This window comes from Lynx rufus, unplaced genomic scaffold, assembly GCF_022079265.1.
Source record: "Lynx rufus isolate CCGP_SWC_20201006 ecotype Redwood Valley unplaced genomic scaffold, mLynRuf1.p SCAF_2, whole genome shotgun sequence".
Lineage (NCBI taxonomy): Eukaryota > Metazoa > Chordata > Mammalia > Carnivora > Felidae > Lynx > Lynx rufus.
In genome coordinates, this window is record NW_025814834.1 from 39,842,168 (window position 1) to 39,914,256 (window position 72,089).

Consider the following 72,089-nt stretch of genomic DNA (forward strand, 5'->3'; position numbering starts at 1 on the left):
ATTCTCAGGTATTTTGTTAGTTGGTTGTTAACACAGCCACTGTGAAATATTAAATTATGTCAATTTACATTGAAATATACTATATTAAAAACAAAGTAATAAATGACTCCAAACTGATTTCTTCCTATTTACATCACTATATTTTACTATTACCTGTACTCCCGATATATCTATTATATGTGTATGGTATGATAGAACTACTATAAAATGGTGTTTAACTTCGCATTTCTTTTCAAGATGGTTTTCAGTGACATTGCATACATAGCTTGGAATTGGCCATAATGCATATTGACACTATGGGAATCAGCAAATAAAAAATTGGGAATTTTATTTAATTGTTTCCTTTCCTTCTCTCTTCCTTCCTTTCCTTCCTTCTTTCTTTCCCTGCCTACCCTCCTCTTTCTTTGTGTAAACATTTAGTAGCATACCAATGAGTAAAGGAAAAATAAGAATGACAAAGAAAAGGTAATTGCAAACTGAAATTGAGAGCGTCAGAAACAGAAAGGGGATAGGTTCAAGGAAATGGTTGAGGAGCGTGGTTTAGCACCAAGGTTGTGCATATCTCTACTAGATGGTACAACGTGGTTTTTGCTAATCCAGGTAGGACAGCTAAGCAGGACCAATTGACATTCACCTGCCTTCAAAGAATTTCAGAGTCCACAATTGCTGTGGATGAAGTTAGAAACAAAATTGCTAAGCAGATCACGAATGATTAATACATGGTGAAGGAGCCAAAGTGTGTGTGTGGGCTGAGAGTACCTATGGTCTCATGCTCTAAGGCTTATCATTCCATCATTCCTTGGATCTTGCTGCCTCCTCAGCAACCTTTCTAGTCTCACCTTCCTGCTCTGTGTCTATTTTATTGCTGGTGCTTTACTCTAGTTGTTGCATGTTCTTAGAACTTTCCTTTCCTATTCTTATGTTCTCTTTTTTTGCGATACTATTTTACTCTTCTGTAAGTTTCCTTCTTACCCTTTTTTTCCCTATGTTTTTCTATGACCCTTTCCATGCACAAACTTCTTGGATCTCCTCTATATTGTCACTCCATCTGTTTTCACCATCTGCTGTCTTTAAGTACTTTGAATCCCTGCTCAAAGTAGCAGTTACTCTGTTGCCATGTACTCTTCATCAAGTTAACTTCTTGGAGCCTCAGTTTTCTCTTTTGTAAAATGGGAGGGTTTCACCTCCCTTGCAGAGCTTTTTGTGACATTGAAATTATGTAATGTATCTAAAGCACCTAAAAATCCTCCACCCCTAAAGTGATCAATAAATGATTGCTCCTGTTTTACCAACATTAATCCAAACTCAACCTGTTACTTGTTAGCACCCAAGGAAGCCTTTACCAGTGGTTACAAATTCAAAGGCCTATGTGGTCTAGGCAGGACATAAATGAATCAAGTGGGTTGGTTGGGAAGTGCCAGAGATGGTGGTAAATTGAAACCTGTGCAAAAGAATCAGCCCCTGCTCACCCCCGGCCAATTAATATCACGTGGAAATGGAAGCTCAGCGCTGCCTGTTCTTTTTAGTTTTCAGGAAACGGTGAAAATGGACATTTTTATAAATAATTTCTTGATGTAAAAATCCTGTTGCTCAGTATTGGAAAATAGCACTTCAAAGAAAACAGGTCTTTTAGCTGTATTTGGCCCGCTGTCCACCAGTTTGAAACCTCTGCGGGACGTATTTATTGAGCTGCGTTTGAGCCGTTGGTTCCTTATTTATCAGCAGGAAATCCTGTGTTTCACACATGACGTAGCTGACTTTCTAGTAAGAGTGTATTTGGCAGAAAATCCTTTTTTGGACTCAAAATCCATGGCGTTTCTTTCACTCAAAGTGTAATCTAATCACAGCCAGGCATTTGACATGCTGGCAGCTTTTTTAACCTCTTAGAAGAATCTTTTATTCCTTGTCAATTGTTCCATCTGGATTATATTAGACTGTAGATTGTTTTGAAAACGAGCTTTCTTTAGTTAAAAAAAAAAGTTGAGAAAGTTTAGGGTAGATAGTAGGATGGGAAGTTTTGCAGACCAAGAATTTGACTGGACTCCATACACCAATGAGCTAATACTTCTATCTTTGGCCATAAGATATTGGGCAAGTCATTTAACTTACATGGGTATTAGTTTCCTTATTTGCAAAATAAAGGAGCTAAGTAAGATTATCTTTACATTTCCTTCCAGAGGCATTGTTCTGCAAACCTATCTACTTAATTTTGGAGAAACTGGTAACTGGTTTGTTTAAACCACCCCTAACTTTTGAAATGTGATATTTATTAGAGCATAGCTAATGTCTTCATGTAAATTCAATTCAATTTAAGTAGCTCTCTTAATTTTTTATTTCATTGAAGATCTAATATAAGGAAGGTGGTGGGTTGATTACTTGAGGGATCATAAAATAAGGAGCAGGTTTCCTTCAGAGAGCTTGAAGTTTAGTGAAGAAAGAAATTATGGGTGGTGGTGGAGACTAAGACAAATAACTCTAAGACAGAACACAGAATTAGAGGGATGATGACATAGACGAAGTCCTCTTTTACCTCAAAGTAGGGAAAGGCTAAGGCTGACTCACAATAAAAGACAAGATTGGTAAATTTGACTACATAAAGCACTTCCTGGTGTGGCCAAAAAAGTACCATAAACAAAAGCCAAAGATAATTGACAAACTGGAGAAAATATTCAGATGTACCATAAATAAAGGGCTAATATTCCTAATGTAGAGAGAATTGAGGGACAAAGGACCAAAAGCCTGCTAGAAAAAGGAAAACATACATGAGCACACAATTCATACACATACAAAAATACCAAGATACAAAAATGGTCCTCCTTGAGGGCATTATGCCAAGTGGGGTAGTTTAGGCAGAGAAAGACAAATACTGTATGATTTCACTTATATGGGGGATCTGAAAAAAAAAACAAACATGAAAACAGAGGGTAGAATGTTGGTTACCAGAGGCTGGGGGTGGGGGGGGGGTGGAGGAATTGACAATACCTTGTTTGAGGATACAGTCTTGGATCTAGTAGATAAATAAGTCCTAGAGATGCAATGCAGAGCATAGTAATTATAGACAACAGTACTATATTATAAACCTCAAAATTGCTAAAAGACCAGATCTTAATTGTTCCCACCACAAACAAGAAATGACAATTATGTGATGTAGATAGAGGGGTTAGCTGACAGTACAATGGTAATCATATTGCAATATATAAATGTATCAAATCAACACATGGTACACTTATACAACATTATATATTCATTATGTCTCAATAAAAATAAGTTAAAAATTAAAATAACAAAACGTGGTCCTAACTGGTATGAAAAAAGTTTGAACTCATTTATAACTAGAGAAATGGCCATCAAAACAACATGGAGATACCATGTCTAATCTAAAAAATTGGCAAACAAGAATTCTCATACATTGTTGCTGGGAATGCAAACTGGTGCAATCCTTATGAAGGGAAATTTGCAATTCATATGCATTTACCTTTTGACCAGCAGTTGTACTTTTAGGAATCTATCTAAAGATATACTTCCAACAATAAGAAAATACATATATGCTATTCATTGTAGCATTGTTTATAATTGTAGAATGCTGTGAACAATCCAAATGCTTACATATAGGGGAGTTGTTGAATAAACTATGGTATATCCATATTATGGAGTACTGTGAAACTATAATGAAGAAAGAGAAAAATCTCTATAAATGGATATGGAGTGATTTCTGGTGTATACTATCAAGTGTGGAAAGCAAAGTGCTGAAGAGTACCTACCATATTCTACCCTTCGTGTAAGTACAAGGGGAGGATATAAGAAGATACACATGTTTCTACTCATTTGTGCAAATGAAATAGAGAAAGGATAAAACAAACCCAGTAAGATTGGCTTTCAGTGGAGAGAGAGTGGGAAAGGAATCCAAAGAAGGGAAGAATGGGGAGTGAGTAGTGAGGATTGAGGGGGAAAGTGACACTTTTTGGTACAGTCCTAACTCTTACTTACAGAAGAAATACAATGAAAAAATGTCTAAGAAATTAGAGAAGTAGAATAATCACCATTGGATAAACACTGCATTAATAATTTGTTACAGGCAAGATCTATCAATGGATGTTAAAATTCATGGGCAGAAGTATGATGAGAAACAGAACGTTTGTTTAATCTTAGACTCTCTCAAGGCATTTATTAATTATATGGGAGAAATAGTAACTGTACAGTGAAGAAATCTGGCAGGCAACACTTTAACCAAATATCCATGTTAACATTACCCAAAATAAGACATATTGGCACCAAGTGCCCTCTGCGATGATGCACTGAGAAGGTCAAACCCCACTTCTGTGATATTCTTGTTAGGAATGCATAACCTCAGTTGAATCATAAGAAAATATCAGACAAATCCAAACTGAGAGACAGTCTACAAAAGAACTTTCTAGTACTTTTCAAAACTATAAAGGTCATGAAAAACAAAGAAAGATTGAGGAGATGTCATAGATCGAAAGGGTTTAGGAAAGTGTGACAACAGAACCCCATGTGGAACTCTGTATTGCATTGGACTCCCCCCCACACCTTTGAGAACAATTGGTGAAATTTGAATGAGGTCTGTTGTTTAATTAATAGTATTGTACCAATGTTACTTTCCTGCTTATATAAGGTGTTAACAGCAGGGAAGGCTGAGTGAAGGATATGTGAGAACTCTCTGTACTATTTCTGCAAATTTTCTGTAAGTCTAAAATTATTCCAAGATAGAAAGTTAAAAAAAAGAGCCATAAAGGCAGTGCAGAAGAAAGTGCTTCAAAGGGTTCCACAGAGGGGAGAGCCCATTCAGAAAGACTTCATGGCGGAGGTGGCATATTACTGGTGGCATATTAGTGTGCTAGAACTTCCATAACGGAATGCCACAGGCCAGGTGGCTTCCACAACAGAAGTTTATTGCTCCTGGTTCTGGGGGCTGGAAGTCCAAGATCAAAGTGCTGGCAGGGTTGGTTTCTCCCCAGGCCTCTTTCTTTGCCAGCCTTCTCACTGCACTGTCACGTGGCCCTTTCTTTGTGCTTTCTTTCTGATGTCTCTTTCTCCTACATTAGGACTACACTTTATGACCTCATTTAACCATAATTACTTCTTTAAAGGCTGTATCTGCAAATATAGCCACACTGGAAGTTATGGTTTCAAAATATGAATTGTGGGGGAACATAATTTAGTCCAATCATGAAGGCTCTTGAATATAGCAGATCTTAGCAGGACTGGGGGAAACGTGTGGCAGTGATTTACAGAACAGTAAGTAAACTGGTGAATTAGTTAGGGTTTCCCCAGAGAAACAGAACCAACAAGATATGTATAGATAGATAGAAAGAGATTCATTATGAGAGGTTAGCTCACATGATTATGGAAGCTGAACAATATGTAAGCTAGAGGGCCAGGACAGCTGGTGGTGTGGTTCCAGTCCAAACTGGAAGGCCTGAGGACCACAGGAGAAAATAATGTACGTTGTAGTCTGAGTCTGAAGGGCTGAGAACCTGGGAATTGATGGTATAAGTCCACATCCAAGGCCAAAGGCCTGAGAGCCAGGAGTACCAATGACTGAGGGCAGGAGAAGACAGAGTCTCAGTTTAAGGAGAAGGAGCATATTGGCCCTTTTACTGCCTTTTTGCTTTATTTGGCCCCTAAGCAGATTGGTTGATGCTCACTCTCACTGGTGAAGGCAATCATTACGCAGTGTTCTAGTTCAAATGCTTATCTCTTCTGAAAACATCCTTATAGACACAACCTGAAATAATGTTTTACCAGCTATGTGGACGTCCCTTGGTCCAGTGAAGCCGACGCATAATATAACCCTCATAAATCCTACCCTTGTCAACCTGGAACCCATACACATATCCTTGCTTAATCTCTAACAATAACAAGATCATAATTCTGCCTTACATGATACAACTATCCTGCATACAACTGAAAATACACTACTGCTTCCCCAGAAGAGGAGATAAAGTCCTTGACTGATGTTTACTCTTCTCCTGATATCCCATAACTTAAGTACTATGATGTGAAATAATAATACTGAAGTATTATTAGCCAGTACATCGTATATTACATGATAAGGGAATAAAAGAGGAAAGAAAACAAAGGTATTAGCTTAATGTAAATATACACATCAATATATTTATAACAAAATAAGGAGGAACTACTCATGACAATTATAGTCCTTGTATCTGTAACTGGTTATGTGGTTGTAGCTGGTATTTATAACTACTTCTTTTACTACCCATTTTACACTCCTTTTGCCTTCAGCAAGACTCTGAGCTGGTTGTGTGTGTGTGTGTTTTTTTTTTTTTTTTAGCAGGTGGCAGGGTAACCCAAACTTTCATTCTTAAAGGGTCTGAGCCATTAATAGTCCTACCTGGACTGGGTTGTTATATTTTCCATTGGCCTTAACCACAGGGCATGGTGATACTAAGAGACACCCTAGCGAAGTCCACACGTACTCTTCCTTAACTCCATTGCGGAATAGTAGTCCAATTTCCCCTTGGTAGTCAGAATCAATCACCCCAGCCAACATCCTAACTCCCTTCTTTGTCTACAGATTGAGAGGCATGAGGATCCCAAAGTGGCTAGGTGGCAATATTGTCTTCTAGTTCAATGGAATCATTGTTGTTTTTCCTAAGGGAAGCATTCCTCCCTTTGGGAAATAAGACCTCTAGGCTAGCAAAGCATAACATCACAGGAACAGAAAGCAAAAAATATTTGCGAATGTGTTGGTGGAGGTGATAGTGGTGCCACTCCTCTTTTTACCCCTTAATTCCTGGACTCATGAATCCTGGCTATCAGAGAAACAGCACCTTATATTGGATACTGATTCAGACCATATACAGCTTCTGGAGAACCTTGCACCAGCCCTGCAAGGTATTGCCACATAGCTGGTACTGTAACTGTGTCTTCAAAAGGCCCTTGCAGTATCTTAGCAAGCTGGTTGCTACAAGGTGGTGGGGAACATGGCAAGACCAGTGAATTCCATAAGCATGGGCTCATTGCCACATTTCTTTTGCTAAATGATTTCCTTACTCAGAAGTTATGCTCTGTGAAATGCTTGATGGTGGATAAGACATTCTATAAGTCCACAGATGATAGTTTTGGCAGAAGCTTTGTGTGTAGGAAAAGCAAACCTATATCCAGAGTAAATATCTATTCCAGAAAGAACAAAACTCTGGCCCTTCCATGATGAAAGCAGTCTGGTGTAGTCATCTGCCACCAGGTAGCTGGAAGATCACCCTGAGGAGTAGTGCCATATTGGGGAATCAGTGTCAGTTTGCTGCTGCCAGATTGCACTCAGAGGTGGCCGTGGTCAGGTTGGCCATGGTGAGTAGAAGTTCATGTTGCTGGGCCTATGCATAACCTCTATCCCTGCGACCATGGCCACTTTGTTCATGAACCCCTTGGGTGATGACAGGGGTGGCTGGGGAAGGAAGTTGATTGGCATCCACAGAACGGGACATCCTATTTACTTGATTATTAGAATCCTCCCCTGCTGACGTTGCCCTTGGTGAGCATCCACATGGGACACTAATATCTTCACATATTTTGCCCGTTCAGAGAGGTCTATCCATATACCTCTACCCCGAATTTCTTTGTTATCCATTTTCCAAGCGTATCCCTTTTATGTTCCTGACCATTCAGCCAAACTTTTGGCTACAGCCCATAAATTGGTATATGTTTGCACATCTGACCATTTTTCCTCCAAACAGAGTAAACAAGCAGGTGCGCTTCCCAAAGTTCTACCCAATGGCAGGATTTTTCCCTCCCATTGTTTTTCAAGGCTATCCCAGACAAGGGCTATAGTGCTGCAGTTGTCCACTTTTGGGTGGTATCTGCATATCATATAGAACCATCTATAAATCAAGCTTGTCTTCTCTAACTCTGTCAATGGATTGTAGGGAGAGAGAAGCCAGTATAGCAGGAATGGGGACCAGGAGTATTTGGGGCACTTCTCCATGTAAGTTACTTGTGCTTTCAGGGCCTGTTGAGCCTGATCACGTATATACCACTTATATTTGATGATGACATCTTGCTGTGCACATCCAACTTTATGGCTTGGTGGGAAAGACAGCACCTAGTTCATGACAGGCAGCTTAGATGGCATAGTAACTTGGTGGTCCATGCTCAATCTTTCAGTCTCTACTAAGGCCCGATAGCAGGTCATGAGCTGTTTCTCAGAAGGAGGGTAGTTATCTGCAGTTAAAGGCAGGGCTCTCACATCCTAAAGACTTTCACTGCAATTCACCTACACAAGCCTGCTAAAGTCCCTAAATGGTATCTCTGTCTGCCACTGACATTTCAAGCATTATTGAATCTGCTACATCATATGGGCCAAGTGGGAGACCAGCTTGCACAGCAGCTAGACCTATTTCAGGGTCTTCTCTTCTTCTTGGCTGTAGTCAAAAGTTTTCAGCTTTTCAGGTCACTCAATAAACGTGCTGGAGTAACATACCCAAGTAAGGAATATGCTGCCTTTAAAATCCAAAGAGTCCCATGAGGCACTGTGCTTCTTTCTTAGTTATAGGAAGGTCCAGGGGATCCAACAAATTATGTTTCACCTAAAGAGGTATATCTGAGCATGCCAATACCAGTAGACCCCTTGAAATTTCACTGGGTAGAAGTCCTCTGAATTTTAGTCAGATTTATTTCCCACCCTCTAACACGCAAATATCTCACCAGTAAGTCTAGAGTGGTTGTCACTTGTCACTCATTAGGCCCCATCAGCATATCATCAGTGTAATGGACCAGCGTATCTTGTGGAAGGGAGAGGTGATCAAGATCCGTGTGAACTAAATAATGAGATGGTGCTGAGGAGCTGATATACTCCAGAGGTAGGACACTGAAGGTGTATGGCTGGCCTCGTGGATCACTCTCAACTCAGCCTTCTGCCCGCCCAGCAGGTAGGCATGGTTCTTTTTAAATGTTAACACTGTTCATAACACAATTCTTCCTTTGACAATGTTCAACTATTTCATTTAAACACCGGCACTGGGATATGATAGTGGCTCATAGCGTCCCCTGAATTCATCCGATTTTGTAGCTCATATGATAATTGCTGAGAGAAATAGCACTTTGAGTCACTCAGTTGTATAAGAGCAATGTGTTTTAGAACTTTTTAATCTCCTAAAACAAAGCAAAATTTTTCCTTACAGTTGGAAAAAAGCTTTAGGCTGGAGTAAACCTGACCTAAGGCTCCAAGTTTATAGGCCCAATTTATTCCCCTTGTAAGTTTATGGGACAACTCCATGTGAGTTTCCCCATGGGGTGCAAAATCTTAATCTAGCCAGGTGTTCATGTCTTTTCATGTAATTAAGCAATTATTTTCAGTGGATTAAAATTTTAGAAGGCTTTGAAAAATGTTAGTAAAAATAGCACTCTGCTGTATTTACATTGAGTCTTAATCCTAGTTGTTCAAAGAGTGTTTATCAGTTGAAGATATGGCAAATATTAGCATTTCTGCTTTGTAGGCAGAGAAATTATGTGATGCACTTGAAATGATACTGAAAGTCAAAAGTAGGAGATTTTTTTTTAACCAGAGCTTTTATTAATTCTGTTTCTTCATTTTCCATTAACATCTTTTCTCTTTTTTACCTCTCCCATACAAATAAATCCATGTAAGTACTTTGGAGGAAAAATATTAAAAAGCTGGTGGTTAAAATTTTTAATTATCTCTGAAAGTGCTGTTTGAGAGTGGTGATTGTTGCTATGGGTTACCAGTTTATTCTGTTATTAGTCAATTACTGTCTCTTTATAATTCACACTGTATCTTGCAGCCATATTATTTCTTAAAATTCTATTGACTAAAACATATAATCTAAGTAAAAACAGTATTTTTATAACAGAGATACAGCTCAAAGTCTAGTCTCCCCTTTTTAAGGCGCCTCATGTGTGTGTATGTGTGTGTATTACCTATCGATTGATTGACCTATCTATCTATCAGTGATCTGTCTGTTGAAATTCTACGGTCTCCACTAAGAGGATATATTGCTGATGTAATGGTCAATTGACTAGGTGAAAACAGAAAGGGGAACCCACCTCTTCCAGGTGTCAACTCTGACTTACTCAGTCTCAGATTCCATGTAATCAGAATTTCCAAGATCTTGTGCAGTGAGAAGTTATCTTAATGTAGAAATTATCTTAATGTACCCTCTCTTGTTGGTCCATCGATTTAAACAGAGATGAAGTGCTGACTGGTTGTGTGAAATGTTGATTCTGCCCCATTATCAGTAGCAAACAGTGTGCACACATTTGACAAGTATTTAACTGTTATTAAAGAGTCTATGGACACAAACCAGAGTGAGTGCTCCCAGCTGAGGAACAATTTCATGATCTTGGGTGCACATGAAGGAACCTAAATCTCATAAGCTAACATTCACCACTTCACTCACTGGTAGAGGGAGAGGGAAAGTTTCCAGTGAGATAGCAGAACTGCTTTGAGAAGAGCTAGAATATAGATGATAGTGGGGCAGGATAGATTTCAGGCACCCTTTCTCCCAACTCCAGCTACAATGCTTAGAGATGACAGGAATATGTAGAAAGAGAAAACAAAATGGTCAAGATGAGGCATACATGTCCATGGACCAGAAACAGAATTGCAAACTTTTGAGAAGTATAAAAGCTGTGAGGCTGCCAGGAGTTCATATTTTTTGAGTACAGGAAGAATGAAACTGCACATAAGGTAGAGTCAAGGGGATCACTTGAAACTAGGGGCATTATGAAGAACGCTATAAAGAGTTACTAATGACAGTTGCCTAGGGCTAGGCTAAACTGGATGCTTGGGAAGGTAGGAGGATCCAGATTAGCTTAAAGGAAGGATGTGAGCAAAGTTATGCATTTATTATTGTTAGAGGACAGGAACTCTAAGCCTCTAATAAAAGTTTCTGAACTGGTTTCCCTAGAAGGCTGTGTTGATGGACCCAGAAAACTGCTATATAGGAAGAAGTAAGTGAATTAGAGGGAGGAAGAATACGTACCTCTAAAAATGAGTCTGCAAACCAAAATTACCAAACACATCAAGACTCCAAACAGATACAATAAGAATTCTCCACACAGAACACAAAAAGAATTAATAAATTGGAATAATGTATTGATGACTCTACCTAGAACACAGTAGAGAAAAAAAAAGACATGAACTATATAGCTAGGAGCAAGACCAGATAAGTGCTAATTGATGTCTAATGTTTACCTAGAAGAACTAAAAAAAAGTCTGAAAAGGTAATGTCAAACATTTTCTAGAATTATAGAAAACTAAATGGGCTTAAATTATTCTAAAAGTGGATCTGAGGGTCATGAATTTAGCTAGACAAGAAACAGCTGAGTTCTTATGAAACCATGTCCTATCGGGTTAATGAGGTTAAAACTGGCAGAAAGTTTAAAGCTTGTTTTTCAGAGAACTGTTTCCCTCTAATCAGCTATTGTATCTTTTCAGACCCCACTAAGAAACTCACTAGTTGTCACTGCAGAAGTCTTGACTCAAGGTCAACTGATATGGTCCCAACCTATGAACAAGGAAGGCCCTGCATTCCTTACCCAAGATAAGGAGCCCAAGACTCCATTTAGTTTATATAAGCTCTTGAAGCATGCCCATTGCCCCTTCTCCTTGTCCTAAGATAACCCCCCTGACATCAGGGACTGAATTTTGTCTCATTCTGATGTTAAGTTTCCACCTTAAAGTGAGCATGGGATATATGGTACATATATGTTTGCTCACTGTGCATACTCCCTCTTTCCTCAAGAATAATGATATGATTCTCTGCCCTTTTTCATCAGTATGTATGTAATTAAAACCTCCATGATTATAAAAAACTTGCTCTCTTCCCCTTTGGGGAGGCAGATTTGAGGCTTGTCCTCCCATCTCCCCCATTGGCTGCCTCTCAAACTCTTTCCTTGGTACATACCCTATTGACTTTGCTGTGCATCAAACAGATGGACTTGGGTTCTTTTACACTTAGATGAAAAGTATACTTGTGCAATGAATAGGATAAATAAAAATTATTTATACCTACAAATAGTATGGTAAAAGGGAAAATGACATTTATACATAGATAATGTTGAAGCCTAAGTGAAGAGAAAAGACAGATTATTGCCAAAGTCATAATGATTAAATTGACATTAGATTTCCATCCATAATATGCCAGAAGAAAATGGAGAATAATATTTTTAAAGTCCTGACACTGAAGCATCATTCCAAATTGAAAGCAAAATAGGTCATGTTTTAGAAAAAGATTATATCGGTTTGCTACCCATTGATTTTTTCTGAAAGAACTACTAAAGGATGTGCTTCAGTAAGGACAGAAGTAAACCTAGAAAGATGCAGAGGGAAAAGATAATGTGAACTAGCTGTTATAGTTGCAAGAAACTTATCTGGAAGAAAAAAACAGAATTATACTACACAAATGAATTGCTTTTGGGACTGGTTACTATCCAGCTCATTCAATTATACACTAGCTATCAGAGAAAACTCCTCATTATCTGGTAATTTGGAATGACTTTCAGAAAACTCTCAGAGCCTCTGGTCATTCCTCTTCGAACTCCATTGACTTTCTAGTCCTGAAATTAATTGGGAAGACCCATTTAAAAATGGCTTGTTCATCACTTCTTGCTGAACTTATCTGTTAAGATTGTATATAGTGGATATAAAAAGATTAGCACAGAAATAACTGAAAAAATTGGGCATAATTCAATCATGCAGACTACTAGCTTATAGCCCTCAAAATTAAAAATAAGTGAAATCAGTGTGAAAGTAGAAACACACACATAAACACACACAGATACACACAAAGCAGGCAGAGCATAAAACAGTGGAGAAGGGGCCAAGCAGTTGATCCAGAATGTAGTTAGGTTTAGTTATAGATCACAGAATTAGTTTCTGGAGAATGGGAGAAAAAGGTATTTGCTCCAAGCAAAGTGGTGTTTAGAGATCAAGAAGTCTTGTCACAACACAGTATCAGAATTAAACAAACATTGTTTTGAGCACATCCTATGGTCTGCCTCCTGTGTTAGGTGCTGAGGAGGAATTCAGAGGCATAGAAGATAAAACCTATGGTCTCTAGAGGCCATCAGTACAGTGGGGAGACAGATATACATAAACAATTTTTCAAGAGTGGTTGGAAAGGGTGCTAAGAGAATATGAGGGAGGAGAACTAAATTCCAATTAGGGGTGATTAAGAAAGCATTTTAGAGGAAATTGGTTTAAATTGGATCTTGGATAATGGGTAAGAATTTTATATCAGGCAATGAGGATAGGCATTCTAAACGAAGATACATAGGTAAGGAGCATGAGGAAAGTAAAGCTCAAAATCCAGCTGACCCTTCCTCCTTAACCTCCTTCCTAGGACAAGGACTCATCTCAGTTGGGGACTTCAGCAAGTGACCAGAAAAGAGTAAAGAGATATATCTGAGCAGAGGAAGAAAGTGGTGACTGGAACATAGACAACTCTTGAAAGAATGGAGGCAGGCAGAAAAATACATATGTATATCTGAAACTCCTTCGTGTGTTTTAAAAATGTTTATAAGTGGTGTCATATTGTACATAACCATTCTGCAACTTTTTTCCCCATTCAACTTTCTTTTTGTGACCTCTACATCTCTCTGGTACATTCATTTTACCTTTCTGCTTACCCATGTTTCTAATGATGCGCCTTTAGTTTCTATCAGTTTTTCAATATTGCAAACAATGTTACTTGCATTGTAGAAATGTATTCTACCTATCTTTTTATACACCCATGCAAGTTTTTCTAGAGAATATACCTAGAAAGGGAATGGCTGAGTCAGGATGCATTATTTCCAACTTACTAGGTATGGTGTTTTACTCATCTTTATCTCATTATATCCCCCTTCCGCCACTTTTCCCTTTTCTTGCTACTCACATGGTAGGTGTTTAAGAGATATTCGTAAATTTTCAAGGTGGAAAGAAGAGAGAAATTTGCTGGGACCTGAGGACAATGAGGGCTAAAAGAAGATAAGCAAAAGAAGAGAAGAAGAAGTATGTCTGGCTTTGTTAATTGACAGTCATTTGGCATCTGGAACACTGGGCTTCAGTCTGTCAAGGATCCGGTAGAGGAGTGTCAGGGTTAGACTCTCATTGAGAGCTTAGTGAGCGTCCTTGGATTGGGGCCATGATCAATGGAGCATGCATGTTCACACTCCAGGGCCTGAGTCAGACCTGGCCTCTCCTTTGGCTCTCTGAGTCTTAATCTTCGGGTTAAAAAACGACGTGAGGTGGCAATAAAAGTAATAATAATTACCTCTGGATATTGTGAAGATTTAACAAGAAAAGCTATGTGAAAGTGCTTCGTATATGCACTTGATTTCTAACTGCTTAAATATGTTCTTATCCTGATCCCATGCCTTTCCTTTTCTAGCTTTTTCAGTGTCGGTCCCATAATCTGTTTCTCAGATGTTATGCTGATAGTCTCCTTAACATCCTCTGGGTGCACTTTTAAGTGTGGGACACAGAATTGATCAACATACTCCAGGATTTGATCAACCATGTAGAGCGGGCCAAAATATCAATTTCCCAGTTTCGGATACTACGTAGTAGTAATGCATTTTAGTACCAGAGCTATTTTGGCAGCCACTCCCAGTGTTGAGTCAAATTGGGTTTTAGAAGAAAGCAGCTAAAACTCCCAAGTGTCTTTGACACATCCTGCTGTTAAAACTGGCTTTTGCTATACTACAGTTAGGTACTTCTTTTCTTTTTTTTAATTCTTTAATGTTTATTTAATTTTGAGAGAGAAAGAGAGAGAGAATGCGTGCATGTGTGCTAGTGGGGGAGGGGCAGAGAGAGAGGGAGACAGGGAATCCGAAGCAGGCTCTGCGTTATCAGTGCAAAAGCCTGAAGTGGGGCTTGAACTCACAAACCATGAGATCAAGACCTGAGCCAAAGTCGGACGCTCAACCACTGAGCCATCAGGCACCCTGGTACTTCTTTAAAAAAAATTTTTTTTAAATTTTTTATTTGAGAGAGAGAGAGAGAGAGAGAGAGAGGGAGCACACCAGGGAGGGGCAGAGAGAGAGGGAGACAGAGGATCTAAAGTGGGCTCTGTGATGACAGTGGAGAGCACAACGCAGAGCCTCAACACACGAACTGTGAGATCATGACCTGAGCCAAAGTCAACCGCTTGACCAACTGAGCCATGCAGGCGGCCTCCAGTACTTCTTTTTTTAAACTCAATTGCCATACTTTATCATTTGTCCCCATTAAGCTTCATTTTATTCAGTTTGGCTTTTCTTGAGTTGTGATTCTGACTCTGGTTTTCAATATGTATATTATTATTATTATTTTTCTAAACCAAATTCCTTCAGGGGTGACTGGGTGGCTCAGGTGGTTAAGTGTCTAACTCTTGATTTTGGTTCAGGTCATGATCTCATGGGTTGTGAGTTCCAGCCCCACACAGGGCTCTGTGCTGACAGTGTGGAGCCTGCCTGGAGTTCTCCTCTCTCCCTCTCTCTCTCTCTGCCTCTCCCCCATTCATGCTATCTCTCTCTCTCTCTCTCAAAATAAATAAACTTTATTATTATTATTGTTAATGTTTATTTTTGAGACACAGAGGGAGACAGAGTGCAAGTGGGGGAGGGGCAGAGACAGAGAGACACAGAATTGGAAGCAGGCTCCAGGCTCTGAGTTGTCAGCATAGAGCCTGACGCGGGGCTTGAACCCTTGAACCGTGAGATCATGACCTGAGCCTAAGTCGGACACATAACCGACTGAGCCACCCAGATGGCCCTAAATAATAAACTTAAAAGATAATAAAACACACTCCTCTGGATCACTATGGTTTTGTCACTTAGGGACAAGCATAGAAAGAAGTGACTTCTCTTGTTTTCTTCTTTCCATCTCAGAACATTTCCTCCAGCTCTTCTCTCCTCCTGGAATAGTCCTCCTTCAGATGTCCCCATAGTCAATCCCTTATTTCTGTCAAGACTTCCTTTAGCATTGTCTCCAATTTCACCTTCTGAGTGAAGCTTTCCTGACCACCCTGCTTAATACTGCAGCCCTCATCTTCTGCTGATATTCCCCACCCCCCCCCCTTTTGTATCACGGCACTCAAAACCATCGGACACAATATATTTTATTTATTAATTATAGTTACCATTTATCCCCTGTTCCGTGAATTCAGGAATCTTTGCTTTGTTTACTAATGGATCCCAAGTTCCTAGAACAGTACTCAACACATTGTAGGCAATCAATAAATATTAGTTGGATAAAATGAATATATTTCAGGCTAGTATTGATTGTGATAAATTAATTTAGATGTTTCTTAAGCCGTATTGATAGTGCCAATGACTCTTGAATTCCCACAATCCATGGATCATCAGCTTTCAGTTTTTGATATTTTGATAATTTGCTGTTTTTCACAGATATTTTGGGGAGAAGTTGATAAAGGCTGAATCAGGGAATGTTAGATTCCATTTTATACCAGACATGTCAGATAGTCTTTAAATGTGACAAATCTCCAACCAACTCATTGGTAAAAATATTGATTAGAAGAAGCCAAGGAGAGAGCCCTGAAGCACAGCTCTTACAATCGCCCTTCGGTCATTTATCTCTACTCTTTTGCACAGTCACTTATTTGGTGGGTGTTCACCTGATAGAACCATTTTTCATCTTGTATTTCTCTCCATGAACCACAAAGATATGATTAAAGTTGGTAAATACAGGATTCCAGACAAATAACAAAAACAATAAATGCTAAAGTATACTGAGCACTTACTATCTGCTGGGCCCTGTGCTGAGTTTATTATGCACCACATTTTATTTGATGGGTTTATACCACTTCTTTTCCTTTTTTATAATGGGTGAGATCATAAAGCTAGTAAGTGATGCAATGAATATTTGACCCCAGACAGTCTGACTCCAGAGTCTAATCACTGACTCTATTACATTGGCTCTTTGACAGATATACTCTGTAGGTGAATGTTTTTCACTCAACAGCCTAATTATTCTGACATCAAATAGTTTTTGGAAGTCTATTATGTGCCAAGATGTGTGCTAGGAAGGAGGAAAACAAATATGAATATGATCTGAATACTCCCTGTAGATGCTAAAAAAGGAAATTTAGAATTATGGAGTACACAACATGAATCTTACATCTATCTTGCGCTGTTATTTTGTTTTTTACTTTGTTGTTGTTGAAAATTAGTAATATCTTTCCTCTTATGCCTATGATACTTGCTTCCAAAAACCTGTTGGCAGCCAATAAGCACAAAAATCCAGGGTAAATACACCTCTCCTCAGAGGTTTCTAAAAAGCAGAAACTGGGGACACTTTCTTGATGGAGCCTGCTTATTTATAGTTCCACATACATGCCAATTGTTTGAACCCTGAAAGGAGCTGTGCTTGAACAGATACCCCTGACCTGCTGCCAAGGTGCAGCTTTGATCTTGCGAGTCTTTTGCTAAGTTCTCATGCGATCTCATCTCACTGCCCCTTAACTGAAAGCAATTTTCATGTTTTATATTTAATCCTTTCGAGGCACTGAGCCAGGTGGTGAATTAATTACTTTTGTAGGTTGAGAAAAGATCCCAACTTCGTTGTTAAATTCAGCTAAAGTTAGAGACTTTTTTTTGAAGGCTGTATTCATACCATTTAGCTTTTATTTCAATAAAAATATGTCTCAAAGGCAGAGTAGTATGGTTGAATGGCTGATTCTAAATATTTTGGGATAAGGATTGATTTAATCATGGGTAAAACTATGAAGGGCTATTTTTGTTTGTAAACCAGTGTCTTTTTGAGACAATGACAAATTTCAGTGGAGGTGTTATGGCTCTGAGATCTTCTATGGAGGCAGAGGGGAAAAGTCTAGTTTGAAGTTTATAGAACTTTATATATAGACTGTTACTTCAACACCCTGAACAATCTGGAGAGAATACTGTGCCGATAGCATTGCTCTGAGAGGGCAGGGTGGGAGAATTAAGAGAGCTCTGAACTTGAAGTCAGAATAACATAGCTCTAAATATTTCTAGCACTTACTTGAAATGTTATCTTGGCCAAACTGCTTAACATTGCTGAATCTCAGTGTCTTTGCTTATAAAATGGGAATAGTGCAGGGCACCTGGGTGGCTCAGTCGGTTAAGCATCTGACTTCAGCTCAGGTCATGATCTCGTGGTTTGTGGGTTCAAGCCCTGCATTGGGCTCTGTGTTGACAACTCAGAGCCTGGAGCCTGCTTCGGATTCCGTATCTTCCTCTTTCTCTGTCCCTCCCCCACTTATGCGCGTGCTCTCTCTCTCAAAAATAAATAAACATAAAAAATACTTAGGTGGGAATAATAATACTTCCTCATTATTCTAGGTTCCACTGAAATAAAGTTAATAATTTGTAATGGGGTAGGCATTAAAAAATGCTACAGGTATCTGAGTCTGTGACACTCAAAATACATTACAAATTATTGCGGTTCTTGGTATAGTGAACACTGTTGTTGCAGTTGGAGAGGAGGAGAGTATTACTACCCTCCCTCACAAATGGAGAAACCGTATTTTATTTATTTATTTATTTATTTTAATTTTTTTTTTTCAACGTTTATTTATTTTTGGGACAGAGAGAGACAGAGCATGAACGGGGGAGGGGCAGAGAGAGAGGGAGACACAGAATGGGAAACAGGCTCCAGGCTCTGAGCCATCAGCCCAGAGCCCGATGCGGGGCTCAAACTCCCGGACCGCGAGATCGTGACCTGGCTGAAGTCGGACGCTTAACCGACTGCGCCACCCAGGCGCCCCGAGAAACCGTATTTTAAATGACCTGAACCTCATTACTCAGAAAGAAGCAGAGAACCCCATCTTCTGACAAATGCCTTCCCTATGAATTCCTGTTCAATAGCAAAGCAATATCATAGTAGAAGGAAAGGCCTCCCTTAAATCAAGCAGAATACATCTTCCTTGAATGATTGAATGCAAACCTTGACTATGTAAGCATTTTCAGAAGAAGGTCATTGTCTATGGAATTAATTTTCATTCTTGGCTCAACAATGCCTGCTGGCCGTCAGAGCTTGGTGAAAACCCCATCTGTTTAGTTAGGGACTAGCCTGACTGATGAGGGATTGACAGGAGTCAGAGGATAAATGCTCACACCTAGGATAAGTTATTTAAGTGTCCTTTTGTTCTGGTTAGAAACTAAGTCTCTGTCTGAGCGTACAATATAAAGTAGAAAGGGAAAACTTTCATTTGAGTACAGTTAATAATGAAAATCCTCACGTATCCTATGCATAATAGATGCTCAATGAACTTTGTTAATTTTGTGAATTAAATTTTCTTTTCTTTCTTGAAATTATTCAGATAGTTTTCACTTAATACATATAGGTCTAGGACCCACTAAGTTTTACAACTTTATTTGCTTACCTTTCTGTATTTTTTTCACTCTATCTTCACATACATCAGCCAAGCCTTGTTTTGTGTAGTTTTCATCCTAAAAATAATTTATATATAATATTTAGATCAAATTTATGTTTTTTAAACTATTCACATTCTACTCCTTGGGATTTTAAAATAAACTATTCCCTATTATCCCCCAGCTCATCTCCCAAGAACTGCTAGAATGTGTGTTGAACTTATCATTAGTTCATATATGAGTGCATTTCATGTATCACATTGCCCATGTGATTTAATGTATCTTTTATGAATTACTGTTAGAAAGTGATTCCATGACAAAGAGCTAGTTCTGAAAGCAAATTCTAATGCGTAAGGCCAAGAAATCTGGGTTCAACTTAACACACAGCATAAAGAAATTCATATTTTAAATGATAAATATTCCAAAATTTAAATTTACCAAAAAGAAATAATCATTTAAAAAAACATAAAATTACTTGATTTCTTAAATGTTTATTTTTTTTTTTTTTGAGAAAGAAAAAGAGAGAGAATGAGCACAAGTTGGGGAGGGGCAGAGAGAGAGGCAGACAGAGGATCCGAAGCGGGCTTTGTGCTAATAGCAGACAGCCTGATTCAGGGCTCCAACTTACAAACCATGAGATCATGACCTGAGCCGAAGTCCAACATTTAACTGACTAAGCCACCCAGGTGCCCCTGAAAGTACTTGATTTAAAAAAAAGCCTACAATATACAAACTTAAGTTTGACTATTTAAGTTTCATTCACAGCTAAATCTATGAGACAATTGCAGTAAACTATGTTGTATTTGATCTCTTTTTAACATGTCAACATCATACGCCAAAAAATAATTAAAGGATACAGTAAAAATTTACTTAACAAGCATTTATTGGTGACCTGTAAAAGTAAAATCTTGCAAAATATTCTTAAGAGAAAAGAAAAGACTCAGGTCCTGCCTTAACAGCAACTGTCAGTCAAATATGAGTGTTCAGACATGAAGAAAAATAATCTAAATATGAAGTAAAATGTGATAAGTATACAACAAAGTGTTACTGAAGCTCAAGAAAAGAAAGGTTTTTTGTTTGTTGTTGCTTTTTTTTTCTTATGGGAAGAAGGGGAGAAGGGGGAGATTAAAGAATTGATAAATTGATGGAGGAGTTGTCTTCTGTGCTCGTCCACCAAGAAAGAAACAGAGTAGGAAAGGTTATCATGAGTCTCTCATTGCCCGTTATGTACTCGCCCATCTATCAGTCACCACTAAGCTTACTCCTTTCCCTTAGAGGCCAAACTTCCTTATTCCCCCAACCCTGCCACACTGTGCCACGCGCTTATATTTTGACACAGGATTACTTCTTTTCTTGGAATACTCTTTCTCCCCATTATTCCTTGTAAACTCACCCTTCTTTCAAGACTACCTAGAAATCACTCTGCCTCATCCTTCTCTGGTCTCCCAAAGCTTGGTCACTACTTTCTCTGTGCCTTTCTAAATTTTGTACACTCTCTAGTATAGTACTTTGTTTTGACTCGATTTGTTCATCTCTATTGGGAGTTTCAACAAACATGACCTATCTTTATATAACTACTACTTACCATAATGTTTGGCATTGAGAAAATAATACATGTTAATTGAATACATGAGTGGGAGAATGAGTAAAATGTGTGCAGTGTGTTTTTTAGGCACAAATTTACATATCCTGATGACAAATGATGTTGAACATTTTTGCATGTGCCCATTGGCTATACATATACATATATGTATGTATATGTATATATATATATTTTATTTTTGTAAAGTGTCTATTCAAATTTTGCCAGTTAAAAATTTTTGTTTACTTGGGTTGTATGAGTTATCTATACTTTCTGGTTTCTTGGGATTTTGACTTAGATATGATGATTGATCAGATTGCACCCATGGTCACTTCCTTACTTCCCAGAGGTGGTAGACTGCAAAATATGGTCCCAAGTTTCTCCCAATCTAGGAAGTGATGTTGCCATTCATCCAATCAGTAAGGAGATAGAGTCTACTTTTCCATCTTGAATTTGAGCTGGCCTGGTGACTTTCTTTAGCCAAGAGAATTTGGCAAAAGTGATACTGGAATGACTGCCAAGCCAAGGCGACAAGAGGCCTTGCCTCCACCAATCTCACCCTTTTGAGTCCAGCTGCATGTAGAGAAGCCAAACTTTTGATGCAGCCCTGTTCTTTCCTAGATGGTGGAGAGGGAGGTTCAGCCATCCTAGTGGAGACTTCCAGAAGACACTTGCAGTCAACCTACAGAACTGTGATAAATAATAAGTAGTGGTTGTTTGAAACCACTGAGTTTTTAGGTGATTTGTCACAAAGCAATAGGTAATTGATACACTGGGATTGAAATACACTCAAGAAGTGTTTCATTTACTGGGTTAGGTTTGAGTAAAACTAGTGCTAAAGCATTTGCTACTTTCAAAGAACAGACATTGAATGGAAACACAACCGTATTTTATGACCAATGCTGTTTGAATTATCCACAGCATAGAGTATACCTGGAGAGGAAGAACATACAATTTTATGATTTTAGGTAGTACACAGATAATTCTAAGGTACTATATTCTAACTTTTTAAATGTTTATTTAGTTTTGAGAGAGAGACGGAGACAGAGACAGAGACAGAGTGCAAGTGGCGGAGGGGCAGAGAGAGAGGAAGACACAGAATCCGAAGCAGGCTACAGGCTCTGAGCTGTCAGCACAAGCCCAACATGGGGCCCAAACTCACAGACTGCAAGATCGTGACCCGAGCCAGAGTCAGAAGCTTAACTGACTGAGACACCCAGGTGCCCCTCTAAGGTGCTATATTCTAACTCATAATAAAGTGGCATTGGGGATGTTCTCTAGTGAAAAAAAGTGAAGAAATTAACAATTTGCCTCACATATATAGTGGTACAAAGAATATAGTATTCTTGGAAACAGTCCCAAATATTATCAAAACACAAAAATGTTCATATGGGTGCCAAATAAAGTAAATTTTTCAAAGCTTCAAATGTTGTGACAAATGTCAATCCTCCTTTGCACAGTCTAGAAAATGTATTAAGTAGGTTTGCACATAATACAAATCAGTATGCTACCCTTGTGAGATAAGAAGTTTTAAGAGAGTAAAGTATAAGTAGAACCTCAGACATCTTTTGATTGGGTGAGCTATTATTTTACCATGTACCCTTCCTCCACTTGCTAAGCTTTATCAGTTTTAATCTTACACATTAACAAAAAATAGAAAATAGAGAAATGTTACTAAAAACATTTTTTGAGTAAAGATGCAGAACTACACAACTACCTTATATTTAAAGCATTTATCCAGGAAAATAGCCCACTGTGAATTAGTGGTTACAACACACAGATATTCCAAATAGCATCGATGGAAATTCATTTAGCACAAAATTGTATTTCCCACCTACTAGACAATTAGAACGTACTGCGTGCATGGAGGAGGCAGGGAGGAAATTATCTATCAAGAATATCTCAAGGCAGTTGGCAAATATCCAGATTTTGGAGGAACCTAGTTAGTTCCCTGTTCTAACTCTTGCAAAAGTAATTTTCTTTCTGAAATGGAAAATTAATGTAATGTTCCTGAAGGGAAACATTTAATAATAATCAAGTCAAGGCATAAGGCACCTGATTCCCTTCTGTGACCTTAGTCCTAATGTATTAGTAACCCTGCGGCTCTCCTCTTAACTAGATTGTAGTTCAGAGACTAAATCACTCAACCATGAAGTTCTGATACTCTTGTTGCCCCTATTTCAAATGATAATCAATGTTGAGCTCGTGGATATTGCTAAAAAGTATAATAAACTTTTTCCCAATTTTTTTTTTACCAGAACTATGGTCCAATAATAACATTACTCCATACTGAAAGAAAGAAATCACTTTAATGAGTTATGTTAAGATCAAATTCCAGCTAATACATTTTAATGTATTTAAGCCGTCATAATTAATTAAATATCTAAAACACAGATAGAGGATATGCATTAACATTTCATAAGAATATTGTTTTGCAATAAAGTACTACACCAATATTAAAGAGAACAATTATAGCTATAAATAATTATGTTAGATATTCAGAAAACTCAGTTCCAGGATTATAAAAGCACTAACAGAAATAGCACTTAATAGAACTTAAAGGAACAGATAGCACTTAACAGAAAAGTGGATCTGTTTCAACTGGAGATATCTTAACAACTGTAATTTTCTACTTAATTTGTTACCTTTTGAGCTCTGGTTCTATGGAACCCCTGGCACTTGGCACAGCTAGAATCTTGAAGTCATCTATCCCAATTTTCTATTTATGGAATAATCTCTTCCACAACATTCTTGACCGAGTACTCTTCCAGTCTGAAATATATCCACAGTAAAGAGAACCCAAACAAGGAATCTACTTCCTTATATTACAGATACTTCAATGTTTGACAGTTTAAATTTGCACCAAATTTTTCTACCAGAAGTCCTGGTGGTGCCTGACAGAGCAGATTCCTCTTACACAATATAACCTTTCAAATATTTGTCAGCAACTATATGCATGAGAAGATTTGTCTTTTAGAGAGATCACTTTGGCTGCAAGGGAATAAAATGAAAGGGAGATAATTGAAGGAAATGAAAAGAGAGACTAGACTGACTAAATTATAAGAAAGGGAAAACAAAGAGCAAGTTCTAGCCTCTCATGTACAGGATGTCCAGTTTATACTATTGGGGATTTTATTTATGGTTGAGATGATAATTAACTGGCTGACCATTTTGGAAGTGACTTTATTATTTTTTAAATTATTTTTCTTTTAATGTTTATTTATTTTTAAGAGAGAATCAGAGTGGGGCGCCTGGGTGGCTCTGTCGGTTGAGCTTCTGACTTCGGCTTAGGTCACGATCTCACGGTTTGTGAGTCTGAGCCCCACGTCAGGCTCTGTGCTGACAGCTCAGAGCCTGGAGCCTGCTTCGGATTCTGTGTCTCCTTCTCTCTATGCCCCTCCCCCACTTGTGCTCTGTCTCTGTCTTTCAAAAATAAATAAGTGTTAAAAAAAAAAGAGAGAGAGAGAGTCAGAGTATGGGCAGGGGAGGGACAGAGAGAGAGAGGGAGACACAGAATTCGAAGCAGGCTCCAGACTCTGAACTGTCAGCACAAAGCCTGACACAGGGCTTGAACTTATGAACTGTAAGATCATGACCTGAGCTGAAGTTGGATGCTCAACCAACTGAACCATTCAGGCACCCCTTGGAAATTACTTTAAAATTATATTCCTATTATACACAAACACACCAAAATTAACTAGAAATGAATTAAAGGTTTAAAAATAAAAACGAAACCATTAACATACTAGAAAAATTCTAGGATAATTAAAAAAATTCCTGGAATGGGAAAGCCTATTCTTAGCATTCTATCAAAACCAAAAATACATATAAGATTTGTAAATCTAATCATTTAGCAAATGTGAATCTCAGACTTCAAACTTGAACATGCAACCAACAAGACTTTGTTTTCTTTAATTTCAACCTTCTAACAGATTGCCAGAAAATCCCAACCTTATTACAGTTGATGCCTTCTTCTCTTCCTCAAGGTTGCGTCGAAATCAAAGAGGCTTATGTGGTAGTTAGAAAATTAGATGGGTTGAAGGCGGATGATGAGATGCAAATGTCAATGCTCCTATTTTCCAGGGAATTTTTCCTGCAACTATTTATCCAAGCTTATAATTGGCCCTTGAAGTTGGGTAGCTCTCTCTGGCTTCTGTGTCACACGAGGACTTAGGGAACCAGCTTCTTTTGCCTGGATGTACAATTCAACCTTCCCTGGGATCCTTCCACCTTCCCAGCATGAAGGCCAAGGCAGCTCAAACCAGATGCCTTGTCTCCTCCAAAAATCTTTGTCGCATTGGAGAAAACCCTTCTCCACCTCTTGTGTCTCCACTCTGCTTCCCCTCTCCTACCTGTCCTCCTTCTTTTTCTGCTATAATGGACTTTGATGGTGCATTTCAAAACACTCAGATTATTAAGAGTTGCAAAAAAACTTAACATTTCCTCAGGGGCAGGGAAGAATTGGTCTTCAAATTCTCTTAGGAAAAAAAATACTTGAAGTAAGGGAGAAAAGTAAAGGTTTGTTTTCCATTTCAAACAGTCTCTACCTTCACATCATACCTAAAAACAATTTTCAAGCTTTATGTGGAAAAAGTCTTAAAAAACTGAGGAAATTATTACAATGTATATGATAAACAGAGAGTTTTTACAAATCAAAATGTGAAAGACAGTATTCCATAAAAATTTGGCAAAGTATGCAAACAACCAATTTAGAGGAAAAAGTATAAATCATCATTAAATATGGAAGTTTGTTTACTCTCATCAGAAATTTTAAAAATGTAAGCTAAAGTAACAATTAAACATCAGTTCATATCAACCATATTGGCTATTTTTTTTTTAAATATCAGACTCAATATTCAGGGCAGGGACTAAGGTGAAATAAGTTACTTGTCTCAGGAACAAAAAATTCGTAATCACAATAAGTGACATTTTGATGGAAATTAATCCAAAAAATCTATGATGAACAAAATGTCAAAATTTTAAATAAAGGCAGGATTCAGCCCTGCATTTATACGACCTTAATTCTGGCCCTGCACATAATGGTAAAAATCAGGAGAAATAACACTCATCCATACTGTGAATGGCCTACAAATTGGTGGGCAACTTGCCAATATTTGTCCACAATTGACAGACACATAGCCCTTGACATAAAAATTCTACTTTTAGCAATTTACCATAATGAAGCAATATGATAAACAAAGGTATCTATACACAAATGCTCATTGAAACATTGTTTAAAGGTGCAAAACATAGAAAAGAATGATAAACAATTATTCAAATAAATGATGCCATAGTCACTCACTAGACTAATACTGACAATTAGAAATAGCGTGGATATATCTACTTTTACATAGACATTTGAAGTTACATAGAAGTAACTGAAAAAGAAGGTTTCATTCTTTGTAGACAAATTACTAAAAAAAAAAAGTTTAAGTTTATACACCAACACACCCAATACACATCCACCCATCTATTTATCTATGTATGAATGCAAATTTAGAAAGATGAAACTGAAGAGTTAACTGTGGTTATCTCTGAGAGGGAAGAATAGAATTCTGAGTCTATTTTTTTTTTTGCTAGCATCTTATATTGATGAATATTTTTTTCTGATTCCTAAAGTTATTTCTACCAAGTTGAAGGAGGGGCGAGAACTCAGCCAAGAGACTTTCCATCAAAGGAATAATTATAATACCAAAAGCCTCACATCATGAGAATAAAGTCTAAAGCTGTTCAGCTCATTTATTGCTTCTCTTAGAAGATGGCATCTGAAGAAATGTACTGAGGAACTGTAGCACATTTAGTCCCCAGGACTTTTCTATAAGTCTTCTTCTTCCCTTTTATTTTGAACAAATATGTTTTCAAGTTCTGGATTTCACTTTGATTTTCCCTTGAATGCTGCAATAATGCCACTCCAATTCTAAAGGATTCTTATGATTAGGGTGTCTCATATTTATAGCTAAGGATTCTCCCATGCCATTCCTTCAACCACAGTTGAGAACAGGAAAGAAAAAAAAGCCAGCACCATTCGCTAGAGCCTTGGGCGAAGTCTAGTGTCATAAGAGCAGGAGGAAAAAAGTGTCAAGACACTGCTGAGCAATGCCACATTCTACAAAAATTTAAAGTCATGCAGACTAAGTCTAGATTATTGGATTACGGCACTGAAGATCATTGGTCTCTTTCAAGGGTACATGTGGAAGTAAAATGTCAGGAGTCATGACGAAAGGATGTAAGAACCAGGTCAACGGGTAAGAATATGCTAAGAATTTTGGAAAGTGTAACTTAAGTGAGAAGTGGTGGGAAGAGAAGGACTTGCTTGGCAAGATAGAAAAAAAGAAAATATGAGCATTTAAAAACACAAGAGAGAAGGAGATATATTATAATGATGAATTACAGTGAAAGTACACAATTAAAGGAAAATAGCCTGGAGGGGGGGTAGGACCTGAAATGAAATATGAATGTGTGTACAAAGCCCCTGGGGATCTTTCTAATATCCAGATTTGGATTCTTAACTTCGGCATGGGCCCTGAAATTCCGCATTCTGAACATGCTCCCGAGTGATGCTGACGTTTCTGCTCCTCAGGCCACACTTAGAAAAGCAAAGAGCCCAGACCCAGTGCGAAGCCTTGGAAGGAAACGCCTCTTTCTCTGAGTCTATGTCAAGGAAAGAGACATGGTAGCATAGAAACCAAACCTGAGAAGAGAGCAGCCGAGGGAGTTTATGCTAAATGACTTTCAGCTCCTCCATAAAAAAACTAGTGAGCTCATTTGTTGGGAATGAGTGTGGAGAAATGAAGGCTTGGAAACAGTGGGGAAGTTTTGGATGAACTGTTGTAAGACGCTTATTAGGAGATCAGGAAGAGATGAATTGTGTTTTCAGTGAGGTGCATTAATAACATAATTAAACCATGGAACGAAGTGTGGGCTTTATGTAAAGGAAGTAAAGATGACTTTCCCCAATTAAAATTAATGAGATAAATTTCACCTGTGGTGGCACAACGTACTTGCTAATAACTGCCTTAAAAGGCTCAGGAATGCAGCTCACCCCATCACCTACACATTTGAAGCAGTCTACCCAATGCAGCTGCCTCGATCTTTTCTACTTACCCAATATTCAGCCATGAAGAATATAACAAATACAGCCTCTAGCTGTAATCAGACTGCCCAGAAACAAACTAACAAAACCATATGGAAAAATGAAAGCTTCCAGGTTGTTTAATACATAGGTAAAGAGCAGTTTTTAATTTATCCAAGTTAATTTTTCCACAAGCAATCATCTTTGTTGGCATTTCCTCAGGACCTGAGGCCGACAATAATCCTTCAGCAGCAAATGACCCTAATGACCTGAAGGTCTCCTGGTGCTGGCTTCGCTCTAGTGTGCCTCATCTGAAAATCCACTTCCCCTGTCATCAGCATCTACACAGTCCCCCGTTGCTCTACATCGAGGACTCATTCTCAGATGTGGCCTTGCAATTTGGATCTAAGCATGAAATGAACATTGTGAGAAATGAACCTCCTGCATGTGTCATTCTGTTCATTAAAAATGGAACAGTAAAAGGAGAGAACAAATTGCAAGGAGTCCCTTAGCTGCCTCTGATATTCACAACATGGTGAGTTGGCTATTGAAACATGGAAAGGCGAATGTGGAAGAACTGAAAATGAACCAGCCTGAGCCAGTGGCTGAGAGAAGAGTCACAGCCTCCAGGTCTCCTCTGACCTGTTCCAGTAGCGGCTGTGGCTCCCCAGCCCGGTGATTTTACATCGTGAGCAGTCCCTCATTGTTAGTAACTTTACACACCGTGAACTTCCCTGCTTTGCTCATCTTCTGATTATTTCTGCCAGACTCATTCCCAAAACTCATCTGCCACATTCCTCACCAGGTCTTCTGAAGTCATTTTCCTCTTCACTAAGTTATCCCAGTGATTTTCCTCAGATCACCTATCGTCTCGTTGTGTTATGGTAATTTACATATCTTATCTCCTATATTAAACTATTAGCTTTTCAAGGACAGAATTCATAGCTTACTTTGTTTCATATCCTCCATTGCATCTAATTTTATTTTGAAAATTTTTATCTGTAAGATTTTTTTTTTTTTTGTAAAAAGTAATCCAGTTAGAGATTGACTCAAAGCTGAAGTAAATGGTAATTATGAAAACATGTTTCCATTTCAGTTCTGGAATTCTGTAAGGATAGTCAAGGACACCATCTCAGTTTTCCCTATATCCATCCATATTTTAACTTCTAATTGCATGCAAAGTATGTGATACACATTCCAAAAGACATTTGCAAGGGAGCTAATCAGACCTACACAATATACTTTTGATGAGTTAGATTCTGCACTCATAAACCAAAATAAAAAGTATTAAACATTGTAGCACCAATTTCCCCCACATTCTCAAATTACAGAGTGCAGAGATGAAGGGAAATGTTATAAATTTAAGGACAATAAGAACATGCAGAAAAACATCATTCAGGTTTTTACAATCCTTTATTTAGTAAAAACACTCAATGCATGTTGATGAATAGAGTGAACATCACTTTGAATTTTATATACAGCCGTGCCTCATTTTATTGCACCTTGCTTTATTGTGCTTCACAGATATTGCATTCTTTACAAATTGCAGGTTTGTGGCAACCTTGCATCGAGCAAGTCTCTCAGCATCATTTTCCAACAGCATTTGCCACTTCGTGTCTCGGTGTCACATCTTGGTAATTCTCACAATATTTCAAATGTTTTCATTATTATTGTATTTGTTATGGTGATCTACGATTGGTGATCTCTGCTGTTACTATTGCAACTGGGGGCATCATGAACTTCATTCAAATAAGATGGTGAACTTAATGGGCAAATGTTGTATATGGATTCTGACTGCTCCACCAACTGGCTCTTCCCCCATCTCTCTCCCTCTTCTCAGGCCTCCCTATTCTCTGAGACACCACAATATTGACATTAGGCCAGTTAAGAACCCTATGGTGGCCTCTACGTGTTCCAGGGAAAGGGAGTGTCACACACCTCTCACTTTAAAATAAAAATCTAGAAATAATTAAGCTTACTGAGGAAGATGTGTCAAAAGCCAAGACAGGTTGAGAGCTAGGCCTCTTCTGCCAGTTAGCCAAGTTGAGAAGGCAAAGGAAAAGTTCTTGAAGAAAATTAAAAGTGCTACACCAGTGAACACGTAGATAATAAGAAAGGGAAACAGCCTGATTGTTCATAAGGAAAAAGTTTCAGTGGTCTGGATAGAAGATCAAACCAGTCTCAATATCCCTAAACCAAAGCCTAATCCGGAGCAAGGCCCTAACTCTCTTCAATTCTGTGAAGGCTGAGAGAAGTGAGGAAGCTGTGGAAGAAAAGTTTGAAGCTGGCAGAGATTGGTCATGAGGTTGAGGGAAGAAGCTGTCTCCATAACAGATAAGTGCAAGGTGAAGAAGCAAGTCCTGATGAGGAAGCTGCAGCAAGCTACCCAGATCTAGTTAAGATAATTAGTGAAGGTGGCCACACTAAATGACCGATGTTCACTGCAGATGAAACAGCCCTATATAGGAAGAGATGCCACCTAGGATTCTCAAAGCTAGAGAGGAAAAGTCAATGCCTGGCTTCAAAACTTCAAAGGACAGGCTGACTCTCTTGTAGCTGGTGACTTCAAGTTGAAGCCCATGTTTATTTACTATTCCAAAATTCCTAGGACCTTTAAGAATTATGCTGAATTTACCCTGCCTGTGTCCTATAAATGGGACAACAAAGCCTGGATGACAGCACATCTGGTTACAACATGGTTTGCTGAATATTTCAAGCATGCCGTTGAGACCTATTGCTCAGAAAGATTTCTTGCAAAATATTACTGCTTGTTGACAATGCACCTGGTCACCCAAGAGCTTCAATGGAAATGCTTGCAATTAATGTTGTTTTCATGCCTGCTAATACCACATCCATTTTGCAGCCAGTGGATCAAGGAGTAATTTCAACTTTCAAGTCTTATTATTTAAAAAATATGTTTCAGGGGTGCCTGAGTGGCTCAGTTGGTTAAGCGTCTGACTTTGGCTCAGGTCATGATCTCGTGGTTTGTGTGTTCAAGCCCTGCATCGGGCTGTGTGCTGACAGCTCGGAGCCTGAAGCCTGCTTCGGATTCTGTGTCTCCTTCTCTCTCTGCCCCATCCCCCACTTGTGCTCTGGTTCTATCAAAAATAAATAAATGTAAAAAATAAAAATAAAAAAATAAAAAATATGTTTCATAAGTCTATAGCTGCCATTAATAGTGATTTCTCAAATGAATCTGAGCAAAATAAATTGAAAACCATCTGGAAAGGATCCACTATTCTAGATGCCCTGAAGAACATTCATGATTCACAGGAAGTGGGAAGAGGTCAAAATATCAACATTCACAGGAGTTTCAAAGAAGCTGATTCCAACCCTCATGGATGACATTGAGAGGTTCAAGACTTCAGTGGAGAAAGTACCTGCCGATGTGGTGGAAATAGCAAGAGAACTAGAATTAGAAGTGGAGCCTGAAGGAGCGCCTGGGTGGCTCAGTCGGTCAAGCGTCCGACTTCGACTCGGGTCACGATCTCACGGTCTGTGAGTTCCAGCCCCGCGTCGGGCTCTGGGCCGATGGCTTGGAGCCTGGAGCCTGCTTCCGATTCGGTGTCTCCCTTTCTCTCTGCCCCTCCCCCATTCATCCTCTGTCTCTCTCTGTCTCAAAAATCAATAAACGTTAAAAAAAAAAAAAAAGAAGTGGAGCCTGATGATGTGACTGAGTTATGGCAATCTCATGATAAAACTTGAATGGATGAGGAATTGCTTCTTATGGATGAGCAAAGAAAGTAGTTTCTTAAGATGGAATCTACTCCTCGTGAAGATGTTGACATGACAACAAAGGACTTAGAATATTACGTAAACTTATTTGATAAATCAGTGGCAGAGTTTGAGAGGACTGACTCCAATTTTGAAAGAAGTTTTGTGGGCAAAATTCTACTAAACAGCACTGTATGCTATAGAGAAATCATCTGTGAAAGGAAGAATCAATCAATGTTGCCAACTTGATTGTCATCTTATTTTAAGAAATTTCCACAGCTGACCCAACCTTCAGCAACTACCACCCTGATTAGTCAGCAGCCATCAACATTGAGGCCAGACCATCCACCAGCAAAAAGATAACTTGCTAGAAGCTCAGATGATGATTAGCATTTTTAAGCAATAAAGTGTTTTAAATTTAAGGTATGCACTTTGTTTTTTTAGACATACTGCTATTACACAGCTAATAGACTACAGGATAGTGTAAACATAACTCTTAGAGGTACGAGGAAACCAAAATTCATTTGACTTGCTTTATTGCAATATTTGCTTTAATGCGATAATCTGGAGCTGAGCCTGCAGTATCTCTGAGGTGTGCCTGTATATCATACAGAAAATAATTTTTTTTAAAGGTAGAATTGACAGGACAGTTTGGGGTGAGAACAGTGATAATCTCATTTGCTGGAATGTTCTAGAATAATTAATATCATCTACTGTCAGCAGCTTTCCAGTCTAACAGACTCAATAAAATTTTCGAAACAATCTCAGGCTTTTTGTTGGGTATAGTACCACCCTACCACTTGACCGTGTTGATAGGGGTGTCCCATTCTTTCATCACAGCTGAAAATACGGGTGATTGATCTAAAAAATTTTTGCTCTAATTTTATAAATTGGTTCTAGGTTTTTTTTTTTTTTTTTTGCCAACAACCATAGGGTTTTCTTCAATGTGTTAAAATACTACTGTTTTATAATAAGTAACATTTAAACTAAAACACAATATAGCCCCATTCCTGGAGACATACAGGTTTAAAAATATGTAATTGGCTTGATGTTTTCCCAATAGAACATACTAAATAAGGTTCACAGCATACAATTTTTAATATGTGGTATTTTGGGACACCCGGGTAGCTCAGTCCGTTAAGCATCTGACTTCAGCTCAGGTCATAATCTCATGGCTCATGAGTTCATGAGTTTGTGTGCTGACTGCTCAGAGCCTGGAGGCTACTTCAGATTCTGTGTCTCTCACGAGAGAAAGACCTAGTGTCTCTTTCTAGAGAGAAAGACCCAGAGAGAAAGACCTAGCAACCGCTCCCCTGCTCGCACGCTGTCTTTCTCATTGAAGAATAAATAAATATTAAAAAAATTTTAATATATGCCATGTTGCTCCTAAAAAATATTTTGAAAATAACTTCTCTGACAGGGATAAAAGGCATGCACATTAATTACCTGTTAAATACCCCCAGTAAGGAAATTTGTCTTATACTATAGGTGAATGGAACCAGGGTGGACTTATTTATGAGACAGTTAAAATTGGAAGTTGTAATTTAAAAATGTCTGTCCTCAACCAGAAAGACCAAAGACCATTTGTTGATTTTGATTTCTTATGTGGACATATTATATACTGCATAAAATTTCGAACCTCAAAGTGTGGTGGGTTCATTGGTCTATTGAAAAGTATTATAAATGCCAGAGAGGAAAAAAACCCCGAAATTATTTATTTGTTGTTTTATTTTTTAAGTTTTAATTTTATTTTAAAATTTATTATTTTATTATTTTATTTTTTTAATAAGTGTTTTTATTTGTTTTTGAGGAAGAGAGCGTGAGTGGGGGAGAGGCAGAGAGGAGCGGTGGGCAGAGGATCCAAAGCAGGCTCTGCGTCGACAGCAGCGAGTCCGATGTGTGGCTCAAACTCACCAACTGTGAAAACCTGACATGGGCTGTAGTTGAAGTGAGCTCAACCGACTGAGCACCCGGGCGCCCCAAACCCCAAATTATTTTAAATACGATAGTTATTACTTTCCTCCATTGTTTTCAGTCATCTAGTCTAAATTAACTTGGTATGATCAGGAAAGTTAGTCTAAGATTGTGATAACAAAAAAAAAAGGATTGCTGTGAGCCAAATCTAACTGAAATATTTTAATTATTCCTTGAATAAAGTCAGCATGTGAGTTTTTAAAAGTAATCTGGAATAGCAATCTTAACTACTTTCACGGAAAGCATTAGGGGAATAGAATTTGTCTTTTTAAATTACTTTCTGATCTATAATCATCATGGAGACTTTGAACTGTGCAGACAATAACATAATCTTTTTGCTACCAACATCACATCAACCTGCCTCTATCTGCATAGAGGAATCTTATGCTTGGGGACATTAAGAAAATTATCCATTAAGATCATTGTCTTGAAACAATGGACAAACCTGATTATTTTCTCTAGCATCTGTAAATATTACCTTAAAATGCCAGGGAAGGATCCAGTCTTTTATTTCTCATCCCTGACCATCCCAGGAAGGAGATTTCGAAATGGAAATCTTTCTATTTTTGTTTGCATAGTCTGCACAGGCACTTGCTCCCACAGATGTTCCATATTTACACACAGGAAAGAAGAATGTTTCAAACCCACCTCTGCCGATTATAACATGATGACGATACTAAAGAGCCATTCTCTTCTTCTCCCCGTGCAAGTCTTATTAAATGGTTCCAGATATTCATTGGGGATATCTGGCCTAGAACCGTCTTTTCGGTGGGCCTCCTCAAAAGTTCTTCTGCCCTCTACTACTATAGGACAAAGGTGTTCTGCTGGGTGCCAGAAAATTGCTAATTATTTGAAGACATTTCTTGGCTAATCATTAAAGAAGGTTTGTTAATGATGGTCTTAAAGAGTCTTAAGCATCAGTTAAAAGGTAAATGAAATTATTTTACTGACAGCTTATGTATCCAAAAATGATCGCTCTTTGTGAAACAGCAATGTTCAGGCATGACAAAATGATTTCTAACTGCACAGTGACTTTATTGTTTAGTACTTAGTGGAGGAAAAAAAGTTAATTGAAATGTGAAAAATGTTTAGTAAGGAATTATAGTAATTTACCAAATAATGTTGACTCTAGTCAGTTTTACAACTAGAACTTGCTGAAACACCTAGCAATTATTTATACATAGTAAAAAATTGTAGGGTTAGCTAATCAATAAAACATTCACCTCTTCTAGAAGCATTTTTAAAACTCCCAAGCAAAAAATAAAAAGGCTGTGAACACAACTGCACTGAATTTTATTTCTACTGAATATACAAATCCCATCAAGCATTTAGTTTTAAACTTTTATCGACTCTAACATTGTCACAAGAATCAACATAAAATCAGTATTTTTCTACATAGGAGTCCCGCAGAGGAGAAGAACATTTTTCCTAGCTTGAAAGTATTTGCATGTCCTAAATAAATGGTTCAAACTCTACCTTGTTCATTAACACACTTACCTACTGAGCTGTAACCAAATGAGCAGTTTATAACCGAACCCTATAAACAGTAATGTGTAAGAGCACTTAAATAGTAATTTAAATGCATCTGTTTCTGTAAAATAAATTTTAAATGATTTGGTCTATATTAAATATTCTGGCACACCTGACCCAGCATCTCCCCAGTACCATGTTTTCATTTATTGTGACTTTCATTACCAGTCTTTCTGTCGGATATTATTAATTTTGAAAAAGAATAAAAGCACAAATCTTATTCTACATTATGATGATTGCTGTTAGAACTAGACAGCAATGACATGTTTCAATTGATGGAAGGAAAAATTCTCTTAGGTTTTTAAACAGGGTAGCTGTATTCTGTTAGAATAAAATATGACATGTTAAAATAAGTCTTGGGACTAGTCGAATAAAGCTTTGAAAAAAATCAGGAAAGAAAAGTTATTACTTAAGGAATTTTTTAAATTGGTAACTTTTCAATAATTTTCGTTGTTCTTTTGGACATTCCCTCAGTAGGAGAGCACCGTTAGCCACATTTTACAAAGGAATGGAGGCTGTGGGTGTTTTATGTGTTTTATCAGGAGTGAGCTAGTAATCCATCATTGTAACCATCAAACCACTCTTGGTAAAATTCTTCTCTTGCCAACTCTCTTCTTCACTGTCCAATTCCTTATCTATAGTTACAAATTAGAATATAAGGCTATGCCCAGACTGCTTATTCTACTCTGCCTTTCCTCTACATCTACTCCTTAGAACATTCTACATATTCTCAAATATTGCTAAAATATTTCTAAGTCTTATCTCTCCCCATTTCAGTTCTACCAGAAATTTTCCAACTCTTCCTTTAGAGTTCTCTTGACCTTCTCCAATTATGAGGCCACAAGTTAAGCACATGCACATCTCACTCCAGCAAGAATTATTTATAATCCCTATACCAGAGATTTAAGTGTCTTCATAAAAAGAAGCTACACTTGATTTATCATCATCATTATTTCTCAGGAACCCTTTAAATTATTTCTCAGGAAGAAACAATTTGAGAGGAATTTTAAGAAAAAGTTGAGACTAATTTTGGGGACCCAGGTTCCAAGGAAAGTATGGGGCTGACTTTACATGAACTACTTACATTGAAGGAGGTACTGTGTAAGGATTGCGGGGAGGCAGACTGGGAAGGCCAGAGAAGGGGAAGGGAAGAAAGGCGAGCGGAATAGGTTGAAAAAACAGTAGTGGAAAAAGAATAAAGACAGTATTTCTTTCTAGATAAGATCCTTCCTAAAAGTCATACGAAAACAAGCGAAGTAGAAGCTGTTGCCCAAGTCATGCGGTCAGATTTGATGGTAAAGAACCTTTTGCTACAAGATTCCAACCAGAACATATTGGTAAAAGTACACATACTTTGAAAGAGTCACTTATTCTCTGCATATTTTAAATCTATTTCTTACCCTTTTTTCGCACTTCAGTAATACCTATTTTAAGATTTAAGTTCTTCAAAGACAAGAAATACATCTGTTGTGCTTTCTTGGCATAGCACCTGGCACAGTAAATGGGGGTGTGAAATAAATACAATTGGAAGAGAAAATGGAGGAGCAGTAATGATTGTTTAATCTCACCTTTTGACCTATTTTTATCCTGTTAAACTTTTCCTTTCTTTTTTTAAATGTTTATTTATTTACTTTTTTAATGTTTATTTATTTCTGAGAGAGAGAGCAAGAGCAGGGAAGAGGCAGAGAGAGGGAGACAGAGAATCCATAGTGGGCTCTGTACTGACAGCAGAGACCCCGATGCAGGACTCAGACCCACAAACAGTGAGATCATGACCTGAGCCAAAGTTGGACACTTAACTGACTGAGCCACCCAGTACCCCTCCTGTTAAACTTTTCTGAGACTAGATGTAAACATGCTAGTTTATCTTCCATAAATTCCTGAAACTGATCTAATATACACAAGAATATTCTGACATTTTTCCTAGGTACTTCATATTGGCATTGAAGGACTGATATTTTAAGTGAATGAATTCCTTACCTTGTGGCAAATTAGAACTCTTAATGACTTTGACAAGCTGAAAAATAAATATAATGAAGCTCCCTTGGGATAAATGAAGGATAATTTGATTTGCAAAGAAAAAACAATCTGGCAAAAGAGAATGCAAAAAAATTAGCTATGCAAGGATATTCATTAAAAATTATTGTTTCACTGGAGAAAGTCATAGAATCATACCATCTTGAGATAGTAAAAATTTTCTGGGCAAGTGGCTACTATCTACATGTAAGCCCACTGGGATGCAGGTAAGTCAGGAGACCTATGCAACTCTAAAGGCTAATAAACTGGAAACGGAAAGTAGATATTAAATCTTCTGACTCCCAGAGCAGTGCTCACAAGATGGAGAGATATGATGACAATGATATTTTAATAATAAATTATAGGACATGTCCAGTATGGATCTCAATGATTTGAAAGACATGAAAAAAATAAGGAGAACTTGGCAGGGATCCGTAATGAATTCACTGATTAAAGGTTTGGGAGTTAAAGGTTTCAAGAGTCATAGTAAGTCCTCAGGGGCAGTTTAATTACCAATTTCAGGTAACCAGATGTTTTTTCTTAACTAAAGTTAGAAGAAGACACAAAAATGATGACACATACTAAGTATAAGATGGTTTCCTGTCTAATCAAGTGAGAATTGGTTATTTTGGGGATATAAAATGCTATGATAAATTTTGAACAGAAAAAAAATCTGAAAATCAATGGAATTAGATCATTTTTGGCATTACACTTTTAAATGTTAATGTTTGCTTGATGCCATTTCTAGACTTTCAAAGAAGATCTTTGATAAACATACTTACAAATTATAGCATCTACATGGTAGTGTATCTATTTTACTTTGGGATAAAGTAAATTTCCCTATAAAGGTACAAAAGAAACATATGAAGGTATCAATGTAATGCTTTTCCCAAATTCTATGATATATTACCCAAGTAGGTGCAATATCTTATGTTATCCTCATTTTTAACTTCAGGAATTGATCCACTTCAAGAAGAGAAAATGGGCCATTCTAAGGAGAGGTAGCATAGCACAGTGTTTAAGAACATCGAAATCAAATCTGTGTTTGATTTCTGGCTCCTTCACTTACTAGCTGTGCAAACTTGTGAAGTACCTCATCCCTCACTATGCCACAGACAGGTGTAAAATAAGGATAATAATGGTAACCAACTTCTGTGGTTCTTATGAAGATTAAATGAGTTAAAAATGAAAATCGTCATGCACTTTGAACAATTCTTGGCCCGTAGGTGCTCATTTATATAAAAATCTCAGGGTATGGAAAACCCCATTTGCAAAATTGAATACTTAGATTTATAATCCTAAGCGCCTGAAAGAATGAAACTCTTTTGAATGTTCAAGTGCACACACCTGAGAGCTGTACAGGCTTTCAAATATGAAGAAAATCATGGCAGACATTTGAAACTTGCCAATTTTCATTTAATACTAAAAACATAAAATTCACAGATTGGAAAGGCTGTCTTTGAACCCATGCCCAAGGAATGGCAAATACAGTCCCAGCGTGGGAAATTGGAACCTAGACTCTCACTTTCTTTACAAAAAAACTGTCCCCTCACCTCCCTCTACCCACCCTGAAGGGAATATTTATGAAGACTTTGTCCCAAGTAAAGGAAAAAATGTCAGGTTACAACATTAGTACCTAAAAAAACAACAAAATGGTCTTTAAGAAGTCCTTACTCCCCACAGAACTTGGAATTAATTCAGAGGACATTCTCATGGCTGCTGGTCAAGTATACAATGGTCAGAGGTCATCCCTCTAAAAGGTATCAGTCCAGATACCACTTTTATTGCCTATAAACTCGTGGAATGGAGGGTGGGAAGTGCGGACATTTCTTCTAAATTTCAGCCTAAAGAAGAGTTTTAAGCAAATAAACTTTTCAGGATTTTGTGAGTATAGGTTTTCAGAATCATTTTTCCAATTACCTCTTAGCTTCTCCAAATGGAGCTGGTTCTATTGAAAACGTTCCCTTGCTTGGGATGAAGAAGATGATTATTGGGCAAGTAATTGAAGTGAGTGTGCTTTGTGATTTTAGAACCCCAAGCCACAAGGTAGGTCTCTAAAGGGTGTTTGTTTCAGAATTTATTGTTATTAAGGAGTGTACTTGCACAGCAAGGAAACATCTTCTGTAGCCTCTCCAATGGCATCTTATATAAACTGTACTCATACACACACATCAGACTGATAAACCCTCTCCTTGGTTACATATTCCTTGGTTCCTTGTTCATGCTTTCTTTCTTCTCCCTCCTTTCTTCCCTGATTTGTCTTACTTTCTTGTCACCAGTCTTAGTGATGTACTACGGGAATTACTTTTGGTGTTTAGAGTGTGTTATGAAATATGAGATTACTCACAGAATAGCTGTGATGGTTAATTTCATGTGTCAACTTGGCTGGACCACAGGGTGCCCAGATGTTTGGCCAAACATTATTTTGGGTGTATCTGTAAGGGTATTTCTGGAGGAGATTAACATTGAATCCATTGTCTAAGTAAAGCAGATTGTGTTCCCTAAGACAACATGCCTCACCAATCAGCTGAAGACCTTAATCCATCAAAAAGGCTAAGTAAAAAGGTTGAGTAAGAGGGAATTTCATCTGCCTATTTGAGCTGGGATCTTAGTCTTTTTCTCACTCAAACTAAAACATCAGTCCTTCTTGGGTCTTGAGTCTTCTGGCTTTCAGACTGGAACTTATACCACTGTCTGTCTGGGGTCTCTAGCTTGCTGACTGCAGATCTTGGATTTCTCAACTTCATAATCTCATGACCCAATTCCTTATAATAATCTCTTATAAAAAATTCCTTATAAAAATCTCTTATAAAAAATTCCTTATAAAATCTCTCTGATTATATTCATAAAAAGACTTGTACACAAATATTTATAGCAGTTTTATTCATAATAACCCAAGGTTAGAAACAATCCAAATATTTATCAATAGATGACTAGATAACAAATTGTGATATATTGATACAATGGAATACTACCCAGCAATGACAAGAAACAAACTACACAGAACAATAAAAATATATTTTAATAACATTGATTCACACTGTATGGCTGAAAATAGATTGACTGGAAAGGGTGGTGGTTACATGGGTGGACAGATTGTCAAAACTCATCAGATTGTACACGTTAAAGTACATTGCATTTTATGTCCTGAGTAAAGTTGATTTAAAAAAAAAAAGAAAAAAAAACTCAAGAAAATGCTTGGGGTTTTATAATATCACATTCCTTTTCATCATTTTAGTTTTTATTTTAGTAAGGATTCATATTATCAATGTTTGAAATTAATACAAAGTTTTGAATTTTTCTGCTTCTACTAATGAGAAATTGTGCCAAATTAGATAGAAAAATTCTTTCTTAAATACTTATTTTGTATTACATGTCAAAGGAATGATATTTATTGCAACATAATTTATTTATTTATTTATTTATTTAATGTTTATTTATTTTTGAGAGAGAGTGGGACAGGGTGTGAGCAGGGGAGGGGCAGCGAGAGAGGGAGACACAGAATCAGAAGCAGGCTCCAGGCTCTGAGCCATCAGCACATAGCCTGACACGGGGTTTGAACCACAAACCATGAGATCATGACCTGAGCGGAAATCAGGCGCTCAACCAACTGAGCCACCCAGGTGCTCCTACTGCAACACAACTGACGCTTCAATTGTACCTCACACAGAAAAACACTTCCTGGTTATATCAATTCTAATAACAATTTACATTTGCTGATCCATACATACATTGTGAGTGATTCTCTTTGACATGAGGGCTAAATAGAAGTTATGTCACAAATTATACATCAAAGGTTTTAAATTATTCTCAATTTCCAAAGGTCATAATTCTAGGTTTTATATAATTTAGTGACAACATAGTATGTAAGAAAATATTTTTTGAGTTTTCCCAAAGCAAAATTGGACAATTAACAAGGGGAATAATTATGTGAACAACAACACAATTTTCTGAGTCAAATGGAAAATATATAGTCAGAAAATATTCTTCAACTTATAACAAGAATAAAAAATGACCAAGGAATAATTCTTGATGTCCTAATAGAAATTTATGTTAATTTTTAAAAACGATTATACTTAAAGTTATATTTTTATCTTGACAGACATATACTTGCACATAAATGAATACCCACACATATACATACGGATAACTGAAACAAGTTTCCTGAATCCCCAACACACTGGTATTTTCTATTTTCTTTTTAGGTTTATTCATTTATTTCTAGAGAGAGAGAAAGCAAGAGGGGGAGGGACAGAGAGAATCCCAGGCAAGCTCCGCACTGCCAGTGCAGAGCCCGATGCAGGTCCCAAATCCAAAAACCATGAGATCATGACCTGAGTGGAAGTTGGACGCTTAACCAACTAAAGCACCTAGGAGCCCCTGGTATTTTCTATTTAACTTAGGTAAAAATGCTGATTGAACTGATGTTTGATTGACACTGCTCTTGTTTTTGAGAAATTATTTGCAATTCCTTCAGAAGGTAAAACAGAGGAAATCGTGGCAGGAAGGAATTCAAAGAGAAGGAAGACATTCTAGAATGTAATTAATAAATGTTGGTACTGCAATGGATGATCAGAAAATGTTCCAAGTATCTTTAGAAGAAAAATCGACAACTATATGCCCAGCATAATTCTTAATTATAGACTTAACTAAACATGGTAGATGGACCAAATGACCTTCTGAGTTGCTTGCAGTTCCAAAAGTATTCTAGAACTTCCACTTATTTATTTATTTATTTATTATTTTTTTTAAATTTTTTTTTCAACGTTTTTTATTTATTTTTGGGACAGAGAGAGACAGAGCATGAACGGGGGAGGGACAGAGAGAGAGGGAGACACAGAATCGGAAACAGGCTCCAGGCTCTGAGCCATCAGCCCAGAGCCTGACGCGGGGCTCGAACTCCCGGACCGCGAGATCGTGACCTGGCTGAAGTCGGACGCTTAACCGACTGCGCCACCCAGGCGCCCCATAGAACTTCCACTTATTTAGTGATTTGTGATGACTAGATATTTCTACTTTTTAATGATTTCCTATGGATTGTCATCATAGGTGGTTTTGTTGTAGTTTCAGAATTTTATCTGGCCTTAAATTTATTCATTTTATCTTTGATGATAAAATTTGATAAAACTATCATTATATGAATATTCACTTTTTTTAAAAGTTTTATTTTATTTATTTTGAGAGAGCATGTGTGAGCAGATGAGGGGCAGAGAGAGTGGAAGAGTGAGAGAATCCTAAGCAGGTTCCACACTGTCAGTGCAGAGCACGTGCGGGGCTCCACCTCATGAACCAAGAGATCATGACTTGAGCTGAAATCAAAAGTCAGATGCTTAACTGACTGAACCACCCATGCATCCCTGGATATTCACTTTCAAACAAGAGTTTTAAAGCATAGATTCAATTAGAGCATAAGGTACATATATGTTAATCATAAATGTTAAAATTAATAGTTTAAAAGAATATATAATTTTTATCTGAATTATTACGTATAATATTTGGTTCAATAAATGAAAATGTATTAGAAAATGAAGGCTAATTTTTATCTAAATTATTGCTTTCTAAGGATATTTTGACCATGACCTATATTTATGTCTCTTTCTTTGTTTTCTTTTTTATGTTACAATACTTTTAGTATCCTTAACAGCCATGCCTATAAATATATTATAAACTGCTTGAGACCCATTAACAACCACTTTCATATTCTAAACCATACTCCTGCCAAAACATGGTTTAATAAGGTAATTTTGATTTTTCTCAATGGTACTTTATTATCTTTTGATATAACACATTTTCAGAAAATAAATATCCTGACTTGCTACTTATTTGAAAATGTATTAGTTATTAGAAAGTAACAGTATTTTTAGCCCAATGCTAATAGTTGTTTAAATAATTTCATGAATCAGAGCTTGTGTAGTAATTTGATCCCTGTTTTACTTGGCCATAACATTGATAAGAACTAAATATAAGGTCATTCAAAACAAGTGAGGGCATAGCTCATCAAACTAAAGTGACAATTCAAAAATAGCTCAGTCCTTCAGATTCATCACTCAGACCAGGACAGTGATAACCATTGCGTCCTGTCAATGTTTTAGAGGTGAAATCAGGGCAACGGAAGTCAAGAGGCAAATGTTCCAGACTAGCAGGATAATGTGCATTATTATTATTTTCAGGTACAATGTTGTCTGTCCATGTTTCTCCCTGAGGAAATTAACAGTTCTAATTTTTTCTTTAATTTTTTTTCAGAGAAGATTATGAGTGAGTGATTTGGGATTTTTTTCCCCCAATTAAATACCTCTGATTCTTCAGTCCCATCTCAGGATGGAAATAGTAGAAATCCAGGAAGGAAATCTATTTTCAGGTTATTATAAAAGTAGGTGAATTTGTTCCTTCACATTTAAAGTTCGAAGAAATGAGCAGAAAAGGCTGAATAGACACCTCACCAAACAAGGTGAACAGATGGCAAATAAACATGTGAAGAGATGTTCAATATCATAAGCTGTTAGGGAATTGCAAATTAAAATAACAGTGAGATACCTCTTTATAACTATTGGAACAACCAAAATCCAGAACGCTGGCAACACCAAAGGCTGGTGAAGATGTGGAACAGCAGGAATCTCATTCATTGCTTTGAATAAATGCATTTTGAGAAAAGCCACTTTGGAGGACAGTTTGGCAGTGTCTTACTAAACTAACCATACTTTTACTATACATCCCAGCAACTGTGCTCCTGTGATCAGGGGCTTTGGCAGGGGTCTACCCTGGTCCCGGGGTGGACAGGACTGCCTCTATGACCTTGGTTAGTAGGTTGGTGCTAAAACAAGGGTCTACTTCAAGGTCTTCAGTTGGGTCTACAGATGGCAGGGCTGTTAGGTGCACAGATAGGGTTGCTCCCATTGAGTCCCTGGTAGGGCTCCTGCTGGGTCACTTGGCAGGTCACTAGGTGGTTAGGATTTGCTTTGGGTGCAGCTGACAGAGGCTGCACCCAAGTTATAAGGTTGCTTCAGGGTCCATATCTGGGACAGAGGTCTGCAGGCCTGCCTCCAGGAGAATGGATTGGTGTGCATCTTTCTGGGTTTGTTGGTATACCAAGACTGAGTAAAGCTGCAGCTGGGTCATGGGGCTGATTCAGGATCCACAGTTGGATTCCTGTCAGTGGCCTTGACTTTGGGGGCACCGAAGGGCATGTTGTCAGGACTGCTCCCTGAAAGGGTCTGGAGCCGAATCACAATACCATTTCAGGATTCATGGTGGGACCAAAGGCAGCAGGCTTGCCTTCAAGGGCACCAACAGGTGTGTCTCCCAGCCCAATCCTGGGTGAACAGGGACACTCTTGGGCCAGAGCTGAAAGGGCCTGGAGCTGGGTTAGGGGACACTTTGGAGTTCACAGCCATACTCAGTTCAGAGGGGCCTGCTACTGGAGGCAAGGACAGATGTGACTCTTCCAGAGTCCCTTAGCAGATGGCGCTAGTAGTGGCAGGACAAAGGCCAAATGGGGGAGCAGCCAAGTCCACAGAGGGACAGTGCTGTTTTCTGTGTCTGTACTGGGACCTCAGCTGGACAGTCTGCGACCTGAGCACCTGCCTGCTTTCTCAAAATGGCTCTCCTTGATCTTGGACCCCACTGGGGTTTTGGCATCTCTTATCTGGATCCCCAAACTCCCACAGAGGCACTTTTGTCTGTACATGGCTACCAAATAATTGTTGCTGAGTGAGAATATGAGCAGAAACCTCCCATTCTGCCATCTTGCTGATATCACTTCTCCTGGAATGAACTTAATCTTGACAACAGAGGTAGGCTTGGGTTATTATGGCCTACTTAGGATTAGTCCAGTGTATGTCATCATGGAAGAGTGAATTCAAAGTACAGATTTTATGTCAGCCTGTTATTCTACTCTCTCATGTTGCATGTTCGCATGCAGATTGCTCAGCAAGAAAGTCATGTGATCTTACAGAGGGCTGCGGTGGGGGGGTGGGGTGTGGACTGGCTGATATGCTGTTCTTAGTATCCTCCCTAAAGTTTTTTTGTGGTATGGTTAGTCTGTGCTGGCCTTTGGGGTCTGGGAGCTGGCATCCTCTGAGGTGTGACTTGCTATTTTTGGAATCACATGGGTAGCTGCTGCTGAAATCCATGGTTGCTGCCATTTACTTTGGTCTTGAAGTTCTGTATCCTGCAGCCCCCTCCTACCGATCCCTGGTTTCAGATGTTCTGCTGCTCTCTCTGTATCTTAGTCCTCTACCCAGGAACTGCTGGGTTTCCTGAATGACATTCAGGCAATGCAGGCTCAGGGTGACATTTTAGGTTTATCTACTGTATCAGTCGGGGTTTCCACAGAACCAGAACCAATAGGATGCATATTGTATATATTGCTCTCATGATTGTGTCCAAAATCTGCAAGGCAAGCCACCAGTCTGGAGACCCAGGGAAGAGTTGTTGTAGTCTTGAGTCTGAAGACTGTCTAGAGACAGAATTAGTTTCCCATCAGGGGACCTCAGATTTTTCTCTTAAGGCTTTCAACTGATTGTTAGACGTCCACCCATATTATGGAAGGTCAGTTGGTTTACTTCAAGTCTACTCATTTAAATGTTAATCACATCTGAAAAAAATCTTTACAACAACCTCTAAGCGGTGTTTGACCAAATAACTGGGCACCATAGCCTCTCCAAGTTGACACACAGCTTTAATGATCTCATTGATCTAGAATAGATACTTCCATAGTCATTGCTGTCTTATCTCTGCCTTGCCACGCTGGACAAGTATGACACAGTTAGATGCCGTTATAGTTTCTCTGAAATATATTTGGGGTTACTTTGGCAATTTTTATACTCTTGTACATTTGTCCCCTTGGTCGAGATCCTGAGAATTAGAGGGAATAGGTCTATCCTCTAGGACCCAAGTAAGCCCCACATGATCTCACGTTCTCTGAATGCCTCTTATTCTTACTATTTCGGAAGCACCACCCACCAGAGCCAGGTGATGTAGACGTGTCCCCTGGTGCAGCTGCTAGAATTGTGGCACCACACCAGGGTGTAAGCTCTTTTCAGGGAGATACGGGCGCACTGGATTAAGGCAAAGTGCAAAGACCGTGCAAAGACCATGTCCACCAGCCTATATTCCTGGACAGCGCCTCCGTTGACCTTTCACCTAAAGCCTGCCCCCCTCAGGCCGAAGCTCCAGAACAGGCAAACAGGCCTCAACCACAGAAAGACTCGGGGTGTGTTTTAGTCGGCCGTCCTCGCAGCGCCCCGAGCGTAGTAGTGGCCCAAGAACAGTATCTCCAATTGTTACAGTGCCTTGGGACCCGGGACCCCAAGTCCTGTGGCCTCCAGAGCCGGGTGATCAAGGGACATCCGCCGGCCGATAGCTGCAGAAACCGGGCATCACACGAGTGTAAAAACTCTCCTCGGAGAGATACTGGTGCTCTGAGGCACGGCACAGGGAGAGCGGACAGCAGGCGCCTGCGGGGGTGAGGGGTGTCTGCGTGTGTGGGGGGCGGGGAGGGGGGGAGGAAGTCCAGCATTGATTTAAAAAAAAAAAAAAAAAAAAAAAAGGAAAGAGAGACAAAAGATGGCGCCCGCCGAAGAACGGCGTGAAAATGGCTCCGGCAGAGGAACGGCACGAACATGGTGCCCGCCCGCCAGGCAGGCCTCTAGAGGTGTGAGAGATCAGAGGCCTGCCGCTCAGCCTTGGCCGAAGCTTCAGGATTAGCCAACGAGCCTCATCCACGCAGAGTCTGGGCACTTCCGGGTCGGCCACCTCTGCGCCCGGCCCTGGGCAGGTGAGTCCTTGCTCGCGAGCCCTTGAAGGGGCCTCGTTCTCAGACTCTTATCCTCGGGTGGCTCTTGTGGTTGCAAGCCCTGCTGGCTTTCAAAGCTAGCTGTCTTAGGGGCTTTCTCTCTCTTAAAAGTTGGGGTGCCCTGGGTGGGGTTCCAACCCTTTGCTCCTTAGGGAGATGCTCCCGGGTTTGAGTTCCCTCGACTGGGGGTTGCTGCGCCGTGCGATGGTGTCGGAGCGTCTCCCACCTGCCTGGATGTGGGCCTTGTCTGTTCACTCGATCTGTAGCAGTTGCTCAGACAGTTTTTACGCCTTATGTTCCTTATGTAGCTGCAGATTTGGTGTCTGTGGGAGGCGTTGAGCCCAGGATCCTCCTACATCGCCATCTTGAACCCCAAACCCTAACTTTGATGCATGTTAGCCGGCTTGTCTCTGTGCGTATAAAGGAGTAGTTCCGAAATGCAGAATACCCTTTCATTTCTTGATAAAGTTAGGCTAAGAGAAAATGTGACTTCACGTTTTTATTTTGGGCGTCAGAAGCAGAACGTACTTCTGCTGCTGTTCGGATTCCCCGATTCTTCCTTGGGCTGTGGATTGGAAGAAGCAGAAGAGCACTCGAAGTGTTTAAAAATACATTTTTCCTGTTACACAACAGTTATGCACTGGGTTTTGGGGGATTCAAAGGGAGTTTTATACAACAGTTGGGGAAATGTTGCAAGAAGATAAATAGCAATATAAAGATATATTAACTCAGGGACAAATAGTATAAACGATAGTACAGAGAATGAAATAATTTGCGAAAGCGTCGTGTGTGTGTGTGTGTGTGTTTTCCTGGCTCTGTTATAAAGATACGAGAAACCACGAGAGATTCTTAGCACCAACTATTCAGTGGAGGTGAGCCTTGTGAGCATCTCCTTCTAGATACTTAATTGACATCCAATCCCTCCCCCTCCGCCGGCTTCTCTCTCACCATGTACAGACCTGACCTGACTGACCCCTCACGTTGGTTTTCCCACTTTGGTTCTAGTTACTGGCAGGTACACTCTAAGGCTAGCTCTGTTCCATCTGGGGTTCATCTTGCTTAGTTGTTTGTTAGGGGAAAAAGCATCTTTCCTAGAGATGCACCCAAATGACTCCTTTACTCTGGCTTTGGGCTTCCCTGTGCTAATCTTTGATGGACTGAGTCAAAATATACAGACATTTGGCAGTGTTTGGAAGTCTGAGAATATGACAATGCACATCCATTTTGGACCACGATAATTCTTTTAGGACTCCCTCCCTCCCTTTCTTCATTTACTTTGTTACTTTAAAAATGCAAAAAGTAAAACAATGTGAAAAGTAAAGTAATTGTTGCCAAAATTTCAGTGTTCTCCATTCTAATTCGTGCTGCATATAGTAAGAAATTCATCTTATGTCTGCCTGATCATTTTGGGAAACTTATTAATTACTATTTTTAATACAGTTTTTACAATTTAGGTATAATCACGCTCTCCTACAAGTATAAACAATGAATATATATATATATAAAATACATATATATTATGGATATATATATATAAAATACATATATATTATGGATATATATATATATATATATATATATATATATATATATATCTTCAGCCAAATAAGGATTCTGTTCTTTTTCTTACACGTCCCCAAGTTTGGGGAATAGGTGGACATGTAGTGGATGCTGAACAGATCTTTTTTTTTTTTTTTAAATAAATTGTCTAGAAATAACATATGCTACTTATAGTGTGAGAAAGTCTTCTACATCTTTCTTTTTTTTCCAACGCCAGATATTCTCAACATTTTTATCTTATCCAGATTGACTAGCTGGTAGGGAATATGAATATGGTTGGGGGGGGGGAAGTGTGAAATCTGCAGTTTATGGAAGTCAGTGTGATTTAGATTTTTAAATAGTTTGGTGGCACACTTCCATCTCATGTTTAAATGTTGTGGGCTAAGAACTTGTCATGGGATCAACAAACTATGAAGACTGAGCCCCTGTAAATAAAATTTAGTGCTGAATCAAATAAATATTTAAAACTAATTTAACATTTATCTAATCTTAAGTAGCATTGGGCTGTCGAGATATATATTAAGTAATTGTAAATAATGTAAAAAAACGTGTTAAGATTTTTAAACAGTCTAGTTAAGGATTTCTGAGGCAGAGAGTAGAAAAGAGGACCTTGAGGGGGCTGAGAGGGAGATAAACTTTTCTTTCCCAAGTAGGTTAGTAGGTTTCGTTTTCTCCCTTGTAACTTCTCGACTTACTTGACTGGCAGTTAGCTCGTCAGCCTCCCCAGGTGATCTCGTGGCTTTTGGGTTCTGAGAAGGAGCTTTCTTTCCAAAAGCCCAGTGCCTTTCCTTAAATGATTATTTTAAGGTGCTGAAATTCCATTTTCTCGCCAGTACCAGGACTTGTGTATTTAGATTCTTTCTTCATCCAGAAAAGAATAGTTATTACAACATGAATGATATAGCTGCTGTATTCATACAGCCACTAACATATTAGCAGAGATTAGAGATTGCTTCTCTAATAATTTTTCAGTCTGAACACAGCTCAACTTCTCTTTATCTCCTGCTGATGGTGTTCTTGCCCTGAAGCTCCCCATTCATTATATTGTTCTTTCTTTTCCTCACCAAGGATTCCCATTACTGCTTGTTCCCATCACTACATTTATATAAGACTCTTCTGAAAAATTACAAGGAAAGGGAGCCACTGACATTTATGTCTTGTTGGCATGAATTTCTATCCACTTCAGTAGTCTTGTGAAAAAATACTGTGTGTGAGGCCTGTCCTAAATAACTGCTCAGACATAGCATGAGTTCTGGGGAAAACAACAACAAAAACAACTCTTCCTGCTAATCTCCTCAAAACCAGAAAATGATATTCCCGGCAAACACATCACCACTTGGTTGATTTCTCAACATCCTAACACCCTTTCAATTTTCAGAAAATCCTCTTTCATGAGAAGGTAGGGTGATCAAAAATGTCACTCAGAAAATGCAATTAGTGATTTTCCTGTCTCAGCAGCTTTAAGATTACACACCAGCCTGAACTTGTTTCCTCAGCATATCTTACAAGCTTTTTGGCTGCTCCTGTCCAACCCGTAATTTTATAGTGGTGGAGTCTACGTGATAGGCTAGTCCTAAATGGGTTTACTTAAGACAATCTTATTTTGCTTCTGATGCCTTCCCTGGGTTATCTCCTTTCGGATACACATCCATCAATTTTTTTACTGCAACACTTCCTATGAAATTACAGCCCTCAGCACATAGCTTTAGGTCGTTTCTGATCAGTGCACCAAAACTGTAAGAAAGAACATTGAAAGAAATGCATAGAGTTCAGTCTTCCTTTCAAATAAACATAATAGGATGAAATTACCTGCAGGGCCATTTTTATTCTGTGTTCTCCCGCTGTGTCAAATTCAGCTATATTGGACTTGGAAGGCTAAAGGTATGAAATGGTGACCATTTTTCTAAAAGCTCTGGGCTTCTCGGTGGTAGTCTCCAAGGTATTTCGTGATCTTTTTCTGTCAAAAGGTCATTTCTCTTTTCCTTTTTATCTTATATTTTAACTGGTCACTCATTTGTTTGACAGTTGCAGAAGGTAGGACTAAAAGGTCCATGTGCTCCACTGTCTTATATACATGGGAAATAATAATACTATCTTATATACATGGGAATGTGTGCATGTGTATTCACATATTTGCATGCAGATGTAATCTTCCTATAGTTATTAAAAGCTTCAAGGTACTTTTACTTATCTCCTTGCATATAATCTTTACAACAAAGGGGGTGGATATCATATAAATTTTGCAGTTGCTAAATTTGAGGATGAGAAAGGTTAAGTGAGTTACACAGAGCTGTGAAACTCGGTCTTTTGGAACTTTTCTTTCTTTTTTTTTTTTTTAAAACAATATCACTTCAATGTTCAGCATTAGGATAGCTTACTCATTTTAAAATAGAAGCTCTAGATGATAATTATGAAAATTCATAAATTCATACTTGGAATGAACTTACTGTCATCCATGAATGTATGTATAAGAATTTGTTCATCAAGTCCTTGCCAGAAAATTGAGATCAGAGGAGAAGGTAAAAAGGATAGTGAAGTTTTGATGTAAGAGCGGAAGCCCAGGGGCACGTTGGGGCCAAACAGGCCTGGGGTGGAATGTTATAGACAGCCTGTGGAATTTGGTAGTTGGTCAGGAAGGGATAAAGGAGATACCCCAGATGAAGAGTTAGAATGTTGAAAACAGATTTTCCCCCATGCTTTACCCTGGTAGGAGAATGTCCTGTGCATTACTTACAGGGAATTAATTTTGATGATTTTTTTTTAAAGTAGCATTCATATCTTGAACTTATAATACCACATGTTAAAAATTGTAACCTAAAAACAATTAAATGATCTTGTTGAAATGTCATTTCTTTTTATCCTTGTTAAGATTAATTTATGTTGAGATTCTGAAAGTTCCTAAAATAGGAATTTATTAACTAGTCAGTGATAACTTATAATCTATATTTAAAATCCCATATTAATGCTACAAAAATAGATTGTTGTAAGTACATCTCCCCCCCCCCCCCCAATTGCTCCTATAGATAACATGGAATTCTGTGCTTTCAGCTTAAGGTGTTGTTGATGGTAGAGAATTTGTTTATGGCCAGCCCTTGCTAAGATGGTAATCACATTTTCTGGCAGAAGACTTTTCTGACACTCATCAGTGTGGCTTTGGTTTAGCTTCTGAGGTTCTGTCTTAGTTTGGGCTGCTGTAACAACATACCATAGACTAGGTGGCTTAAGCAACTTTTATTTCTCACATTTCTAGAGGCTGGGAAGTCCAAGGTCATGGTTCTGACAGATTTAGTTTCTTCTGAGAGCCCACTTCCTGGTTTGCAGATGGTGGTTTTCTTTCTGTGTCCTCACATGGTGGAATGGGAGAGAGCTCTGGTCTCTTCCTCTACTAATAAGGGCACCGATCCCTTCAGAGAAGCTCTACCCCCATTACCTCATCTCAACCTAATTACCTCCCAAAGGCCCAACCTCCTAATACTATCACACTGGGGATCATATATATATATATATATATATATATATATATATATATTTTTTTTTTTTTTTCCGATGGGGGGACACAAACATTCAGTGATAAGCAGGGCCACAGAATTAGAAAAAAAAATTAATGAGTAAAAAATATTTTTCAGGGTTTACTGTCTCCTTTTTCATTCAGATATGCTTACCACCTTCAATGAGATGTAAGCATTCAGAATAGAAACAAAATATAAATGCCCATATTTACCTTTTAAGTATTAGAGGAGTACAAAAATCATTATACCAGAAAAGCACAGGGACAAAATAAGGTAGATTTAATTCAAATAAAGTATTTGAGACAAAATAAGGTAGATTTAATTCTTAAACTGGAAGATAAATGTTCTTGCGTGGGCAGAAATATCCAAGTTGTTCTAAAGAGTTTAAGATGCATTTTCTAAGGCTGACATGGTGCCACTGTAATTAGAAACAGGTGCATATAAATTAGAAAAGAGAGAAGACTAATTGTTAGTAATGAACCTTTTAAAGTAAAAACTTTACCTAACGAAATGCATAATTAAGCATCAATGGCCAAAAAGATGGACAATCTTCTTTCACTTGCAATAGATTTTGGCTTAAGTTGAAGCCTTGTCACTTCTGCTAAGAACATCATTGGTTCTGTATGTATAAAAACCAGCGAAACAACAGACAGTGTTAGAGTGCTGACTTTAATATGCATTAAAAAAGGTGACCATTTTTTTTGTTTGAAAGTGGAAGGGAAATACTGAGAACATTACACCCAGGATATAGTATCAGATAGCAATTATAGGATTCCTATAAGCAAAGAGGACATCCCTCTATCTTGGAGCTAAAAAGACCTGTTCATGCAGGATTTGCATCTTTTTGTATAGTTCCAGACATCTACTATTGCAGTGATTGTCAGCCTTGATTTCACATTGAATTACTTGGGGAGCTTTTAAAAATTTCTGTGATCAGTCTCATTCCAGGCTAATTAATCTGAGTGTCCTTTTGTAGGGGTGGAGTGTCACCCAGGCCTGGGTATTTTTTAGAGACCCTACAGGTACCAAGTCCTGGGAAAGGCTGTTTGTAGGATTTTCTAATGGATAATATAATATTCTTTGTTTTTCCCTTTGCCAAGAATTCTTTTGCCCATCTCACCCTCAGTTATTTATCCTTCCCAGACCAGCCCAGCTGCCGCTTGACTGGGAAGCTTTCCCAAAATTAATCAGTTGCACTTCTCCTCTGTGTGTTTCCAATGTAGTTTGTAAATAATTATCATTGTCCTTCCTTAGCACATTTTCAGCATTTGTAAATTATGTCTGTCTTTTGTCAATCCTTTAAAAATTCACAGGTTAGTAGAAAAGTTAAATTCAGGGAGCCAATTCAGTTTTATATTCCAGTGGCTAGCAGAGTGCTTGATAGGTGCTCAGATATACATGTGTGGAGCTGTTTGATAGAATATCCTTGATGACTTCTGCTTCAGTGACACACACATTTGATATATTCATGTGATGTATATATGTATTCAGTAATTTTGCATATATGAATTCAAAATTTATGCCATTTATGTATTGGCAGAGGTAATAGAGATGTGTTATGCAAAATGTGAACTTGTTTGACTCAAAACCTTTATTTTTCAAATTTGTGGTACATTTTAGCAAGTTCTTAGCACCATCAAAACTTATAAGAAATGTTTAGTGTTTATGAGTTCAAACCAACATTTTCTGCTTATTTTCTTGTGTTTTATAACCCACAGAGTAAATGTTATATTTCAGTTCATGTCCAAGGAGAAGTATTAACCACAAATTTCTGCTTTGGTTTAAAGAAGTGTATTTCATTTTTTTCCAACTGTGGACATAAACATTTTCACATGAGAGTCAGCAGTCTTGTACTTGAGAAGGGGATATGGTATGTTTCCAGAAAAGTGCAGAGTTAGTTTTTTATTTCAGTGGAAAATATGTTGTCATAGACTATAAATAAAAGATCTCATTAAGAATAATAAACTACTTGCAAAATTATTAGAAAATAATTTTTAAAATTATTAAAAAACCCTCAACCATCTGATATAGAATGATGGTACATCCATAAAATGTTGTAGGTTTCTAAAAATGTTTGGAGTAATCTGTAAAATATGCTATTAATTAAAAATGTAAGATGCATGGGGCGCCTGGGTGGTTCAGTTGGTTGAGCAACCGACTTCAGCTCAGGTCGTGATCTCACGGTCCATGAGTTCAAGTCCTGCATCGGGCTCTGTGCTGACAGGTCAGAGCCTGGAGCCTGCTTTGGATTCTGTGTCTCCCTCTCTCTGCTCCTCCCCTGTTCACCCTCTCTCTCTCTAAAAAATAAATAAATGTAAAAAAAAAAATCAAAATATAAGATGCAGAAGAATGCATACTGTAAGTTTCTTCTCAGGTGAGAAGTATTGGCTTGAGTGCGTGAGTATGTATGTGTGTATGTGCGCTGCTAATATTTTTAAAGAGAAACAATGCAAGGATAAGCCAAAAACTAATAAAAATGATTATATACAGAGATGTGAAGAAAATAGTGGGGAAGAGATAACAATGGAGGCTAGACCTCTATCGAAGTGCTTTGTTTTATAGTTTTGGCTTGGGAACCATATAAGCATTTTATGTCATTAAAAACAAAATTAATTTAAAAAGAAAACAACAAATCTATCTAGAAAACTGGGGACAAACAGAAACTAATAAACTTAATTTTGTATCACAGAGAACTATGCGAAGAATAAATTTTTAGAGATTTTATTTTATTTTATTTAAAAACATTTTTTTACTTAATGTTTATTTATTTATTTTTGAAGGAGCCAGCACAAGTGGGCAAGAGGCAGAGAGAGAGAGGGAGACACAGAATCCGAAGCGGGCTCTGGGCTCTGAGCTGTTAGCACAGAGCCTGACGTGGAGCTCGAACCCACAAAGTGTGAGATCATGACCTGAGCAAAAGTCAGAAGCTCAACTGATTGAGCCACCCAGTGCCCCATATTTTTGGTGATTTTAAAACACAATGTTTTAAGATGTGTTTAAACTTTACAGCACTAGTGAAATATAAAGATAAAACACACAGAATTTTTTTAAACTGCCCTCAGTGGTATTGTAGCAGGTAATGTTGGCATTGTTACTTTATTATTAACAGATACATAGGTAAATAGATGGGATAAAGCAAGTAAGTAATTATGTTAACATTAGGAAGCAGGATATTCACAGCAAGAAAAAAAGCTAAAATATAAAATCAAAGAAGTTAAGTAAAAGTCCTATATTGGTTAACTTGGAGATATATATGCTTATGTATTTATTTTGTTTCTATCTGAAAATACATGTTTTCTAGGTTTGCACACTGAAAAGCCCTAGAAGCAAGGACCACACAGTCACAATGACTATTCTATGAACATCTAAATATCATTTTTCCACTAAAAAAGACAAACAAACCAATAAAGAAGGCTCTTTAGAGAAATGACAGATTGTGGGTCGGGGCAGGAATTGTACAAGATGAGCCTGGGACATCTTGTCAGAACAAATAAGAGAAAGCTATTCGAGCATGTTATGATCATGTCAAAATTATACAGGAGCCAACCCGAAGGGCTCCCACTGGCCAAAGATGGGGCAAAAGAATAATGATCACAGTGCAGTGTAACACTTAATAATACACACAAACAAAACCAAACAAGCATAAAAGCAAAAACACAAAACCTTTTTAACACCCTTGGAGGCAGCTAGGGTATCAAATCATTGTTTTGAAAATTGATAAAAGGAAGGGCTCAGTTATTTCTCATGCAATTTTCTGTATACATTGTATTTCAGAATACCTAATAGTTTATATGAGAGAATTTCTTATTTATAGAAAAACCATTGCTATTAAAGGCAGAAGGAATGCAAATATTACCAGTTTATAAGCCCTAATGATATAACAGGTTAATAATCACAAATGACAAATAATCATCAAGCAAAAGGTTGATTGGGGACTTGACGATGGACCATTTTTTTTTTTTTAAGAGAAAGTGAGAGAGAGAGAGAGAGAAAGAGAGAGAGAGAGAGAGAGAGAGAGAGACAGACAGTGCGAGCAGTGGAGGGGCAGAGGGAGAGGAGAGAATCCTAAACAGGCTCCAAGCCCAGAGCAGATCTCCTGTGACATCAGGACCTGAGCCAAAATCAAGAGTAGGAGGCTTAATGGACAGAGCCACCCAGGTGCCCTGTGGATGGACCATTCTTAGTTGTGGACAGGAAGGGGACAAATGGAGGCATGTACCTCTTGAAGTAAAACAATAATGAACATCTCCATGGATGAAGTTTTCTTGACCAAAAAACCAAAAACCAAAAAACAAAAAAACCCAACTGATTAATAAAATAAAGCCTCTATTTCGAATTCCAGGCTTTAGGAAATATAGAGGATAGAGAAACGGATTAAGCACCATTATAAGAATCCAGTTAGCTAAATACAAAATGGAAAAATTCTATAGACAAGGACCCAGTTTCTTCAATAAATAGCATTTAAAAAAAAATAAGAGAAGAAAGTTATAGGTTGATAAGTGCCTTATTGAGATTTATCAACCAATTGGATCTTGGTTACTAATTTGTACCAAAAACTCAAAAGGCATTTTCAGACAATTGGGAGGACAATTGAATGTGGGCTGGTTATTAGTTGTTATTAAGAAATAATTGCAAATTTTGTTGAGTGTGTTAAGGATACAGTGATATATTGTAGATAGTTCTTTTCTGAGATATATATTTATATATTTGTGAGTATTTATGGGTAAAATGACAGGTTTTCTAGAATTTGCTTTAAAATACCTTAGTGGGGGGTGCCTGGGTGGCTCCATCGGTTAAGCATCCGACTTCGGCTCAGGTCGTGATCTCACAGTTCGTGAGTTCGAGCCCCGCATCGGGCTCTGTGCTGACAGCTCACAGCCTGGAGCCTGCTTCGGATTCTGTGTCTCCCTCTCCCTCCGCCTCTCCCCTGCTTGTGCTCTGTCTCTCTGTCTCTCTGTCTCTCTCTCAAAAATAAATAAACTTAAAAAAAAAATAAAAAAAAATACCTTAGGAAAAAAAGATGAAATTGGGACAGCAGAAAGTTGATAACTATTGGAGATGATTGCTTGATATATACATTCATTAGATGATTTTCTTTACTTTTTTTAATATTTGAAATTTTTCCTAAAAAGTTAAAATATATAATACTCAGCATGATCAATTTGCATATGGTTTGAAGAAATTCGTAATTTTTTTAGACAAAAAACAGTGGGTCATTAGCAATATAATATCTTTTAATTTCCTTGGACCCTTGTATATAGCAAAACTTTTTTGATTAAGGAACTAAAATATATTAATTAAGGAATAATTATCATACAATTATTAATATCAATGAGAAGGAAATGAGTCACACTGAGCATTTTTTAGAACCTAACTTTAACTTTAGCTTTTATCATTTAATGGAGTTGTTTACTGAATTAGAAAAATTCAGTAAAAAAGAGTGGCATGATCAATGATGTTTACTCCAGGTGTAGGATGGTTGTAGCGCTAGTAATGTATTTTTGCCTACCCTGGCCTATAGCCCTTCTCTGCTGCCAGGTGCCTTCAACACTCTCATGATGGAACTTGTGATCTGTGACTATATGTCAGGAGTCTGGAATTGGAAAGATGAATGAGGTTCTAGATACTAAGGATTTCTAATGCCATCGCTAACGCTGTCTTGTTTATAATTTTGGGCAGATTACTTCTCCATTAAACACCATACATTTGAGAGAGCTTTTTTCTGGTAGTGATTTCAACTGACACCTCATCTCTGTTTTTTTTTTTTTTAATCCTACCTATGTAAAATGCAAGACCATTTTATTTTTAATTCCAACCCAGTTGTGTATCTGATTTATAGATACTTGGTTGACTTGCAATTTAGGATGTTTTGATTGTTAACAAAATGTGATCACCAATTATATAACCTATAATTGCCTCCAGGATGTGTCATGTTCATTGTTTTTAAAGTGCTTTTATTTTTTGAGCATATTGTAGAAATGATATATCTTTAATATTAACTGTATCAAAATGAAATGATGAATGAAACTTGACATGGAGGTGGTTTTAGATGGGTGACTCTCACAGCCCGTTTAATTTTGTTAGGTTGAGGTATCCCTGTTTTAAGTAAAGTTTATTTTCAGTGCAATGTGTAAAAGGACATATGCATCATTTTCTGCCCTTATATCTTATTTTGGGTATACATAAGTGGGATTTCTCAAAGTAGTTGGGGTATAATCTACACATTTCTTACCTTCTACAGAGCATAGGAAAACAATTGAATTTCAGTCTTCTCTAAATTACAGCTACTTCTTGGATTTTAAATAATTAAAAGGTATAGAAAGCAATTTTTTATCATTTTTCCTTTACTTTTGAACTACTACGAATGTTAGCTCATTATTGATTATCTAAATTAGCCCCACAGGATACTATCTTCATATTATACCTTATGTTTCTAACTAAAGTATAGGTTACATATCAGACATATCAAGGAGAGCTTGTAGAGTTGACTGCCAAGGGCTAAAATTACTTTGTTCTAGAGTGTGATTATTGTAGGCCTAATCCTAGAAGACCAAATGATGACGTAGTAGACAAAAGACGGGAACCAACATTTTTGAGTACTCAGTGCCAGGAGGTGTGCAAAATTGTCTATGTCCTATAATCTTTATGATAACCCTTTGAAAAGGGTACTAATACCCTTTCTACTTCACATGAATAGACATGAGGACCTGAGAGATAAAGTAACTTGTTAAAGTTTATACAGCTCACAAAAAGTCTGTCTTTCTCAGTAGAGTTTTCTAAATGAGGGGCACCTGGGTGGCTCAGTCAGTTAAACATCCCACTTCTGCTCAAGTCATGATCATGGTTCGTGGGTTTGAGCCCTGCGTCGGCTCTGTGCTGACAGCTGGAGCCTGGAGCCTACTTCAGATTCTGTGTCTCCCTGTCTGCTCATGCTCTCTCTCTTTCAACAATAAATAAACATTAATAAAAATTTAATATTTTCTAAATGAAACACTATTAGATGGATCCTTCACAGACCTTGTATGTAATATACTTTGTGAAATCTGTACTCAGAGATGTTAGACTTGGTTGGTAGATATTTTTCGTAGACATTGGTATGAGTTTTCATCATTCCCCAATTTTGCTCTGGAGGGGGTTTTTTATTTTGATTTTATTTTTTTAACTTGTTTTATTTTTTATTTTTTTAAAATTTACATCCAAATTAGCATATAGTGCAACAATGATTTCAGGAGTAGATTCCTTAGTGCCCCTTACCCATTTAAGCCCATCCCCCTCCCACAACCCCTCTTGTAACCCTCAGTTCTCCATATTTATGAGTCTCTTCTGTTTTGTCCCTCTCGCTGTTTTTATGTTATTTTTGTTTCCCTTCCCTTATGCTCATCTGTTTTGTCTCTTAAAGTCCTCATCTGAGTGAAGTCATATGATTTTTGTCTTTCTCTGACTAATTTCACTTAGTGTAATACCCTCCAGTTCCATCCACATAGCTGCAAATGGCAAGATTTCATTCTTTTTGATTGCCGAGTAATACTCCATTGTATATATATATACCATATCTTCTTTATCCATTCATCCGTTGATGGACATTTGGGCTCTTTCCATACTTTGGCTATTGTCGATAGTGCTGCTATAAACATGGGGGTGCATGTGTCCCTTCAAAACAGCACACCTGTATCCCTTGGATAAATTCCTAGTAGTGCAATTGCTGGGTCATAGGGTAGTTCGATTTTTAGTTTTTTGAGGAACCTCCATACTGTGTTCCAGAGTGGCTGCACCAGATTGCATTCCCATAATTTTGATTTTAAACACACAGACTTAAGTACTTGTTCATCATTCTCCTGGTTCATCAAGTTCTTAATAATTCATATTATATACTAGTTAAATTTTTTTTCAAGTCCTGAACATAGTTTTCTAAGTAGTATAAAATATGAAGAGTAACATATTGACCATATTGGCTGTATTTTTCTCATTCTCCATCCCAGAAGGAACACAGTGTTTCAGTTCATCCTTGCTATTATCTTGTAGGGGATAACTACTATTTTATCTAATGAGAACAAAATAATGAACTAGCAGCTAGGAGTGTCTCTTGTAATGACTATCTCCCTTATCAATACCTGACTCCTCCAAAGTCTAGGGCATGTTAATACACTTCACTGAATAATTTCTGAGTCAGGTAAGCACTACTCCTCACCAAATGGTTCTTCAAGCTGCTTGGAAAAGGCAGAAAAAGGTCATGTGATTTCCAGTGACTGCTTCATAAATAGTATGGCACCCTAGATTGATATTTTAAATTTTAGACTGCATGAATATATGAAATTCATTTATAAAATTTACAGTGGTCTGTTAAGGGGAAAAAGAATAACACTTCCACTTTGAAGGGATTAATGCCTTCTCAGAAATAGAAGTGTCTGATGTTTATTTTAGTTTCATTTTAATACCCTTCACTGGAGTTAGATTATAAAAGAATTTTCCTAGGATCTAGAAATATAGTTAAGGTGAGTTCTAAATACCCAATTCAGTGTTTTGGTTATCATGGTCTGATTACTCACGAACCTACTGAGTCATCAGTAGGTTACGCTGATGATACACTGGTAATTTTTATGGTTTGAAAAATTACTTCTATGCTATAAATGCAAACCACGACAATTACTTTATGCTTGAGTTTTTCTGGAACCTTGAGGCTAATTAATTTCACCATGCTTCTCAACTCTGTCATCCTTGATTGCCACTCACAAAGTATCTATTTTCTCACATACTTTACACTTTGCACTGCCTTGTCCTTCCCTTCCTCTTGGTCTATCCTTTTGTTACTGATTTCTTTCCCAACTCTTTATACTGGGACCTGTGGAACTCTTTCCTAGTAAACACATTTGTTGATCTTTCTTACACATTTAACTCAGAAAATCACTTCTGGTCTTCTAGATCCTTCTAAGATCAGGCCTACAAAGAATCACATAGACTAATAACTGATACCTTACCTTGATTACCTCTGTTTCTAGTGAATACTAAATATTGGATTTTAAGTTTTTGTTTTTTATTAAAATTTTTTAAATGTTTATTCGTTTTTGAGAGACAGAGAGAGACAGAGCATGAGTGGGGAAGTGGGGGAGAGAGAGGGAGACACAGAATCCGAAGCAGGCTCCAGGCTCCGAGCTGTCAGCACAGAGCCCGACGTGGGGCTCCAACTTCTGAACTGTGAGATCATGACTTGAGCCAAAGTCAGATGCTCAACCGACGGAGCCACCCAGGCGCCCCCTGAATTTTAAGTTTTTTAAACCTTATATTAATAAGCTAGTTTCTCTAATTGAAAAGCTCTGTGGGAAGAACAGTTTTGGTGTGTACCAAACTTATTTTATCTCTTCTTAAACTCTCATATTCTATTTGCACCACATAGTAAAATAATTTCAGAACAATTGCTTTTCCATGAGGCTGCCCTTTTCTGCCGCTGTGTTTGCCGATGCTGTTTCCCTGCATTAGAATATAATTCTCTGCCTTTCCCTACTTTTTAAATTTTAACATTATTTAAGATTCAGTAAAAATTTCACCTTCTTCAAGCTACCTAGACACAACTAATTTGAACCAGGCATTCTTCCCGTGTTACTTTGATTATACCTTGTACTCTTCTACATGGTGTGTCTCATATTTTATTTGCTATGGGCCTGTATTTATTTTCCACTTGGTTGCAAGATTTTTAGGATCAGGGACTTTAGTTAAGTCATCTTTGAACCCTTGGGATGATAGTTCTGAGCTGGAATCGCAGCAGCTGTCTTAGACAGGAATATCTTGCTGGCTGGGGACAGAAAAGCACTGAAAATCAGCATTCAACAAGAAGGTTATTGTAAGGACAACTGGTGAAATCACACAGAAATATAAATACAGGCACCAGAGTATGTACAAGACTCTTGGGAAATGGAACTGGGAAAACATTAGAAACAAAGGATTTTGTTTTTATCTTTCTCTCTGTCCCTCAGGGGATGCATGGCCTCTCTCATTTCCGTCTCATGTTTTCTCTGTCAAACCAGCTTCCTCTAAATCTGATGGCACAATGCCTCCACTGTTCTAGCCCAGACCATACACAACTTGAATCTCAGCTTTTATCACTAGATGGCAATTTTTTCTGTAGTCTCTTAGTTCAAATTTCCAAGAGGGGTTTCTTAGTAATTCCCATTTTTAAAAAATGTTTATTTATTTATTTTTGAGAGAGAGAGAGAGAGAGAGAGAGAGAGGACAAACAGGGGATGGGCAGAGAGAGAGAGGGAGAGAATCCCAAGCAGGCTCTGCACTGTCAGTGCAGAGCCCGACGTGGGGCTCGAACCCAAGAACCGTGAGATCATGACCTGAGATGAAGTTGGACGCTTAACCTACTGAGCCACCCAGGCTCCCTCGTAATTCCTGTTTTTAAGCCCAGCTATAATTTACTGTAGGTTCCTGGGCAGACTAAGAACTGGGTACTTCTCAGATGGAGGTATTCCCTGGTCTAAAGAGCTGTGCAAGCAGAGGAAGACGTGGGAGCACATAAGATACAAAACATGACCATTAGTGTTATAGGGCCTGTTGGAAGACCTGGTTCTGCCAGAGATCTTCTTAGCATAATGGATCTTCTACAGATAGTTATTGAATTGCTCTAAATTGAACAAAATTTGGTTAAACTCGTACCACAAAAATTATTTTCTCTTCTTTAAGAGTATGCTTAGAATAAATACTTCATTAAGTACTTACCCATTCAAAGTTAATTACACTGTTTAGTCATTTTCTATTTATAAAATCAATTTGTTCATACACAGTTTTGTGATTGCATGCTAAATACATCTATATTTGCAAATGACAGTTCTTTAAAATGGTGCATAATTTCACACTTTGAGTTCTAGATTTTAAAAGTGTAATAATTTTGGTCCTGAATTTCTTTCTGAAGATCAGTGTCAGATTGGAAAATATGAACATGGAAGAAAGTCTTTCTATTAGTTCACATTATCTGTGTGTTTTTTTTCTTATTGCTTTCTACCAAAATTTAGAAAAGTACTGTGGAATTTCCACATTTAGAGACACTTTGCTGTTAGAACAGGAGAAATAAATAAAATAATAATACTTATATTTACAAAGTTGTGACAGTTGAGTGAGATAATGTTTGCCTAGAACATAGAAGGTATTCAATAAATGACATTATTTTCAAACACGTAGCTATCACATTGGTTTCCCTAAACTACCACTTTCTTCATTTTGCTCTCTGGAGGCCTTCTTTCTTTTTACATATTTTAAACTGTTCTCTTACTAAATTTCCAGTATGTTGTACCATCCTCTTTAGGCAATCCTTTTATTCCAGTCTACTTCTGTGCCTTTGCTGTTTATTTTCTTCTCCTCTTGGAATGCCCTGCATTCTTCTTTTAACTTTGATAAATTCTGTACTTGTTCAAGGGCCAGTTCAAATAATTCCATTTTTAGGAGAGCTAGCCCAGCACAATGGAGCAAGACTAGATTCTGATGTCAGAACACTTGGGTCTGACCTATAGGTTCTCACCTATATAACATATAGGTTATATGACCTTGAACAGGCTGTATAGTTTTATTCTATTCATCTGCGAAATGGGGATAAGAATATTGCAACTATAAAATCTTTCACGTATATCTTAGCCCACAGGGATATTTTTCTTTCTGATTTTTCTTCTTAGACCGTGAATGTAATGGTATGGTATCTCATGTTTTTCTTTTCTTGTCTTTATGTTGGCCCTGTTTCATATGAAAACTATGGTTTTATATTTTGAAGGAACATATTAAGATAAAAATGTTCTGCATTTTTAGAATACTAGATTTTAACAGTTGGAGTTAGCAGCAACCAGACAACTGTCATTTAGTAGTGAGGCCTGATTAAATTGCAGGACTTAGAGAACTGTACCTTTTCTGTGATCAAGTATCCTTAAGGTAGTCTTGACCTCTCCAGAGAGGCAGTCTTGTGAGTCATGGCAAGTCCACCTTGGATAAATGCCATGGTCTTCTCTGAGTTTAGTCTGATGAAAGCACTGGGAGGAAAGAGACCAAAAGGGGCCTTTGCTCCCACTGTTGGAGCATGAATTATTTGCCTGGATAATTAGGGTCTAAGTGCTGTCATTATAGAGATTAAAGGCTGCTGTAACACTTGCTGAAGTTTCCTCCTCGTTTAGGTACCAGCTGCCTCCAAGAGCAGTGAAGCAAGCTGCTGAAGATAATGGTGCTGCAGGCTCTAAGTGGCTTCCAAGTGAGAGTAGGATACAACTGCTTGATTTAGGTAACAGCAACAGAAACAAAGACCATTTAGGCTGCAGGGAACATCACAAATGTGTATGCATTATTGTGGGTATAAAATCTTGATATTTATCACAACATTGTTGTTCTGTTGCAGTTAATAGTTCTTTCATAGGAATAAAGAGTTTTTTCTTTTTTTTTCCTTTTTCTTATAGGTCGCTGAGTAGAATAGTGATTGGCTTATATCCCATTTCCTTAAAGAGATTCTAGCTTCTTGTATGTGTCCTAATAAAAAAATTTATCGCCATCCAGTTACTTCTTTATGTTGCAGCCAGGTGTCCATTACCTGCCTCTGCTGACCTCCCTTTTTGGCCTCCATTTATGAAAGGCAAAAAGTTACCATGACTAAGGGTCATGGAGTCAGCTGTCAGCCCCACCACTTGCTAGGTGTGACCTTGAGCCTGCTCTATAGCCTCTCTGCATCTCAGTGTTCTACTCTGTAACCATCAGAGGATTCCTAAGAGAATTAAATGAGTGAATACTTAGAAAAATACCTCCCAGATTATACTCTATTATAGTTGCTTTTAATGTTCTTATTATTGAGTACCTATGGCAGCTGGCTTTTAATCTATATAAGAACTCTCCAGGAAGTAGAATTATCACAATTAAACAGACATGGAAATACTGGTTTAGCAACGTTAGAACACGGATGCCAAGACATAGCTAGTAAGTAAGCGGTGGAGCCAGAATTCAGTGCTTGCCTGACTCTGAAATCTGCTGTTTACAACCATTGTGCTTTATGGCCTAGGGTCTCTTTTTTTTTTTTTAAATATTTTTAATATTTATTTATTTCTGAGACAGAGAGAGACAGAGCATGAACGGGGGAGGGGCAGAGAGAGAGGGAGACACAGAATCGGAAGCAGGCTCCAGGCTGTGAGCTGTCAGCACAGAGCCCGACGCGGGGCTCAAACTCACGAACCGTGAGATCATGACCTGAGCCGAAGTCGGATACTTAACCGACTGAGCCACCCAGGCGCCCCAAGGCCTAGGGTCTCTTTACAAAAATTCACTAGGTACTATATGTTAGTCCTCTTTAGCATTAATTTGTGCCATTTATGACACTCTCCCCAACTAACATGTAAGAAGTCCGTACCTTCTGACTTCCACTGAATGCCTGCAGTAATGCTGAGCTTGAAATCAGCATTTGCTAATTCCTGCTGATGTACCTAAAGTGTTAATTCCAGAGAAGCCCCTTCACGGTGTCATACATCCTTTGTGGATTCCACCTCTGTGCTCTCTGAGATCACGGTTGATGAGTAAAGGGGGAGAAGAACTGGCTCAGCAGTCAGGCTGGGGCTTCCCTTGACTGTCCTCTCTTTGTGGCTCCTCTTCCAGGTGTTTAATTGGAGGAGCTTCCTTCATTTCTCCGTCCAGCTTGTGCTAACAGGTGGAGAGAAGGTAGACCAGGGTACGAAACTGTTCATACTTTACATTTAGTTGACTGAGTATATCATCTGCTTACATGCCAATATTTCCAAATTTTGGACTTCAGTACATACAAGGAGTGGAGGTCCAACTGCTACTGTGTTTAGAGCCAACGACCCAGTATGTGGTACAAGCCCCTCTGAACATCTTCCAAGCTGTAGCAGAAGTTCCACTATGTGCCCCTGAACTTTCAAGTAGTTGGGTGGTCTTGACTGCTGCTGTAGCTTTGGAGTCACCATCATATTTAACCTAGCGTAGGCCCCCCAGCACAGTGAAACCATTTGAAATGACAATGAGGCAGTCACTTTAATGCTATAGTTTTTATTTTCTCATTGTGAAAGTTTGTCTTTGTAACATATGGATTGTTTCCTTGATATCTTTTGAATGATTCCCTATGAGCTGACCCCAAATTTTAAACTCTAGTGAATTAAAAATTATCTGAAGATATTTCTAAACACTGAAGAGAGGGAAAACATTTAGAAGAATCATTTCATAAAAATTATGACAAATGTTTTGGGCCAGAGAAGATATTTGGACTTTAAATATATGGTAACTAGAAAATAAATCTTTTCTTTTTTTGCTTTAATCTATGAACACATTGGAAAGTAAAATTAGTTGCAGAGCTTTTGAGTTTAAAATTTAAAAGCCTTACATTTCCTGTACTCAAATTATAACAAAATTTTGTATTAAGTAATAGGGTTTTTAAATAGCTAGTAAACAGAAGTCTGAATTAAAAGGAAAAAAAAGTAGAAAATGATGGATTTTGGTTAAAAGATAAATTCCTGGGACATCACCCTTAAAAAATTTTTTTTTAAATGTTTATTTTTGAGAGAAACAGAGACAGAGTGTGAGCAGGGGTGGGGCAGAGAGAGAGGGAGACACAGAATCTGAAGCAGGCTCCAGCCTCTGAGCTGTCAGCACAGAGCCCGATGTGGGGCTCGAACTCACGAACCATGAGATCATGACCTGAGCGGAGTCAGACATTTGACTGAACCACTCAGGCACCCCAGTCCTTTTGATGCTGTGATTCTGGTGTAATGAATACCTAAGATGATTCTGATATGGGTAGCCTGCTGCTTAATCTTTGAGAAAATTGGGTTGAGAGCATATTGTGTACTTTAAAGTTACTCAGTGATATCTGCCTGACTTTGTATTAATTGATTACAGTGATACAGATTATGATCTCAATTATAACTGATAATGATAGATGATAATAATGAGTCCTTCAACAAATGTTTACTGAGCACCTACTATTTTCTTTTTTTTTTTTAAATTTTAACGTTTATTTATGTTTGAGACAGAGAGAGACAGAGCATGAATGGGGGAGGGTCAGAGAGAGAGGGAGACACAGAATCTGAAACAGGCTCCAGGCTCTGAGCGGTCAGCACAGAGCCCGACGCGGGGCTCGAACTCATGGACCGTGAGATCATGACCTGAGCCGAAGTCGGATGCTTAACCGACCGAGCCACCCAGGCGCCCCGAGCACCTACTATTTTCTAGGCACTGTTGTAGATGTTGGGAATACAGCAGTGAAGAAAATGACAATCCTTGACCTGAAGGAGTTTACATCCCGGATAGGAGTGACAGAAAATAAAGCAACAAATCAATATATGTCAGAGGCTGACCAGTGTTATAAAGCAAAATAAAGCAAAGTAAAGATAATGGGAGCAGGTCATTGCTTTATGATATGAGGGGAGTAGGAAAGGAAATGATGTTTGTTGAGTACAGTATATCAGGTGTTTTGTTTATTTTTTCTTGTTAATCCTCAGAATCCAGAAAGTTAGCATGTATTATTTTTTATTTTGTAGATGCCAGCACTAAGACCCGTGAAGGTGAAGTGATTTGCCCAAGGTCTGAGAGACAGCAGATGTTTAAGTCAGACTCAAACCCAGGTCTTGTTGACTCTGCTCTGCCACACTGTACTTGTTGTCTCCCTGACCCGATCATCCAATGAGGGAGTGTTTTTATTAGCACCTTTCAATATACAAAGTGTATTTCCATATATACTATTGTTTAACGTTCATAATAATCCAAATAAAATAGTGTTATTATCAGACTGATTCTCTTTACAAGAGGAGAAAACCAAGAGTCTCAGAGATGAAATGATCTCCCCAGATTAGAAAGTGCATGTTCACAGGTCTTTGACTCTGAAGCCTTTGCCCTTTCTATAAGCTAAAGGCCAAAGTAGGAGGGATATTAGGGGTACCTGGGGTGGCTTAGTCGGTTGAGTGTCTGACTCTTCATTTTAGCTCAGCTCATGAAACCAGGGTTGTGGGATAGAGCCCTGCATCAGGCTCTGTGCTGAGCATGGAGACTACCTAAGATTCTCTCTCTCTCTTCCTCTGCCCCTCTCCTCTGCTTGCACATTCTTTTTCTCTCTGAAAAAATAAATAAATAAAAAATTAAAAAAGTTACATTACCGTGTGCTTAGGAGTGTGACCTCTTGAGCTGAAGGGCTGGCATTTGAATCCCAGTTTCACCCTCTAGTAGTAGTTGACCTTGGGATTTTAAGTACTCTGACCTCAGTTTTCTTCTCTGTAAAATGGGTATAATAACAGTATTTAATTTATTATGAGGATGAAATGAGCCAACACATCTAAAGCACTTAGGACAGTGCCTAGCATAGGGTGCTATGTGAAAATTAGCTCTTAATATAATGTTGGGGAGACAAAAGTCTCCTGTAATTAAAAGTCATACGGGCTACTCTTTTACGTAAATGTCAAATGATGTGATTTTGACAATAATTACAGAAGTTGAGAAAATAGATGTGACCTACACCTTGGCCTTCTGGATTCCCAGGAGTGTGTGGGAGTTTTTGAAGCCCCCTATGGACATCTCTTTACCCTGATTTTCTAAGTTTTCAGTTAATCTATCATTTGCTCCAACTCTAGTCCACTACCTCAGGCAACCTGTGATGTTAAGTAATTGCCTCTGATTATTTCTGACTATGTTTGGGGAAAATGCTGTTCACATAGAGCCAGCTCTGAGTCAGGTCAGTAAAGCTTGTGAGTGAGGTGTTCTGGAGAACCACAAGGTCGGTCAAATAACATCGTTCTCAGGGAATGGGGCTCTGGAAGAGCCACAACCCATTCTGCTCTGTCCACTGGTTCCTGTGCTGTTGTGTTTTTGTTTCGTTTTTTATCATGATTGTGTGCTGTTGGTTTTTAAGTCTACTGCACAGCTGGGGTTAGGGAGAGGAGAATATGGCAAATTAAAATGCCACAAAACTTGTTCTTACTGAGATTCAACATTTTTTTTTCCTGAGTAAACAGTCCTTGGATTGCTGTGAACAGTTAATTTTCAGAGTTCTGAAAAAGTTGATTCTGATAAATTTTTTTAGTGTTTTTAGTGCTTTGATGGAGAAGAGGGTTTTTGGAGGCTCTTCTTCCACCAGTTTCCATCACTGATAATATTTAAATAGCATAATTACAATAATGATTTGGGAGTAAACAGTAATATATGGGTAACCATGGGATATGAATGAGCGGGGAGATGTGTCCAGGTTTATGTGAAAGAACTATGGACTTGAGCACTCAGCACACCATGCGCAGACCAGTGCGTTTTCGAGGGGGATTGGATTGTTTTCTGTGTGTGTGTGTGTGTGTGTGTGCATGTAGTTAAATTAATGTGTCAAGAAAACTTAGAAAAATGAAAATGTTTTACTGTAGATCCACTTTCTAAGCACAAATCTTTTCTGACTTTCTTGAATCATTCTTAGGTTTGAGATCAGTCTGGCATATTCTAATAGCTTTTCAAGGAGTCATAGTATTTTGGAATCTGTATGTTTCGAGTAGAGAAGCAGTTGAATGGCAGGCCTCACATTCAATCTGTAATAGAGGCTGAGCCCGGAAAGGTCAGGAATACTGAAAACACCTGGGAATGCTTTTGTTCTCAAGTCAATAGCTTCTAACATTCATTGTTGAGTCTCTCCTTCCTTTCTCTTATTGCACAGGCTTGAGTATTTCTGGTTGAGCCACAGAGTAAAATTCAGTCGTCTACTTGTTACTCAGTGCTTCCATTGTTACTATGCCTTTAATGGAGTAGAAATCACATAGTGCATCTTCTGTGTAGTTATAATAGTGATCAGGTCATGGTCAGACGCTTTATTCAATTCTAAGGGAATTGTCTATATTTCAACTTGATATGAAATATATCATGGAGCACAATGTAAAATACATTATCAGATGTTATCAACCACGAGTCCCACCCACTTGCTTGTCATTCAAAGATATATTTCCCGTCCTTCAACTTTATTGATATCTATTTTCCATGTCATAAAATTTACCCATTTCAAGTGTGTAATTCAGTGATCTTGAGTAACTTTACTGAGTGGTGGAACTATCATCATAAATCAATTTTAGGATTTCATCTTCCCAGTAGGATCTCTCATGTCCATTTACGTGTCCCCTTTTGCACAGTCTGCCTCAGGCAACCACTAATCTACTTTCTGTTTTTATAAATTCACCCTTTCTGGACATTTCATATATATGTAACAATACCATATGTGTTCTTTTATGTCTGCCTTCTTTCACTTTGCATGATATTTCTAAGTTCATCTGTGATATAGTTAGTTACCTTGATGGAATCTTTATCTGTATGAGTAATGTGAGTTAAAAACTTACCATAGGCTTTTATCAAGTTAGGAGTTAAGGGTATTGTTATTGGTGAGAACTGTAGTTTTACAAAACTACATTATATATTAGCATTGGTGATTTTGTGACAAATGTCTTTGTTTTAAAAGCATAAACACTGTTGTTTGTTTTTGCTTGATAGGTGGTAATTGTTCAAGTCAGAGTATACTTTCTCATTTCAGGAAATCTTTTCTAGGTTATAAGCTTAGAAGTATTATCGAGGACAGCAGGCAGGGCCCGTGTTGATAGAACAGATTGCATTAGAATGTGAAATGGAACAGCTTATTTCTTCTAGTTTCATCAGGGAGGTAGCCTCATGAGTTTCCAGCCAACTGTGCTGTGGCCCATGCCACGGACTGTGAGATCATGAAGTCATCACCAATCACCAGGGCCAGAGGGAAATGGGGATTTTAGGTTAGGTAGATAAGAAAAAAATGTATGAGGAATAGAGGCTGAGCTGCCCTGCTCTAGAGGGCATCTGGAGAGATCTGATTACCGTCCTTAGAGTGATATTGCCGTTTATTCTAAGTTGTAAAGTTAAACCTATTTATACGTTGTGGTATTTGGTAACACTTAAAAATTTTTAATAGCTCTCAATAGTAGAAAAAAAAAAGAATTAAAATGATAAACTAGTAAATTTCTGATTCTCAAGGGTAACTCATGCAGAATGTTTATGAACATTTACCAACCCAAAAGGTGTGATGGTGGTGGGGGGATACACTTGCAGAATAATATAACGGACCAGTGAAAACCCAAAGGCATAGGACCGAAGCATCTCCTGCAAATATTAATAGTTCCTTGAAGAACATTATGCCTGAAGACCATAATTTAACATGGGAGTCTGCAGAATTTGCCTTTATGTATCACTCTGGGAAGTCTGACATTTTATTTGTATCAAATGGCCAGGCTTTTAAATTAATTTTGCTCCTTTTTGACTCACTTGTACTGTATACCTATGAAACAATACCGTTGAATGTGTCAGCTCCACCGGTGGAACTTTGTAGTCAGTTATATATCCTGCCATTAGATACTTGAAAAAACTATTTGTTTATTCCTGTAATGGTTTGCTATTTCCATCCAATTCGTAGAAGTCAAAGTAAAACTTTGGAAGTTTTTTTTTCTGTCAAAAGCTGAAACAGCTGATATTATGAATACAATCACACATTTAGTAAAAAACTCCTCAATGTTGTTAGTAAAATTCCTTGTTTTCATGTCATGTGCATATGTATTTTCGTGGAGTACAAGGTCATGGTAAAAATAATGTTCTCATTAAATTAAAACTTGACTCTAGGATTGCTTATGGTACAATATTATATACCATAGAAGCTTCAGTTCTACAAATTTGTGTGATTTGTAATTATACGAATTTACAAGTATTTTAATATAGAAACAGGACACTACACTTTTTGGTGACATAGCTAAAGTTGAGTTTTAAAAATGTGCTGTAACATGATGATACATATTTTTTCTTTATGCTGTCCATATCAAATGGATTTTAGGAATCTTTAAGCCTTTGGAGAATTTCTTTGTAAATCAACTTAAGTTTAACTGCAGTGATACAGAAATTTACTCTAAGCAAGTTCTAAGTTCTGACTGCATTTTTGTCAAAATAAGTTGAAGGTTTTAATCAAAGTAGTCAATGAATGTAGTTCCCCAAATGTCAGTATTTGAAACTTTT

General features: G+C 38.0%; 1 pseudogene; it reads right to left on the reverse strand.

The window, feature by feature from the left end:
* Positions 1–6,170: 6,170 nt before the first annotated feature.
* Positions 6,171–21,560, reverse strand: LOC124514168 (uncharacterized; annotated as a pseudogene).
* Positions 21,561–72,089: the final 50,529 nt, after the last annotated feature.